The sequence below is a fragment of the Nelumbo nucifera genome, chromosome 6, assembly GCF_055504915.1.
Source record: "Nelumbo nucifera cultivar China Antique chromosome 6, China Antique-T2T, whole genome shotgun sequence".
Classification (NCBI taxonomy): domain Eukaryota; kingdom Viridiplantae; phylum Streptophyta; class Magnoliopsida; order Proteales; family Nelumbonaceae; genus Nelumbo; species Nelumbo nucifera.
Window position 1 is genome coordinate 19,724,374 of NC_142654.1, and position 72,089 is coordinate 19,796,462.

At 36.9% G+C, this 72,089-nt stretch overlaps 1 protein-coding gene across 2 annotated transcripts; it reads left to right on the forward strand.

Moving 5' to 3' along the window:
* The first annotated feature begins 15,429 nt into the window (after positions 1-15,429).
* Positions 15,430-19,302, forward strand: LOC104591282 (protein GRAVITROPIC IN THE LIGHT 1-like). Of its 2 annotated transcripts, XM_010250086.2 has the most exons (3): positions 15,434-15,817; positions 16,196-16,533; positions 17,439-19,302. In XM_010250086.2, the coding sequence occupies exon 3, from the start codon at positions 17,439-17,441 to the stop codon at positions 18,819-18,821; it is 1,383 nt and encodes a 460-aa protein (XP_010248388.1). In that variant the 5' UTR covers positions 15,434-15,817; positions 16,196-16,533; the 3' UTR covers positions 18,822-19,302. The 2 variants fall into 2 exon arrangements, with proteins under 2 accessions (XP_010248387.1, XP_010248388.1); XM_010250085.2 differs by lacking the exon at positions 16,196-16,533 and having other exon boundaries at positions 15,430-15,817.
* Positions 19,303-72,089: the final 52,787 nt, after the last annotated feature.

Below are 72,089 nucleotides of genomic sequence, written 5' to 3' on the forward strand. Positions count from 1 at the left end.
AGGATCTATCGCTGAAGGAGAAAAATGGTGGCTAAAATTTAAATTTGATCCCATCTTAATACATGTAGAATTCTTAAATGATTTCTGCTTTTCGGTAAGATATTTATCCAGATAAATGCACTAGTCCAGGTAAGTGCTTCTCAGGAAAGACTTATCCGGAGAAGTGCATTTATCCATATTCTTTTTTTTCCATATAAATAAGGAAATGAACATTTTTACAAGGAAATTTGTGAAGTTCTTAAAAACTCTCTCAACTTTCTGTCTATTTCTTATTTTCTCTTAAACCGAACATAGTCTTACAGGACAATTTAAGTTGGTCTTCTGTTCATCCTGCAGTTCAGCACCTACTCCACCTTGTTTAGGAGTTTCACTTGACTGATATTATTTAGCATTTAAATCTTTTTGATTTAGCAAATCCATAAGAGAAAATATGATAAAATAAAGAACAATTCCACATTAGATAGAAGGAACAATAGGCTTTGGATTTTGCACACTCAGCTGTAAATGTTGCACCCAAAAGCAATATATTAAACATACCCTATAGAAACATATTTCTGTATCATAGAATTTGTCTAAAATAAAAATTAAGTAAGTCTTATATTAAATTAGTTATTAAGAGGCAAAATTAACGAAAATTAACAACAAATAATGTCTCAAAAAGATAGTGTTTGGTGGAATATTTTGATTTCAATGCAGCCTCCAAACAAGGGATTCAATCCAATGGTTTCAAAAACAAATGAATGCATTTGTTAAACATATCTTTAAGACATTAAGTAGGCATTTTAATTTCTCTTTTGTCTTCTATTATTTTCTCACTAGAAAGAAATCTGGGTTTGGGCCCATACTGTTGAGACAGATTGAGACCGACGTCACATGGGCCATGTATTCTTTATGTAACGAGGAGTAGGCTACACTGGATTAATCAAAATGGGCATGTTGCCCATGTTTTTATCTTAACCTCCACAATCCAAGAACATGGAACATGGGTGATTTGGCTGGTTTTGATTGGCTGCTTGTAGCCTAGGCTACACCGTATAATGAATACAAATTTAAGGTTTTAACTACGTATTCCTGGGCGGAGACACGTTTTGGTTGGCTTGTGGTTGGGACTGAACCCAAGATTATCGTTTTGGGGCCTTTCTGGCTCGAGAGTCTTTTTCACTTCTTTTGTCGTTGGCTCCTTACTCCATCCATAGTACATAGCACCAAAAGAAAACAAATTAAGAAGTGAAAACCCTTTGGGCCTCTTGTAGGCCCCATGTCATGGAACAAATCTCACCTCAATCATAACCATTGGATCAATATCTTTGATGAGACACTGGTGCCTCTGCAGACCAAAATTAAGGAAAAGCTGGTACACTAAAGGTGCCAAATCCTCAACACCCAATCTTTAACTGAAATTGTTTCTCAAGTCATTCAGCGCCTTTCTTTAGGGTATGTTGTCCTTAGGAAGTGACTCTAATTAAAGACGGGGTGTGGGGCAGGAGTACCCTAAGGCCACTTGAGATAGTAGATTACTTGATTGTTTTCCCTTTACTTTTCCTCCTATTTTCTTGGGACACTTTTGTCCATAGAATTGCATGTAGGAGAGAGGGTTCATACTTTCTGGACCAATATAAAAAGATTTAGACGACCTAGAAATCTTCCATGTGTAGGAATATCAGTGGGTCAGGTTAAGTGGTAAATCCACACAGATCCAACTCTATGTGGTTATGATTGGATCAGTCTTGATCTGAGTGTCAGGTTGGTGTGACTCCATGCTAAACCTGACCTGATGATACTGCAGATAAGCTTGGCTGAGTATAGGTATACATATATGGGCAGGGTGGGGTATGGCGGGTTCAGTATCCCTTATCTATTTAGTCGGGTTGGGTTATGTTCGGGTCGAGACAAACTTGCACCAAATCCAAATCACTGACACCCCTATCCATGCAGCAGCTTAGTTGGCATCCGAGTAAAGAAAAACCCTCCATTTGGCCAATAAGAAAAGGGGTCCCTTAGCTAAACCTTGCCGGTGAATTTCAGAGTACTGAATGGTTGGTGGGTATTGATCAATCTTCACTAATTGACTAGCCTAGAACCAACACAATAATTTGATTCTACACTTGTAACAAAAAATTGATTCTACAACACATACATGCAGACTCCAGCAGGGAAATTGGTTTCTTCCAACTTCTACATAAGAGATATTAATTATTTGGCATAATGGCAATTTAAATGCCATCACTCAGTAATCAAAGTACTTCTTCAATTATAAACAAGCATATTGTTTACATAGTCTTTTTTTTTTAATTGTGTAAGCAATATTTGTAGAATTAGAAACTTATATAAATAACATTAGAGGTGGAAATGAATCGAGTTTTTTATAAGCTATTCGAATTTGGCTTGTGAAAAGCTCAATGCGACTCGGTTTAAACTGACCTTTGAGCTGAGTTCGAGTCCAATGAAAATCAGTTCATGAGGTTCACAAGCCTAATTGAGTTTTATATGACACATACATATATAATAATCTTTATAATTCTTAATTTTTGGTATGTAAAATAAAAAAAAAAATATTTTTATATGTATAATTTTTATATTTTATAGGAAGCTTCATAGTTGAGCTTGAGTCGAGTTGAGCTCGAACTTACGAGCTTTTGAGCCAAGCTGAATTCGAGATCAAATCTCTAGCTCGAATCAAATTCAAATTCAAGATTGACAATAGTGAGCCAAACTCGAATAGCTTGATATTCAACTTGACTTGGCTCGAGTCCATCCTTAAATAACATCCTATGACAACTATAAAAAAACTCCTCTGAGCAATCACAACTATAGGGCTGATAGACATCCATGTGCACTATCATAATACAATACTATTTTTTAAATTATTTTATTCTTTTTCAAATTACATAAATAGTATAATATATCCTGAAGGACACCTTTTAATTTTTAGAAATAGGGAAAATCTGCTAGTGTAAGCACAAAAATAAGATTATTATATTAAGTAGAGAATTGTTTATCAGGTTACTTTAAATTAACAGATGGAGGTTATTTTTAGTCTTTCAGTCATCAGACACTTAGGTGTTGTTTGGTTCATAAGATTTATGATAAGTTTTATAGTAAAAGTGATTTATCATCAATTCTACTTGTCTACTATGGTCAGTTGATACTAGTAGACAAGTTACTTATCTGTGGTAAAGGGGTGTCTGCCAATATATATGATTCCGTTTACCTAAAACAACAATTAATGAATTCTATGTCAGAAAAAAAAAACAATATAATTTTCTTATAATGCCGTAGTTGTTTTTATTTTAGAAACAAACATATACATATTAACAAACAACCCTTTCATTATCAAGATTCCAAATGATTAATTCATTCTCTTATATAAGATTAATTAGTATGAAAACATAGTACATTATATTGTAGAAATTACATTGAGTAACCTTCATTGTTCAATCAATTTTATCTTTCTCTAGATTTGTTCTTTCTTTTTTTTTTTTTTTTGAAATCTTGAATTTAGAATTTGCAAATTGGAAATTTGGCATGTGGAATAAAATAAGTAAAACACTGGATGCTACTTCAATCAACAGTCAGTCCTTCATAAAATAAAATAAGTAGTAGTTTCTCCAAAATAGTATATCATTTCACATGGATTAAATTCAACTTTTCTCTTAGAAAATTAAGTTGCAAAGTACAAAAGCAGAATTATTTAAAATGGGCGTTGTGCTTTTGAAAGTAAGTAATTATGCCCAAACCCCACAAAGCATTGATTGGGTTTTAAAATTATTGTAACATTGGCCAATGTATTTGTCTAGTAAAAGATGCTAGAAGCATGATTGGATAAGAATTAAGAGCAAGATTTTATGTGACTATAATATGATCACAATGAGATGCTTATCATGCTCAGACATATAGGATTAGAGATCTACTGTCACCATTGTGATAAATGTAAGTTGGTGTAATAATTAAAACTCTTTCATGTAAAGAAAAATGTTGACATAGGCTTAAAAAATGGCAGGAGTACATCTTTAATCCCCACACTGGGCAAGTTTAATAGGGGGATAGCCAAAGGAACTTGTGGGACATTTCGAGCCCCAAACCAATTTGTCATGTGGAAGATTCCTTGGTAATTAGAGTCTACTCTCATCACTGCTGTTATGTGTTCCTCTAAAGTTCTCTAATCCTACTTGCGAAACAATTTAGGTTATGTTTGGATAAACCTTAAATTTGTGCTTTTAATACTAAAAGAATAAAACCCCAACTTTAGGCTTTATGCTTGGGGGTTTAAAAACATTTTGACATCAGAAAAAAAAAATGTTTTTAAATGCAACTTCTAGTTATAGTGGAGATTTGACATCAATTCCTGCCATCACCTGAGTTGAGGTGGGGGATTTGGCATTAAAAAAAAATGCTTTTTAAAAGCAACTCCTAATAATTGTAGCTTGGCCTATAATTGGATTGGATTCACCTAAATCTGAGGTTGATCCGATAGAATTAGTGGAATACAATCTGAGCTTGACTCAATCGGATTTTCAGATTTCGTTTTTTATCCGACTCGGATGGACTTTACTCTACGCCAATATATAAAGCTGTTGTTCAGAAGCCCAATTATGTACTAAAAACACTAAGGCTCAGTAATATAAATATGTACAGTATAAATACATACAAAATAATATAAAAATGGTTTATATAAATTGCAAATAAATGTGAATGTAAATATATAGTGTAAAATGGTTCATATAAATTATAAAATTGGGTTAATTTTGCACTGATAAATTTACCTTTTTATCAAACAGACTTTTAACTGTAATTGATGCAAATATGAATTCCAATAAAGATTATGCTTTTTTTTTATCAAAATCCCACTTAAATGCAAATTGACTTCTTTTTTATTGTACTTTTATATCTTATTATCAATGTAAATATGCATTGATCTATCACTTGTCAATGCATAAATGTAATGTTGGCAAATGCAGGCAAAAGTGAACCAGAGTGCAAATTTACCCTGAACTGGGATTTACATTCCATTTGCATTGTTTCCAAACGAAGCCTAAAAGCTTTAAATTTTTATTCAAAACAAGACTTAAAAGTAAAAGTGAATTTATATCTTATTATCAATATGCATTGGTCTATCATTTATCAATGCATAAATGTAGTGTTGGCAAATACAGACAAAAGTGAATCAGAGTGCAAATTTACCCTGAATCAGGATTTACACTCCATTTGCATCATTTCCAAACGCAGTCTAAAAACTTTAAATTTTTATTGAAAACAAGACTTAAGTAAAACAGAACAAAGACTTTAATATATTATACTATGTATTAAATATTAAAATTCAATTATATATATATATATTAAATACATTAAGGTTTTAATGTATTACACTATAAATAGTAGATAACAGATTGATATATAATTATACATCAAAGTTGGATTTTTATCGTATATCCAAATCTGAGATAATTGAATGGGATCAGGGTATAAAATTTCGGGTGTGGGTCTAGTTGTAGGGGGAGACCGGAGACTTGGGATCAATTCCCAACTTCACCTTAGTGGGGTAGGGGTTGTGGGTATGAGGACGGGCTACCCCATTGTGTGGCCCCATGAACTGTTACGGAATGCTATAAAAATGTTTGTTGGCTCAAATTTGTTTCCCACAGTCAAAAGTTCAAAAACAAAAACATATCGAAACAAAAGCCTGATTAAATTATACCATTCAAACACTCCATTAACATTCAAAGTAAATGATAACGAATCAGAGATATTTAGGAAGGGTGAAGATGAAATCATGCATCCTCTGCTGTCTGTACTGTCCCTCATTGGAACTTGAGTCTCGGCTTATATGTTTCTGTACATATACACACAAAAGAGTTGGTGGGAACCAAAGTGCATAAATTAGTGCTTTAGTATTTGGAATGAAGAGGCAGTTCTGTTAATAGGAACGGGACAGTGTACACGTGAGGGTCTACTGGTCAATTGGTCATGTCATGGAGAGCATTCAGTACTGAATCTGATCCTACCACGGAAAGCTTGTAGTTTCACGGGGTTGATCCCACAACTCTGTTTTGGGAACAATGCCCAATGGTTTTCTCAACTATATGTCCAGATTTGGTGCCAACACAAGTGGGTGGTGTAGGCCCCGTGTGTTTGAAACACTGCTATGTTCATTAGCGACTTTTGAGAAAAAGGAGCTTAATTGGATTTGGGGTTAGGATTAGACTTTAGAGAATGCAATTAACTAGCCAAATTAATGTTCATTATCTACTTTTATGTTAAGATGGATGACTCATTACACATATCATTTCTTCTTTGCTGCCTCTAAAGTTTGGCAATGAATTGAAAGTACAATTTGATTTTTTTCTCCCTCTAATAAAAAGGCCAATTTCTTACCAAGTATGGGCATTTTAGGGAATGTTCAACAATCTCAATGGTTTTGCTTTTCAAAACAAAACAAGTATCATATGGTAAAAAAAAAAAAAAACATTTTATTGGGTGTTTGCCAACATGAATGATTTTGTTTTTTCGAAACGAAAACAAGTGCCCACATACAGGCTGCTATTGGTAAATTACCTCTTATATTCAAATGCCTTAAACAAAATGTGGGATGACGCAAATAGTTTCATTCTGATTTCTCGCATGCCCAATTTGAGGTAGAGGATACTTGCAAAATGACAGAGAGAGAGAGAGAGAGAAATTTGGGCTTTTTTATTCAGATTGCAGACACAGTTATGTGAACTCTAGTCGTTGATGAGTTGTGTACTACTTGTGTACTACTACTCCATTAAGAACCCTAAATTCCTGTACTCTTGAAAGTTTTCAACAATTACGGAGCTGGATTTATGACTCAAAACTCATCGATGATAGTTGGGGGTTGGGGTTGGGTTTAAGAGATCTGACTCGTCTTTTACTTGTAGGGTTACCAGTCATTGGATTCTTCTCTTGTATTCTGTCAGGAGGAATAAACTCTGTTGCTGCTTACAGTGAAGACAAGGGACTATGATGGTAGATTGGTTCTCTTACCCTTGCCCAATCCTACAAAATCAATGATCGGAGATTCTCCTTCAGAGGGGAGGGGCCTCTCGTAGACTGGGGAGTTGTAGTTCTAGTTCTAGCCAAGCAAGGAATGAGCTAGATTGTTGGGTCAGTCAACTAGAGACTAGAGAGGAATCTCTCTCTTGTTCCTTCAATCACATGTACCTAGTCCTTAATGTAGCAAATCCGACCTTTTGCCAGTTGTGGTGGGGCCAAGGAAATTGAAATTTAGAGCCCATAGGATGATTATCATGTCTCAAGGGCCCACAGGTATGATGGGTTTTTAAATTAGAAACATGAATTGTGGAAATGGGCCAGGACCCACAGATCTATTGGTCAAGCACACACTGCTCATATGCCTAAGAGAAATCTTTTGTAAGGAACTTTTAAAAGTTGGTTGCCATTTGCCAATGAGTTGGGATCCAGACATGAGACATCTATATATATTTAATGGGGTGTCTTGGGTCTGGGCCGTCTGGCCCACTGGACCTATGGTTGTACTCTTTGACACCCCCATAGGCCATAGGTAGCTAGCTACCTGTTTCATATCCACAAGTTCAGACCCCACCATTTGATGGTCCAATTTTACACAGTCTACACCAAAAATCAGCTTAACTTATCTCTTAGCTCTCTAAGAATTGTAGAGTAGAGCTTTTCACAATCTTAATATATACAAAGCAAAGCACAGAATTGCTTTTACATTTCAAGTTTATTTTTTGTCCAATCAATCTCCATATGGAATTGGGGATATTGGTGTTGGATCCATTTAATAGTGGGTTCATATCCTCTTATAAAGCAGAAGGCAGAAGTGGAAAGCCATGATCATCGATCTTTTGAGACTGGGGTTAGGGCTTTTCCACTACTACTCACCAGGTACATGCAATCAAACGGGGGAGAGAGAGAGGATAGAAAAGAAAATAAGATAAACAATAAGGGTTTTGAGTGGGAGAATCCATTTTTCCTCTGCTTTCTTTCTTTGTAATCTTTAGGGGCCCAGTGGTGAAGCCTTTGGCGATTTCAGAGCATCAGAATCATGACTTGACTCTTGGACATTCCTTCCAAACTGAATCATGCCAACGACTGTAATCAGAATTTGGAAGCTGCAGCTTTAGATTTCCATGTTTTCTAATCCTTTACACCGTCCATCAAGGCAGCCGGACTCCTTTTACATCACTAGCTTCTGTTAAACAGTCATCAACCTAACTTTGATTGAATTGTCTGTCATGGGTGGTGCATTTTCAGTACTTTAAGTTGCTTCCTAATGGGGAATGGATTAGTTTTGATAAAAAACAGTTAACAAGGTTGCCTTTGGGTCTATTCTTTGGCCCCATAGTTAAAGGCTGTAATTGCGTAACCAAATTATATATACATGTATCGCTTTCTCTCTCAATCCAATACGAGGGGGAAGAGTTGATGAAAGTAAGATATAGATTGCAATTGCAAGCATTGATTGAATGACAATCACCCATCAATATTCAAATTTGAGGGCTTTGACAAAGATTGTTAAAAAGAATAGAATGGGTTGAAAGTAAAAACAAATATGCTGCTGCCATAATGTACAAAAAATTGGACCATATTGTGACCAATATCACAAGCATTTTAGCAGTTTGGCATGCGATAAATTATGTAGTACATTTGTATTTTAAGGTTTCAAGAAAAATGTTATGAAACCATTTTTTTGGTAAGCATTATGAAACCATTTGGTTACATGTAGAATGAAGGAAAATGGGTGTTTTTTTTTTTTTAATTTAATATTTGAAAGGATGGCTAATCACATTTCTAATTTTCCTGGTGCCTCACTTAACTTGCAAAACAAACATGAATAGTTTTGAAATAAGAGTTTCACAAGATATGAATCTAGAGAATCAGCCTCTGTTTCAAAAATGACTTATCGAAAATTAGGAGGAATGTCATTTTTTTTTCATTTGTAGTACAAATACAAATATGTACAATGCAAATGCATACAAAATACAAGATTTTGTACTCTACAAATTTATATTTATACTCTTTTCAAACATAGCCTAAATTTTTGAAAAATGTTTATTTTTCACAACCATCCTAATGCAATCAAAAGCTGTGAAACCACTCATTTACGTTTTCTTTTATTTCATTTTACATAGGAGTTAATATGTAAATGATCAAAATGTACAACGAGTGTTTTATGGGGATTAATTAATAATGGCTATCAGTTGATGCCATTAGCCTTGGATGAAAATGAGAGTGCTCCACCTTTTAGACTAACACATATTACAAAAGATTGCTGGGTCTCTTTATGAATAGTTCAAAATGGTATTGGGTCCTACAATTTGGCTCGTGCCTCATGTTGGAAAGGGTGGTGGGATCCACCACTAATTGAGATTCATCTCTTATATAGACTGAGAAGAAAAAACACATGAACCCTTTACTATATGTATTCAAATTTTTGAAACTGCAAAAGGAAACTTTTATTACATTTAACATGCTTAAAAAAAAGGTTTAATGCATTTGGCACCATTGTATTTCACCAACTTACCACATGTAAAGGACAGGTGTACAAAGGTTTCTTGAATCGTCAAAGTGATGTGGCACATTGAAATTTAAAAAAGCTGATAGATTTTTGAAATGTCATACATAGGGGTATCAACTGACTGGTTTTGGGTTGGTCCCTGTCTAGATCAATTTGGACGAATTGAGCGGACCGATTAAGATATATTGAATTTGATCAATCCAGATTTAATGGTCCAGAGTATTTATTAGATTGGACTGGACCTGGCCGCTCATAGTGGATATATATTGGATTGGGTCGGATTGAATCAATATCCAACTTATTGGTAGAGGATAATTAAGAATATATATAGGTGTCAAAGGACCGGGTTAGGGTTAGAACCAATCTAAATTAAAACCAATTTGAGCAGATTGGATATTCCAGACATTGAATTGGACTGATCCAAAATGGTCCAAAATAATCATCGGATTAGATTGAACTTGGTCCATCTATAATAGATTCATTTTGGACCTGATCAGATTGGACCAAATCCAATCCAATTGAAACCCCTAGTCATACTGTTGTCATAATGAAAATATTTGTAAAAAATAAAGTCAAAGTACTTTTAATTTACACACCCAGTCAGTATCTCCACCAAATGTGTTTTTTTTTTTCTTTTATAATTTTTGTTTTTCAAAAAAAAAAGGCAAAATGGAATGCACGTGAAACTGAATGATTGTGAATTAAACGCATTGATGCCAAACACCACGTAAAACACAAATGATAATGCTGATTTTTTTTTATATTGGCACTCTCTTGTGCACGACCCCCTAAACAATATTAGTTATGTTGAATGAAATTGTTTTTCTTTTTTGGAAATGTAAAGTGAAGATTTTATTGATAGGAGAAGAAACAATTTTAGTTATGTTGAATGCAAATTTCATGGTACAAAAGCATGAATGTTTGACAGTACTATCAGTTTTTAAATCGATTAAAATGCTATTTAAAGATACTAAATAAGTGTATAAATATTTTGCACGTGACAATTTTATATGATGATAATGATAATAATCATTTATCCAAAATTTTTTATAAAGTTTATGTATTTTATATTTCTTTTTTGTTTTTTATTATTAATCAGATGTAGATTGTGAAATCCAAATCTGATTACATAAACACCTCATCCAAATATGTGATAATCGGATTGAATTGTAAGGTTTTAAGTATCGTTGACAGACCTACATACTTAGCTAGACTCTTCTATTTGTAATGTTTTATCTGTTTTCTTTTGTCCATTTATAAAAAAAATGTAAGATTTAAATAGAGAGAATTGAATGAGGTGGAAAGTAGTGGTTTAATTTACAATTTAAACTTTATAATTAAATAGGGACTAAATTCAAGTATTTTAGTCAAAAGAAAGATCGAAAATCTTATTCATATTTTTAATAGTAGTATAAATATATAATTATAGGTGTGCTCAATTTTTTCTATAACTTTTTTGTATTTTTGTGTGTAAAAATAGTTTTGATATGTCACACTTATATTTTGTTTAATATGATAAATATATGATATTATGCATGTGTTTGAATGCTTTTTGTTGCAAAACTTATGTATTTTTTAATTTTTATATTTTATTATTTATTGACGACATTAAAGGTTAGTAATAATTTATTCAAATAAAGTCCAAGTAATAATTTACTCTTAAATTGTTGTTAATTATTTACTACTAAATTAATTATTGTTAATTTAATGTCTCTAATTTGATAAGATTCTTGAAGTAATTTATTTCAAGGCTTATAAAATTTATTTTTTAACTAATAGATTTTTTAATATCTAAAGTGTCATTTTCAGACTTTAGGGTTTTAAATGGTTTTTTTTTTAAAATTTTAACAGTACCACATAAATATGTTTTTACTATTTTATTCATTACCTAATGGGTTTATTGATGATGCCTCTAACATTGTCTGCTTTTACCTTACAATGACCTTTCACGTTCTTTAGAGTCTAAACTGAATTTCATATAAATTCAAAGATTGTCAGAGCCAAAAATTCCTTATAAAATTATAAATAAAATAGTTTTTTTTTCTTTCTTTATTGTAAACAACGTTAACAAAGCAATACAAGGAGCAATCCATACATCATCTATCGCTCTGCTTCAAAGCCCAATAGGGGAGGGACTATGGGGCCCCTGGAAAGAAATAGAATAAAAGGGCCAGAAAGAAGGGTGATGCACCCTTTTGTCGTTGCCCGTTGGGCGTTGGCTGGGTTCTCTCATCTTGTGCGTGCAACCAATATTCACAGAATTCAATTTAAAGTGTAACACTTAAGTGAAGGCTTTTTTGTAGTTGATTATGTCCTTGTACCGAACTCTTTTTTATCGTTATCTAACATTGAGAGAGAGAGAGAGATCCCTGAATTCCCTACTGAGTACTGGCACATTTATTGGTTGTCTGAATCTCTTCGCCAGAAGAGTAAGAGCTGCAACTTGGGTTAGGGGCTTTGGGCGGTGCTGTTCACTGAATCTAACCTTGTTCAGTCTAAGATAGACTAAAGTGGTGCAACTGGGGCTAGCTAGAGAAGTGCTGAACAGCCATCCATGTCCTAACCTGCTGGTCTGGACTCCTGACTCGAAGTTTTAACCCGAATGAGTCAATCTTAACCCAACCTCAGTTGGGTTTGCTGGTTCCTGTTGAGTTGTTTGGGTTAATTATGGAAGAACTCGACTTTTTTTCCCCTCATTTATACTATAGACTTGTAGACTTATTTTCTTAAGGACTTCTTTGTTTTCTATTCCAATTTTATTTGCATTGATACAAAATTTGTGAAAGAGCAAAACGATTTGAGTATAAATTCTGATTTATTTCTGTTTTAATGAAATATCCTTTGTACCACAAAAAATCTGATTTATTTTTTATCAAATTTTAAGCAGAATCTAAATATATGATGCAGAAACTGTACTATATGAAGTATTAAAGGTGAATCAGTGATAAAATGAATCACAATGGTTGACATATTTGATTCTGTTTAAGTCTTTAATGATAGTACAAATGAACTAATGAGAATTAAGTAGACCATATGATCATATTTGTAATAAGATTATTTGAAATATATAGAGATTCAGCACGTCACAAATATTCCTTCCTACAGGTAGTAGGGCCCCAGCTTGTCTTTATTTTATTTGTTTGCACTGTAAATGAAGTAAAATTAATCCTGAAGCAAAGTAAAGAACTCCCCTCATTCTTTTTATTTGTATTCTCCTGCTTTTATAATAGTGAAAATGAAATTGCACCGCAAACAAACAAGCCCAAGGATCAAATTAAAGGGAGGTATATAAAAATTTATCTACCATGATATATATCCTGCTAGGCTGGGATTCTTTTTGTTAATCATTTAAGTAGGAAGATAACCATATACATGATTGGTTGGAACTTTCTTTCAGTAAATATGGCAACCCTATTTGTTTCACACATTCTTCATTGGTTTAAAAGTATTTCTCTATTGATTGGGTCTGTGTTTGGAAGGAAATAAATCCAATAAGCTTTCTATGGCAGGCCCCATCCTTGCCATCATCTATAGACCTTTCTCAACTTGAAGTGAAGATAATAAACAACCAAATACAAAAGGGTGAAAAAGGGTCACCCATCTAATATTAACCAAGTGTCCCCATATGAGTGGGTGCCTTCCCCACTGTTAGATCAGGATCTACTCAACTTTCATACCCCTTCTTGTATTTTCATCTACCCTATTTGACATCAAGCTTCCAGTTTCCACTTCACTTGAATGTCCCCTTTTAAAATGTGAGATAAAAATCAATAATAAGTAAAATAAAAAATTAATTAATTAATGCTTTTAATAAGTTTGAAAAATAGGGGAAATTATTGAGGACTTTTCCTACTGAAATATATATATATATATATATATATTTTCTAGTTGTAGGTGGTACTGATATGGAAATGGAACGTGCAATTAAAAGATGGAATGCCATACCAGAAACGAATTAACATGTAAGATGATGTAATTCTAAGTCCCCAAGCTTAAGGTCAAACCTACCCATTTCATCATCTGTCATTCAAGGGCCGCCCCAATCAAATGGTCAACATCAAATGCAATCAGATGCTCCACATAATCTCACATATCTAAATTGGTAGTCCAGTAATCTTTGGTAATTAGTTTTGATTCAACTCACTAACTACAATGTCAGTGGGTCTGGTTAAGTGGTTAATCCGCACTGACTCGACCCTATCAGGTTAGAGTTGGGTCAGCCTTAATTAGATTTCGGGGTCTGGTTCCGATTATGGTGAATCTGTGCAAACCCGACCTATTGAACAGTGTTTTTAATTTTTTATTGATCCAGGTGGTTGAATCATTTAAATTATTATTGGGTCAAAAATTTGGATCTGGTTTTCTTAAAATCTGTTTGACTTGTGTAGTTGAATCGTTGAATGATTCAACCTGATCATTGGGATAGGGGTTGCATACTATATGCGTATATAAACTTTTCAGAGGCCATAATTTTGTGTATTTGCACTCAATTATCCAATTGATGATTTTTATATCAATTTTAGATAATTTTTCATAAGGTTTTTAAAACTGAATTGGACAATGAACTGGTCAGGGGTTTGGTTCTTAGGTTGAATGGTCCAATTATTCGAATCGAATGAATGGCCCATTCTAACAAAAGAAAGAAAAAAAAAAAACGATCAAAACTGTTGGATGGTTAAGACAGTTTGAACGGTTCACCACCCAAGTCAGTGGTTTGCTAACCAAATCAATACTTTTTTTTTTGCCAAAATAACAATTATAGGGTAAAGCAGAACTGTCACCTAATTATTCCAAGTTTTCCAGTCTAACCGTTCGGTCCGGTCCAATTTTGAAAACCATGACTTTTCGCAACCTATGAGTTCTATGGAAACAAAGGCACCTGGTCATGATAAAAACGGTTCGATGACACCTATTTTTTTCTGATGTACTACTATTTAACCTATTGAACCCAAAACGGTTCGATCTCCATGTCTATTTTTAAAACATGGGGTGAATATAGATGTACTATACATAGGATGGATCGAACCAACCCCGACCCATCAATATCCCTATCTTAATTTCTTACCATAAAACCGAGTTGACCGGTTCTATGAATTGGTCCAGGTGTTCATTCAACCGAATTCAAGATCAAGTTGACCGATTCGATCAACAGTTGGTCCAGGTGGTCATCCTACCGAATTCATGTTATTTTCATTGATGGGACGATTTCAGTTTCACATATATATCATGATTAAAGATAAGAATTTTTAGCGATTAAATAATTAAGGTGTATTACGTTTGGCCGGTCACTTGAACCCCACGCCTACCTCAGTCCACACCGAACCAAAAAACGGTTTGAAGTTTGAATCTCACGGTCGCATGCATGCGAATGATGTGACTCCTTTCTTTTCAGAATCCAGCTGGACCTCTCATCAGTGACGATAAATTTATCAAAACATCCTATGACTTTTCTTTTTTTCTTTATATTTTCTTATTAAAATGTTATCGAACCGAGACCGGATCTGCTCCTTACAGCTGGCGTCTCATACACATCCTATCATGCATTGAAACATTTCTCGTACTTATTAATTATTATTCACGAGAGATATTCTTAATACATGGTGGATGTACCTGTGAGGCGCCCATTGGTCAGGAGCAGATCCAGGGAAACGCCATCATCCTGCCTTCCTATTTGCGCCAGGGCCCCACCTAAAAACAACTATTATGATTGTCGTAGATCTCGTATTTGGTCTTAAATGACGTGAATGCCCTTGGATGTTTAATTGATGCAGTTGACATTCTGCCTTCTGGGGACATTCTATTGTCCAGGTATTTTTTTTAATTTCCTTTCCTTGAATAAAAAAGTTGGAGGGTATATTTGTAATAAAAATAATATAATAATCCTGAGAGGGTTCTCTGTTCTCCGACATTTTTTATTTTTCCAACTCTGAGATTTTGTCTTTTCTTCCCGCTCGCTCTGCTTCTCTCTCTCTCTCTCTCTCTCCCCGTCTTCTCTGTTATTTTATTTTGGCTCCTTCTGAGCTCTGATTCTCTTAATTCTTAAAAATGGTGAGGAGGGTTCAGTAACGAGAGAGGCTTTTAGCTTTCACGCCGAGGAAAGATCAGAGGGTTTATTTATTTTGAAGTCATTATCGTCGCAATGGAGGTTGGAGTCAGGTAAAAAAGGAGGAGTTTCTAATTTCTGGTTTCTATTCGAGGAATTTCCAATGCCAGCTCTTCATCGCTGAAGATTCCAACACTATCGAAGTTTCTATTTCGATTTACAGAATAGCAAAATCGGAGAAGTTTCTTCGAAGGGTAAGTGAGCGGCTAGTTTTATCGTTTTCGACAAAATGATCAAATAAGGTCCCCCCTCCTTCTCCGGCTTTGTTGCTGTTTTCTCTCTTCTGTTTTTTTTTTTTATTCCAAAACCCCACAATCTATAAAGAGATTCAGCACCGTTTCTTCACACGATTTCATTATTTATACTAAAATATTCCTTGGGGGTTGTGGGTTTTGGTCGTTTTTCTGGTTCGCCTCATCTCAGAGATGATTTCATTCTTACAGCTCTGCTGTTTATGCTTTAAACCAGAGTAGTCTCTCTACTGGAGGAGAAAATAAATATTTTTCTTTGTCACTTAGTTATTCTGGGGAAGTCTTTTCTATGGTTTTAGCTACTTGGCTTTGGATTTGCAGGTGTTTGAGAAGGTTATAACTTCCAGAGAGATCTGTTTCCCTTCCTGTTTGTTTTCCCCTGTTATACGATAACTCAGGGAAATGATAAGACTGGGCTTTTACTTTCTTTTCATTCTGGGTTTCTTTCATTGAAGAAGAAACCTTCAAATCTTTTGGCTTTGATTTGAGCTGCAGAGTTGCAGACAGAGGTCGCCATTGGAGAATCTTTGTTGTGCTCTTGTCGTCTACTCTTGACTCTTCTTTCCTTTTTGTGTCCACTGTTTTCCTCTGTTTCACGCTAAATGAAGAGAAGTGGTAAAGAGGACACAATCTCTCAGTCTCGGCTATTTTGAGGGCAGGTACAGTAATTTCTCGTGACACACAGAGTCAATTATATCTATTGCTCTACGGTTCCACAGTGGTACGTTAATTATAGACGTACGATGTACGTGGCTGACCAATTCATCAGAGGGTTCTTGACAAACAGTGTGAAAGCTTCAGATCATTTGACTTGACCGGCGGCATAGATGCGCCCCACTTGTTTAACGGCTCGGATTTACTGGTTATGTGGGCCATCTTTACCCTCTGTGTCCAGACTCTTTTTGGGTTTTGTTAATTAACTATTAATTAATTAGTTAATTAATAATTCCCCGGTATTCCACTACGGCGCTACCACTGTATTCTGTTCATATACTTGGTTCTCTCACACTCGAAACAAATCACCGTCATGGTTCTGCTCATCAGAACCGTCCATCACTCTGTGCAGGCTTCTGTTAGAGGTCATCATCTAGTAGGTGACCCACCTGATTGAGAGGTTGAGATTAATTTTATTTGTGTGGAGCCCACCTGCTATGTTAATTTATGAGATTATTTATTCTCACCCTCTCTGGTCTGTCTCTGTAACAAGTTAAAGCTCCGTAACTTCTTTTTCTTGCTTTTATTTCTTTCCCGCGTTTAAAAACGGCTTTTTTAGACTTGAAAAAAATAGAGAAAATCGGAAGCTCTGTATAAAAGCCAAAGAAAGATTGAACCCACCACTAGCAGACTAGCACCACCACTGTCCTCGATCGGAGAGTTAAAGCGATTTGTGCTTTCCTCTTTCAATCCGTCCATCTTTTATTCAAATAGGCTCTAATCTACTTTCTTAAATGCTTGCGTCTGTTGTTCCAAACGCAGATCACTTGTCAAAACCCCAAACCCATTTTCGTTATTAGCTCTCATCTCTATCATCATTATCAGCTTCTGATTCTTCTCTCTGTTTCAGATGGACTCTGTCAAGCCGGCGGCGACTCCAAATGTAGCCGGACTAATGCGCAGTTTTGCTAAAGCACTTCGTTTTCGGGCTGGTGGGATTGCGCCTGATGATGAAGTTAGGAAATTGAAGTTGCGGGAGAAGGCCAAGAGTGGTCCGTTACCGTCAACTGGCCATCGTTCTCAGTCTTTTGCAAAGGAAGATGGAGATGAAAAGCTTCGGAAGAGAGCAGCAATGGAAGCTTTCCTTGCGAAGCTCTTTGCGAGCGTTTCGTCTTTGAAAGCAGCATATGCCCAGCTGCAGATTGCTCAGTCTCCTTACGATTCCAACGGGATACAGACCGCGGATGAGATGGTGGTGTCTGAGCTGATGCATCTTTCTGAATTGAAGCAGTGTTACTTGAAGAAGCAGATTGATCCTTCTTCTCAGGTTACGCTGTTGTTGGCGGAAATTCAAGAGCAGCAGAGTCTGTTGAAGACGTATGAAATCATGGGGAAGAAGTTTGAGTCGCAACTTAGGCTCAAGGAGTCTGAGATTACTTCTCTCAGAGAGATATTAGAAGAGTCTAATAGACAAAATAGATTACTTGAGCAGAAATTAAATCCAAGTGGGCCTCTATCTGGTCTAGACGATCTCCACTTGTCGGGTTTGAATCCAAGCCATTTTATTATAGTTCTGAGACATGCCATTAAGTCACTTAAGAGCTTTGTCAAATTAATGGTTGAACAGATGGTTTCAGCAGGGTGGCATATTGATACCGCTGCCTCTTCAATAGAACCTGATATTATCTATGGCAAACCAGAGCACAAGAGCTTTGCTTTTGAATGCTTTGTTTGCAGAGAGATGTTTGATGGTTTCAATAACCCCGAATTTTCTCTTCCAAATGAGCCTTTGCCCGAAAGGAAGCAACGGCGACGCCATTTCTTTGACAGGTTCACAGAATTGAAGTCCATGAGAGTAAAGGAATTTCTCTCCCATAAGCCCAATTCAACATTTGGAAAGTTCTGCAGGGCCAAGTACTTAAGCCTCGTGCATCCAAAGATGGAAGCATCCTTTTCTGGTGACCTGAACCAGAGAAGCATAGTGAACTCTGGAGGATACCCAGAAACAGCTTTTTTTGCATCATTTGCCGAGATGGCAAAGCGGGTCTGGCTCCTGCAATGCTTGTCCTTCTCATTTGAGCCTGAAGTTTCCATCTTTCAGGTGAGCAAAGGATCCAGGTTCTCAGAGGTTTACATGGAGAGTGTAAGCAATGATGCATTCTTGTCATCCAACAATCTCCTCGTGGCTTTCACAGTCATCCCCGGTTTCAAGATTGGCAAAACTGTTATACAGTGTCAGGTGTACCTATCTCCATCTCGAACTCAGGTGAACCACAGGCGGGCAAGCCGGTGATGTCGCCGACCGACACCTGACGAAGGTGTATCAGCATTCTAGGAGCATGGGTCCGGTCCACCCGTGAAGATGGTCCAGAGGGGGTTATAATCTGGAACCTGGAGTTTAGAGAGGGAAGGCGAGTTCGGTTGCTCAGGTTGTGGAGAGTGGGGGCCCGACCTGGCTTTCTGTTGAACAAAAGAAATCTGTTGCCATTTGTGGGAGTGGACATTAGTTTCTTAATGCCCCTTTTGGAGATTTCTGTTAACAGCCAAAAACCAGTGACAGAAAGAGTTTGCAACAAGAAGAAGACAGCGCTATAGTTAAGTAAGAGCTTTTGTATGTTTGCCTGTTCAAAACATGTTTTTTTTTTTCTTTTAATTTTTTTTATGTATATATGCATGTAATTGGTGAAGAAATCATGGAAAAATTTAATATAATATCTTCTGATTTGGACCAGTTAATGATTAATAATATACTAGCCAAATAGTTGAGTGTTTCATTGTGAGTTCCAAGCTGTGCATTTGCTCAGATGCCTTTAGGAATATTTTTGTGGGGTTGCCAAGCCCCACTTCGCTGTGATTTCTTGCCTTTATCTCCATGCCGGAGGCCACCAATGTTATAATAGATTAATTGCAGAGAGTGCCGATCCTCCCTCCAGTTGTTGCAGCTCCTCTGCCCCTGCTCTTCATGCAGGTGGTCGTCAGTTTAAGGCCAGAAAGGCAGATCTCTGCCACATGCGAGAGAGGTCATGGGTTTAAGGCTACGAGAGCATACATAACTCTACACCTTTGATTCCTCTGTATGGTAATTTCTTTTTTATTGTATTCATTATTAGAACGGTTTCAGTCTCCAGATCTTAAGAGTTTAGAACTTTTGATTACAGAACTGTGGTCTTTTTTTTTTCTTTTTCAGCAAAGATAATATCACTAAGAAACTGACTAGATCCCTTGCAGACTCCATTAACACGGAAATCCCTCAAGAGTCGAGCTAACATTCCTCCATTAGTGTTGGTTTGCAAATTCTGGGCTAAGCATGCAGACTTGGGAATGTGGTTTTGTTGAGCTGTTACTGGACAAACCAAAGTAGAACCATCCAAAAGATGCATTAACATTTCCTAGTGGTTTGATGGTTTCCATGGATCGAAAATCAAACTGTGGCATGGTGATCAGACATGTTTGATTTTTTGTGCATGTCTGACAGATATGGAATAAATGCAGTGGTTCTGTCATTAAATTCTGAAGGTAAATAGACAACTTGCAGGAAGAAGAAGAAAAAAAGCCAAGAAGAAATGAGGCTGTGGTCCATGATGAACCATGTACCACTGTGGGCGATGGTTGGTTTAGACTATATCAGTACATCTAGCGTTGGATCCTAAATCCTTGGGCGGGGCCCATTATAATTGGGGGACCAAATGAATTCTATCTTTGGGGTTTCACTGTTTGATATTAACAGCTCTGACTGATGTAGGAAGCTGGCAATTCTTCTTCCTTTCAGCCATTTTTAACTTCAATTTGTTTCATATATCCTTTCTACCCCTAAACAGAGTAATGATGTTACAAGAAGAGATGGAGGACAGTCCCAATTTTGGATATTGTACAACCCAACAACTGAGCAAAGCCGTATTACATATCTCCGCTCATTCGTTGATTAATCCATTACTGTTTATATTATTTCTTCTGTCTATGGTCCAACTGCCATTGGTCAACACATTGAAACAGGGGGTCCAGCGACCAATACAACTAGGTCGACTTAGGGTTAGGGGCCTCTGGTTGGTAGAGTCATTGACCATTCTTTAATTCTGAAGTAGAATTTTATGTAATGGGTTCAGTAAAATAATTGAGTAAATGATTCAAACTGAAAGTTCCACATGGAGTCTTTGGAGGCACTGACCCTTGTGGAGGGATTGGGGCTTGACCAATGTTATGTCAGTTGAGACTTGGGGCTCTTTTAGAATTATAAAGCCATATGAACAGGGATGCTATAGTCCCTTGACCTTAGAACCTATTGTTTGAGATGCCTCTGTAAGCAGTTCACACTTTACAGAAGTAAAAATTTAACAAAGGCTATGCCGATAGATTAGCTGAGAAGGGCCTTAGCTCTGTTTGTACTTCGAGATCTAATGTTTTATTCTGTATTTCTGATCTAAATAAAGGATACCATTTATTTTTGCAGAGTTAAAGTATTAATATATTATATATATATATATATATACGTGTATAAAAAAATTTATATCAAAATTCATATGGAATAAGTTTTAAGATTTTTTTTTTCAATTTCTTATTTATCTTATTAATTTATTTTATTTTTTTTTTCAATTTTTCTAAAAAGAATTCTGCTACCCACTGTCCGGTCTGGTATGACACAGGCCCACTTTGATTCGTGCCATGAACTATGCTAGGTTTCCGTTTTAAGGGGTCCAGGGCCAGACCCGCATGCTGACATGGCATAGCCCGCTTCAGTGCACACAAAAGTGGCCCATGCTGGCCCAGAACAACCTACATTACTTTTGGGGTTCTATTAGCATCAAAACTACATAGAAAACCAAAACAAAAAGCCGATTAAACTAAACACTTAAATTACATGGTGCGGCAGCATATAATATAGAGGACCCTCTATTCTGTGCATGGGAGAGAGTTCGGCTTCTTCGGTCATGGCAACGCTCATTCGAATAGTCTTTACAGTCTTACATTAGGAATATTTCGGTATTTAATATTTATGTATTTTATTTTATGGGGAGATATTTATACTGCAAGATTGTAAGAGGCTGTTGGCACAGTGTGAATAGCATTTCCCAAATCCCAAATATTGGAACAGATCCTACTTTTACTCCTATCAAACAGCTAGCTCATAAGGATTCATCTTCTTGTCGTGCAATAAGCCATTAACACCAAAGGCCATTAAATGCCCGTTTGGAGGGCTTTCAGACAGTGGCTTCTGGTTTTGTAAGTTGGGCTCCACATGGAGATCCTACAAGTTATGTTTGGTGAAAAACCGGAAAGCACAAATATCTTCTCATTCAGCTAAAAAAGTTGCTTTCTGATAAAGCTTGTTTTAATAACTTCTCCAAACTGATTCAGTGAAAGCAGCTCAATCAAAGCTTCAGCCCTCCTAAACTTGCCCTAATGCAATGGGGTGAGGGTTATCACTCTAGTAATACATTAGCTGATTCAACCTCAAATGTATTCGTGCATTGGCTTAGGAAGATATAAGCCATTTCTTTAATGGGTTCTGGTCCTAATTAACATTGCTTAGGTAATCTTCAAAATATGTATTCGAAGGGACATGTTACAAATAAAAACAGTATGTGGAATAGTCAGTGCAGGGGCATTTTTGGTATTTAATTTATTTATATATTCCCACTTGTGCTAAAAATTATATTAGGATTTAGGGAGATCGGCTTCCACCAGGGCAAACCTGTGCCCACACCGTTTTAACAGCCTTTTGTAACCTTGCATTGGAAATATCTCCTCATGAAATAAAGCATATACGTACGGAAATATTCTCAATGCAAGGCAGTAAAGACTGTTTGAACAGGCTTTGCCCTGGCTGAAACTAAACTCGAATTTAGGAATGTGTTGATACACCCAATTCCATGATATATATAAAAAATAGTCTGTTTATTAAGGGCTGGGCTCAGATATATTACCTGCTATTTGTTTTCACATCCCTATCCACCGGACATAACAGCTGTGCATTTGAAATATCTCCCATTTTATTTATAGGGAAATGTTCTCAATATGCGATGGCGGTGTTCTGTGGGTATAGATGTGGGAACAAATAACGAATAGCAGATATAAAGGCGTTTATTAGGGTTATATTCTATTGAATTGTGAATGAATATCACAAGAATCTACCGTGGGCAGATGCTTAAAAAATGATCTCTGCTTGGACTCTTTTATTTCGTGTTTTCATGGGTTTGGCACAACAATGAGATTTCTACGCTAGTTGGTAAGACAAGAATCCAAAAAGAAAAAAAAACAAAATAAAGCAGATGAATGAATAAGATTTGTTGGTAAGATGTCAATAACTATTACTTCTAAAATCTATAGTTTTTTTAATATAAAGCAAGTTTTTTTTTTATTATTATTATAAAGCAAAAAGGAGTAGCTTTTTACCAAACACTTTTATGGGAGTTTGCCATAGTGCTGTTTTCCTAGGTGGTCGATCCATTTGATGAGAGCAGTACTAGGATTGAATGCTTGTGTTGCACCACTCCTTAGAAGAAATATTTCTTATCTGAACGAAATCATTTTTTTAATGGAATGACAAGTTCGTAATCTTAAAATGAAAATGCTGCCTTTGGAAATTGCCAAAAACATTAATAAAAAGGAGAAAAAATATATAATATAGGAAAAACAGATAAAAAATTGGGTATTAAAAGGGTTTTACCCATATTATTATTATTATTATTATTATTATTATTATTACATGGTGTTGCCCATTTATTATCATATAGGGAGTTTGTGTTTATAGCAGATTCCATGTTTATAAAACACTTGTGATTTGTTATGTTTTACATGAAAACTAGTGTGTAATTTTCAAAATTTTGATATAATATATTTGATACATTTATTTATTTAAAGGGAGTTTTGAGAAATGCAATTTTTTTAATAAATAAAATATTAAAAAAAAAAGTAAAAGCAGGAGTTTTCAAAGTATCGATGGATACCCCTTCTGCCATATTTTGAACCTTGTTGTTAGTGCGTTCACTTGTAATTGGTTAGGTAGCCTCCTTTTTTAACTATATTTGCAGCATATCCTAACACGTTTTTTAAATGCATATTTCTTTACCATCACCTAGAGGTCAGATTCAGACACGTGGATTCCTACCATGAGGTAGGCTGGTAGCTTGGCCGAAGAAAAGCCTGGATGAGCTGGAAGAGAGAGAGAGAGAGAGGGGGGGGGGGGGGGCTTTGTATTGGGACTAGCGGGAACCCGTGTGATACACGGGATTTATCAGGAAAGTGAAATAATAAACTAATGAAAGAATGCATTATTGTTTAAAATAATTAAATCTTTTTTTAATAATTTGTTACAAAAATGTTTTATTAATTTAGTAATTTGAATTAATTATATTAATATTTTTAACAAAAAATCAATTATTGCTAATTACTTAATAAAATAATCATTTTCCCCTATTATTTGTTAGTGTTCTATTTTATTTATTTTAATTTATTAGTAATTAATTTTTAATTGTTTTTAAATATCACTTAAATATTTAAAATATTTAAATATCAATAAATATATAAAAATAGGCTTTAGTCATAATTAAATTAATCTATAGTTAACAGTTTTAGTCATGATTAAATTAATATAAAATCAAACTTAAGATTTAAGACTTTGGATTAAACTTGTATTGATTCTCATATTGACCTAATCCACCCAAGTTGCATATCATAATATTCATAATTAATCAAACCAAGTGCAACCATGCATGCATTATTTTTGGGTTTTTCTTAATTATTTTTAGAGAATACTGAAGCTAAAGTAGCTATGAAGGATTGGCTACTCCCATTGTGTAGCTCAATGAACCAAAAAAATTAAAAATCTTGTGCTCAATTTTGATAGTGCATTAGTAGTTTTTAAGGTTGCCTGGCCTAACCCAACTCACACCTTAAGTGTAATAATATTTGTTTGAGCCTATAGACTTGCCTACGTTAATTATAAAATTATGATTTTGTTACAAATTAATTTTTTTTTACATTTCTATATATATTAATATGAAATTTGTTATCTAAATATTATACCATATGTGCATATAACTTCCATGTTGAGCGCTTATTATGAGTTGTTTAGCTTGGGCCCTATCCACCAGGACCATCAATGGATTTCGAAAGTTTGATGCTGAATTAGACTTTGGATGTTAGAACTTGCATTTAGTTAATAATTTGATTGGATGTGGATTTAACCCCATCCAATTTGGTTAAAATCCATGTCTAATAAAAAATTATTATTTTGTATATGTAGTATAATTATTGTAAACACATAGATATTAATATATGTATCTATACTTTTAAATTCAAAATCCAACAAAATAATAATCAGATGTGGATGCAAATCTAGGAATTCCATAATTGATTGTTGATGTAAATGTAGTTGGATTTGATTTGAATTTGATCCACTTACAACCCTACTACCCACATTATGTGTGGGCTTGGTGAACTTTTGAGCTAGACTTAATTAAAAAAAAATGTTGCTTGAGCATGGAAATTTATAAATCTAATCAGGTTAGGCTAAGTTGTAAACAATTTGTTATTTGTTATTATTAATTTTAATTATGCTATCAATACTAAATTTTATTAATTTATTAATTTTACAACCCTACTACTTGCATTATTTGCTTGAGCCCAAGGTTGGACTAAGTTATAAATGGTCATCCCTGAGTAGGAGTCTTATGATATAATTTTTATATGGAATGAAAATGGTTTATTTTTATTATTTTTTTATTATTAGTCTTAAATTATCCTAACTTTTTATTATTAATATTAATTATATTCAAATAGAATTAAATTGTTTTACTTTTTTAATTTATGAACTACTAATCTTTATTAATTTCTTAACTTTTAATAGTTGCTAGATAAAAACTTGTTAAATTTTAATATTTTTATTAACTTTAGTAGTTTTTATCAACTATAGTTATTAAGTTTCAAATTATATATAAATTATTATTATTATTATTATTTAGATAAACCATATCTAATCCAAATTTGACATGTTTATTCATATTTGTATTAGGGCTGCAAATGGTATCCAACTGTCCGGATTTGAACTTGAATTTAATCGCTTTAAGTCGATCCGAATTAGGGTTTAAGAACTCAAGAATTTGATTTTTTTTTGATCAATAAGCTTTTCTCCTCAAGATTGATTTTGGGATTTGAACCAGATCATATTAGATCCACAACCACAAGAATGACTAGAACTTTACCTGATACAATGATCCTCACAAGTGCAAGCTTCCTTCTCTAGTAATTCAATCAAACTAAAATGGCGCAGTCTTGATTATTGAACAATTTGATCCCTTAAGATTATAATAGTGTATAGTTGCCCAAATAACCTCTGTATGTGGAGGATTTCTACTGTAGAACAACTCGATCCGTTGGATTGATTGTTGTGTTTACAATGGCTGAATGTGTAGCCTTTTATCCCTTGGACTTCTATTAAGTCCCAATTACTTCTTAGAAAAATCCTAATTGAATTAGGGAATGACTGGTCTAAGATTAGTCACTAATTCAATCCTTGTTTGACTAATCAAACTAGCTAGGTTCTTAGTTATACTAGATATAACTTGCAAACTTGTTTGAATCCCATCTAATTGGTTTCTAATTTCTCAAGGAATAAGAGAGAAGTCGAGAAGGCATTCTTGTATTTCCATGGGATTCATATATTAATTGGATCAAACCATTATAATGTTCACTCTCTCATTTAGGCTATATTTGGTTTGAAGGAAAAGGTAAGAAAAGGAAGCATAAGACGGGGAAACCTATACAATGTTTGTAAAGGTTTTCCTACCTTTCCCTGCATTTTCCTTGAAACCAAACATAGCCTTAAAGTGAGTTACGACTACTAGGCCAAATTCACTCTAATAAAGAGTGAATCATCCACTAATGTATGGGCCTAACATTTCAGCCCATAAGGATAGTCCAAAGTCTGAAGATGCTTGGAAAGGTTTTAGGGAAATGTGGCTACTTGGGGAACTCTGTCGACAATTCCAGATTCTGACCAATGTTTCTGGGAAATTTGCCCTATCTTGATAGCTTCTTGAGTCCACTCCAAAATGGATAATTCAAAGAAGAAACTCCTAAAAGTCTGTTTCAGGGCAGATGGCTTTGCTAGTTGGGACCATCAAAATGATGGTTTTTGAATCCTTCCTACTGTCCAAATGCTGATATGTGAGCAAGGGAATGATTCAAGTGAAGGAATATTGAAGCAAACGGGAAGGAAGATAATTGTATTTTGGCTCCAACCGGTCGAGTGGGGCTGTTAACTGTGAAGACCTCTTTTAAACTTTGCTTCTTATAGTAGGCAGAGGGCTTTACTTGGCTCCCGCGATGGTAGGATGAAAGCGTCCGACCATCTCTTGATTTTTATATCTGAACTAGCGGTGTCCATGGAAAACAAAAAAACTGAATTAAACCGAGAAAACCAAATTGCAAAATGTGGTTAACTGAACTGATCGGTTCGGTTTTAGTTTGGAATTTTTGAAAAACCGAAGGATCAAATATGTTTTCAGTTAATCTACAAAAAAACCGATAATTAATTGAACTGACCGGTATATATATATTTATATGTATATTATATATATTTTTAATATATGTCACATATTTTCTATATATTATATATAAATATATATTCATTGTATATATAAATATATACTTATATTATATTTATAAAAATCTATTTATAAATATATTATATATTTTTAAAATATTTATAATATATTATATATCATTTATTATTTATAATATAATATTATACATATATTTATATAATATATATTATAAATATAAAAAAAACCAAAGAATCGAACTGGTCAAAAACCGAAACTGGTGGACCGGTTAACCGGTGGTACAGGTTTGGTTTTAGTTTAAAGAAATGGAAAAACCGGTACCACCAGTTCGGTTTACAAAAAAAGGCCATGATTTGGCTAATCAAACCATAGACACCCCTAATTTGAACTCTAAATCGTAAACCCTAAACTCTAACTTTAAATCTTGAAATTTAACTTTAAAATACATTTGGTTGGCCACCTGTCATCTGATTGGGTAGAAGCGAATATTTCTTCATAGGTAGGGATGCTAGTGAATTGGGTTACATTGAAACACGCACTGGCCCAACCCTATCAGGTTAGGAACAGGTCAGCCTTAATTGGGTTGGCGTCAAGTTCAGGTTGAGGTGGACCAGTGATAAACCCCACCTGTTTGACATTGAAGCATTGAGAATTTTGTATATATATAAGTCTGGTTAAGTATAGGCGTATTCAACGTTTTCGAACCGCTGTTGACCTAGACGGTTGGACCATTTGAACCGGGAACCTTTCAGGCAACTGGTTCCGTTTTACCCAAAATCCGGAATTTGGTAAAAAATTGTTGAAAAAGTCAATAAACTGTTGAATTGGGCGATCGAACCGTTGACTCGTCGACCCGTTCAACGGTTTTTAATTATTATTTTTTTTTAATTTTACTGTCAAAATGAGCCATCGTTCGAATTGGACGGTCGGACTGTTGACCCAAAAACTGGTGCCCAAAACAATTCCGTTTCAGGGTCGTTTTTTAAAACGTTGGGCATATTACATATGAGACAGGTGGGTTAGGTTCGATGTCCCTTTCTGAGTGCAAGTTGGGCTGGATTAAGTTGGGTTGAGACCAATCCTAATCCAACCTGAGTTATTGAACCCTAACGCTAACTGAACCCAAAGTCTTGAGGTTGGGTTAGTATCAGAATTGGGTTCAGGTTGGTCTGTATACTTTCTTTTGGCAAATGCACTTATTTATAAGACTTAAGGCTCAGTTTGGAAGTAGTACACATGCAAATATGTATAACGTAAATACATATAAAATAATATAAAATATAAGGTTTTACACTCTACATATTTGTATTTATACTTCTTCCAAACTCAGCCTAAAGGGATAGTGTTATTGCAATATTAGTATTATTATAAGTAAAAGAACATAGTTATCATGTTTTAGAAAATAGAATTGAGTCTAAACTTAAAATTTCTGACATACAATATACATGTATATATAAATACTTGCAGTTGAAAATATGTATAAAAAGTGAATACACATATTTTTATATATTTATACATGCAAATATGGGGTGGCTTGGATCGGTAAAAGCCTCAATCCTAACCCAACCTAAATTTAAATCGGGTCCATACTTTTTTAACCATAATCCTAAGCCTAAATTTAATCTAACCCAACCCAACCCAATTCTACTTTTTTGGGGTGGGTTCAGGTAAACTCAGCTCAAGTTGCAGCCTTATTAGCCTTTTCATTTAGTTGAGGCGAATTGATATTACTTCGGGTCGACCCAAATCCATGTTTAACCCAACCATTGACATCTCTACTCCCTAGTAGCATCAACAGTAGTTTTTCTGTTTTTATATAGTTAAAAACCTCCCTTGGATTTTCTGACAATCATAAAAACCTCCTATATAGTTAAAAAAAAAAGGTATACATACCTCCTACTCATTAGCATTCTAATAAAGGCATTCACATTACAAAAATGTCCTTACCACCATTGCAGTATTATTATACAATTTAAAATTACCGCATTCCATTTCACTGAACTGAACCCTATTTAATCCCATGCTATGTCGTAGCTAACTGAGTCTTACAATGGGTATTTTAATAAATTCAAAGGGAGATTTTGGTTATTAGAAACAATGTTTAAAGTATCGATATGTATTGCAATATTATATCGTATGATATTCATCAGTTTTTGAAGTTATTGATTCTCAATATATAGGCTGCACACATATATATTCAGTACAAATACAAATACAATTCAGTTTTCAAAGAATATAATATAAATATGTACAGTACAAATACAAGGCTTGCAAATATCGTTTACAAAGTCAGTTCAAGAAAATGTAAAATTGATTTCAGTTTAATTTACACTGGTAAATTTTGTATTCTTGTTAAATGTTTTTTTGGTTGTGAATGCAAACATGAATACCAAGACTGGAATTCACCTTTATTTACATTGACCAACTTTGAATGCAGGATTTGTATTTTTTTTTGGGTACAAATTTTGTTTTTACCTTGAATGCAAAGTTTTCTAAAAAATAGGACACATTTTTAAACTACCCTTATGGTTTAACTAATTGACTAGTGTTGATGCTCGGAATGGCCGAGGACAATACTGACAATTCGCTCCTAAGCCAAAGTGAGACCAAGGTATCCAAGGTGTCTGAGGTCCGAGGTGCCCAAGGTATCTGGGCTGAGGTATCTAGGACCCGAGGACTAGTAAGTTGATCCTGCAAAGAGGACAATGTTAGAGGCCCCGGGTGGAAACCTGAGGCAGAGACTTCGATAGTCAAGTTCGTATTAGGAGGTGCAAAGTGGACGAGGTTCGAGGTATGAACACTGAGACGAGATTAAGTTCCAATCCCTCACCTTAAGGGGGTTACCTCCTATTTATACTTAAAGTCACCTGGAGGTAGGTTTGTTTGGATGGTTGGGATGCAGTCCATACGTGAGGAGTGTGGCCATCCGTGGCCATCAGGTTACTCCACGCTATTGGCTCCCCGAAACCTGCCAAGCTCTGCTGCATGCGCACCCTGATCAGATCCCCTCAGACTTGTGTCACTTGACACGTGTAGGCCCCCGATGGGACGGGGCCATCTGTGACTACATCAATTAGTTTTACCCTTACTGTTTAAATAGTCTTAATGTACCCATATTGTTTCTGATAATTGACATTATCGATAAGTACAACTGGAAAAGAAATGTCAAATTCCTTAAATTTTCAAAATAAAACCCAAAAAATTTCAAGAACTGTACGTCTTTCATTTCCCTTGTGGCCGCTACATCCATAATAACACACTATTTGTCCCCTCCGCTGGCTCCGGTCATGTATTCATGTTCCAATATGCATGTATATGCACATAAAAAAGATACCTTATCGGATCAGACCTGATAATCTCAATTGGATAGGGCTGATTCTGTATATTACTTACGGTTGGAACCGGGTCTATCTACCATCATTCAGCCCAGGCCCAACACATTGGCATCCCTAGACCTCACGGTCGAACTGATCCCACCAAAGAGATTGCTTCTCTGGAAATGCAGTTAGACGGATCACTTCGAGCGGTTAAAGAGGCACCCCACACTTCTGAGAGCTCCTAGATCTTGTTTCTTTCTCTGTTTAGAAGACGTATTAGAAATTTGACTTCAGCTGTTAGCAGCGTTTATTGATCTGATTTCTTTGGCGATCTTCTCTACTTTCCGTCGATTTCGCATACCAACTTTTACATTTTCCGGTGGGGAATCTACTGGAGACGTCAGAGATATTCGAACTTGCTTCGAATAATTCCTCACTCTCACTATTCTCGAACCGCGGTTTTTATCAAATCACGGATTCATTGTGTCATGTTTGCTTCCAGTTTCTCCTTTTTTTGGGTTTCATATTATGGATGGATGTAAACATTGTTGCAAAAGTTCCAGAACATATATATATATATATATATTTCCCTTTGTTTTTATTCTTAATTAATCCTTATTTTTTTACTTCTCTCTTTCTTGAGTTTTGTTAATTATGTGTTTAGGATATGTGGAGCTTGTCTTTCTCCCTCAATGTAACTGAGAATTTCAGTGAAACCTGGGCTTGTCTTCTCCCCTCGCCCCGACCCTGATTGTTTTGGCTCTCCAACAAACACTACCTCGGAGGTCAAGCCTCTGGTGCGTAGAGGTGGGCTAGGGCCGCGCATAGTGGGGGCAGTGCCACAGGTGATGATAATGGCAGTAAACATGAGCACCGAGTTTGCCTCAGCGGAGAGTAAGCTTAAGTATAGAGTGTGACAGAATGTTAACGATAAAGGAGGTTTTATACAATTGTCACAAAATTTTAGGGTAATTTAAAATAATATGTAAACAGTGAGGATGACGAATTAATCAATTCCTTAAACTATAAGGGCACTTGACAAAATTTGACCCAAAAAATCTTGAATGTGTTTTGAAATTTATAATAGCCATCATTTTAAGTAGACAAAGGTATTGGTACCAAATTCTTGTTAAGATGAACTTGAATGCATATATTGTTTGCACGACAAACAATAGCAACAGATGTGCAATAATAATGGACAAACATGCATTGAGTGAAATTTAAATTGCCAGAAAGTATCGATGGTTTTAAATTTGAATTGCTTGATACTGAATGTTGCAATATCAAGCATATCATACTTTGAACAATGATTATAAATAGGCCCATAATTAGTAATATACTTTTTAAATTATAAGTCATCGTTGTCATCGTTACCATTACCATTTAAACTTTGTCCCAACTATTCTGCTTTGGGTACATGAATCCTGTACGTTTCACCGTTTTGTTATGCTCAATGTCATATCCATTGTTAAATTATGGGCACTAATCACTTAATTTGTAACTACTTCAATCCATCCATTTTGGTCTGCCCTACGTCCTCGTAGCCATATCAATTTGCAACATCACATCTCACCGGAGTTGCAGAGGATCTTTTATACAATTAAAACCATTTTCGGATTTATTTTCTCTCATTTTATCATATGTTGGAGTTATTCTTAAGTTCTTTTGAATGATTTTATTTCTAATTTATTTATTTTTTAATTTGATTTCGACTGTAATACTAGAAAAAAAAAAATTTTACCAATCAACGGATATCATAAAAATAATAACCCAAGAGTATTATATTTTTTTCTGACATAGTCGATTTACCCTTTTAAATTTTGTATGACTAAAATACCTTTGCACCACAACATGTGGTACTATGTAATAATGTCTTAAAAATCAGTGAGGTCCAAATTGTGCATTCATATCACTGGTTCAGGAATCTTGAATGATTATGGCCAATGATGGATGGTTTGTACTTTTGAATATTACTATTTAGCAAAGGTCCTTTACTTCATCTGAATATATCAATAGTGCCTAAAATGAACTAAATTTTTTATTCTTTTTGAGGAATCAGTGTTAAGGCCCACTGGTCATACCACAACTAAAGGGTCATATCATAATGTGACATGAATATAAATAAAACCTGTCTCAAAATTTATATATTGTTTGCAATTTTCTCAACCACAAGAACTAAATGAGGTGATGATCTGTTATGTGGTCTTTGGAATGGCTACTGCTGTTTATGGCAGGCAGGTTGTATCGGGTCGGGCTTGGAATCAATCCGATAGAAGCTATCCCAACCTGATCAGACCGACTAAAGAGAAAAGGGAAAATCAAACATAAGTTGAACTAAGGGTGTTAATGGACTGGTTTTGGGTTGGGCTGGGCCCGTCTAATTCAAAATTAATTTGGACGATTTGGACAGATTAATAAGATATATTGGATTGGACTAATCTGGTCTAAAATATTTATTAGATTGGATTGGAGCTGGTCCATCTATAATAAATATATATTCAATTGGATTGGATTAAAGTAATATCTAGTCCATTGATATAAGATAAGAATACAGGTGTCAATGGACCAGATTTGGGTTAAAACCAATCTAAATCAAAACGAATTCAAACAAATTGGACAATCCAGAGTCCAGACATTGAATTGGACCAGTCCAAAATAGTCCAAAAAATTCATTGAATTGGACCGGACCAGTCCAATTGACACTCCTAGGTTGGGCTTGTCACAGAAAGCAACACATTGACGTTGCACTGCGTGGCTCATGAGATCAAATTATGGTAAACTTGTTTAACTACTGCAATCCATCCTCCATGGAGCATTTCTATCTTTTTGATCATGAAATCATCCATCTCATGCCCCGGTGTCTATATATATATAGAGAGAGAGAGAGGGAGAAGCTAATAGACCTGCTGATTCTATTGTTATATATCTTGCAAATTAATGTGGGAATCGATACAGCTACTAGAAAGATTTTTTTGACAAATGAAGTAGGTCCGATTGTTGGTTTTTGATCAATATACTGGTTTTACCTGTGCCCAGGTGTTTTTAGTCTACAGCGCCTCAAAGCAGCTGACCAACTTAGGAGATGTTTTGAAATGTGGTCGTTTTTCAAAAAAACGGTGTCATGTCGGATTCATATAGGTGTTTTAACAAACAACAATATATATGAATGTTTGTTTTGGCGTTTATTGAAAAATTGGGCATGCATCGTAAATTGGGACCCCACCGATTTGGCATTTCATGCATCAGTGAATCGTTTCTCCCAACGGTTGATTGATGTGTACCCTATGTGGTGCTTACCTGTCAGCACATACATGAAAAATGGTGATGAAAATCACCTTAACAAACAACATAGTGTTGCTCATTGCCTACATGGCATAAGTATTTTTTGTGAAAAACGGGTCTTGGAAGCATGTGCGTTTTTTCTTAAAAACCGGTCCAAAAAAATGTCCATACTTCCAAACACCATCTTAGCTAACTAGAGCATGGATGTTCAACACTCCAGCTCATCCCACCAAAAGGACACAAAAATTGGGGTTTGGGGATTTGTGCCTTGATTTTGGGCTTTAAAAGCACACATATTAGAGATCGACTTCAATCAATAGAGACTGGATCTGTTCCTCACACCTAGCACCTCACACGCACATCCTAACATGCATTGAGAACATCTTCCGTGAATATTAGTTATTATTCATAGGAGATATTCCCGATGCATGGTAGATGTGCTTGTCAGGCGCCGAACAGATCCCGTCTCCCATCACGGCAAGCCCGTACGCATAGCGTTCCAACCGCCTTTTTCAACCTTGCATTGAGAATATCCAAGAATAAACATCAAAGCTTTTTCAAACGCAAACTTATTCACCGAAAGACCAAAGAATAAGTTATTCAGGGGATTTGAATCCTTCTCTCTCTAGATTACAAATGGAATTTTGTGGTACAATGATATCTTTGTAGCGGATCGCATTAGATCTCATGTCTCCACGCATGGATATGACTTGCATCTGAATCCAAAATTGGACCGACTTTTGTGTACTTGGCTCTATCCACTGCGGCCTCGAGGGTTGGATATCCATCCCCAGACGTCACTAATAATAGCTTGAGTCAAATTCTGAACATGGATCATTACTTAAATTTCAAACTTTTTCGATAAAGAAGGCTTAAATCCAACCAGCTTTCCTTGTAATGCTTCCATCTATCTACAATTAATATAATCTCTCCACACAGGAACAAGAGAATTTAATTGACTCCACCAGTACTGATGCAGTGAGTGACGTATCAGTTTGACAAACGCATGATTTTAAAGTTGAAACCATGTTATCAGTTTGACAAACACATGGTTATAATCTCCTCCTATAATTCAAAGTTGAAACGTCCAATTACAATCTAATTCCTTTCCTCTTTAGTGGAACAATCTGATCACTTCCATGGTTTTAAAGCTTATTGGACAAACACATGTTATCAGTTTGACAGAAACCCTTTTTAAGTTTTAACCTCCTGCTCAGTAAAAAGTAGTCATCTTGATGATCGATCTGAGAACTCCAATTCTTTCCAAATCAATCAAAAGAGAAACCCTATAGAAAGATATGGGTGGCCAATAGCAATCCATATACAGTTACAAATATTTTTCCAGAAAAAAGGGTTGTAATGTAGTTGCACGATAGACCAGAACATGGGCTGTGTTCAATGTTTACATCCTTTCAAGTTTCAACCACTGCTGACGAATTCGATCTACCCACCTACCCATGCACGTCGCAAACGTGTCTCGCTTTCTTCCTTAATTGTTTTTCATTGTTTATTAATTGTAAGTTCCTTTCGTTACATCATTTTCTCCCAGCAATATCCATAAAAGAGGTCAGTCAAACATTCCACGACTGAAAATTCTCGATTTTCCTTAGAAATCTCGCACCATCCTCTTTCATTGAAGTGACCCTGATTAAACAGAACTCCTTCTCTTCTTCTCTTGGCCTGTTTCCCAGAAGGTGGAGGTGCCCACTGCCCATCCCATCACATGTCTTGCCACTTTAGTCTAGGACCCTGACCGGGACTCTGGTCACTCAGACTCCAACTCAAACTGGTTTCAACTCATTTTTCGTCATGGGAACCAAGAGATAACCCGCGAGTTCATGAATTGGCAATGTCTCAAATAATTGACCCATCTGATCTTTGAAACCATGTTTCAACTCCTCACAGCCCATATGCGAATGGGTCTCCACCGTTCAGCTGCAGCTCTGTTAACACTGTTTTCTTTGGTATTAGTTGATATCATGATAAGATTAGTGACAAGAACTGCATCTGCTAAACTAGCGGCGTGGCGGTGGGCCTTTTGAGCCTTCAAAGTTTATAGCTGTTTCTTTCTGGTCCTCCTTTTTCCATGTTCAGGGACCTTATTGTGAATTTGTATGGTCAAAACTCAAAAGTCTCATTATATTCTGATCCCAAAGCTAGCTTATATATAGAAAAGCTCTCCTAGAATGCTTTCATGTCTAAGCATATATTTATCAAATCCCATGGCTACCTTCTCTCCTGCATTCCTCTTCAACCTCTCAGTTCTACTGATGATCTTCATGGTCGTCATCGGCACATCCGCAGCTCGATTAGGCCCGGCTCCGGAGGAAGAAGCGGTTCCATTGATGCTAACAAGGGATGGAATGCAGGCAGAAGGCTTACAAAACATGGCATTTCACGTGCTTGTAAAAGGAGGTACCCCGCCTTCTGCTCCAAGCGGTAAGGGCCATGGCATAATACCCACTTTCACAAGACGTCTCCTAAAAACAAGCCCTCGGTTTGGCCGGAGATTGGGCGGTGCTACTCCATCCGTGCCAAGTCCTGGAATCGGCCACTGATCTTTATCTTCTTCTCTTCCATCTTTAACTGTATTTGGTTTCTGAAATGTTATCTCTTTGCCAATTAATTATTGTTGTTGACATCGGCAAATTGAAATAGAGATAAGTTTATAATACAAACTTGTATTGATTGCATACTAAAAAGTATTTCCTATGCACAAATATGAGTTTGAGGTTAATTTCATCCTCCCATGAATCAAGTGATAACAAATGCGTCTTAAAAACTAGGCAATTAATTTGTATGGCAGCTTGTGGGTTTTCCAAAATTTTCCTTTGGAGTGGAGGTGGGGGACTGTAAGGATGAAGGTTTGCTATGTCATATATTATTTCCTACTTGTTGCTTTCAAAGCCATCTTTTTCTCTCCCAAACCCTTCCACAGTCCCAACCCCTCTATTATTGGATTGTTGCCCTTCTGGGACTCTGAACCTTGTACTCATTAGTATTGGGTCTCCAAGTACACCATTAAAAAAGATGGTTATCAATGGATCATGAATATTTTTGTCTTCATCAGTAGGTATTCGATCTCTTGGGTAAATTACAAGTAGCCACCCTGCACTTGGAGGGTGGTAACACTACTTAGCCCCCCTGAACTTTGTTTTGCAATGAAGATCCCCAAACTTCTATCCCCTAACCTTCCAATGGAGTTCGGTGAAAATAAAATTATTAGATTTTCCATTCAAGATTCTATGGGCATACAACAACGAATTTCTAAGGGTCTTTGGTTTGTAATCGGAATTGGAATCGAAATCCTCTGGAATTGGAATCGGAATGGTCTATTCCCATAGTCTGTTTGATTCAGGAATGGAAATAGGAATTAAAATCAGCAGGAATGAGATTTTATTCCCAAGGGAAGGGCAGAGAATGGCATTTACCTCAAATGGGGGAATGCCATTCCAGTAGGAATGGGAATGGGATTCCAATTCTGCCCAACTAAATAACAGGTAGAATTGAAATAGCCCATTCCAATTCCGATTCCAGACCCTTATTCCAACGAACCAAACGGGGCCTAAGTGATGAAAATAACTCAAGGCACCAACCAATAGATTCTCATGAAAGTTGAGAGAATTATGCAAGAGTTGGGATTTTAGAAAAGCTAAGCCATAAGGACAAAATGGTCTCATAAATAGTAAATAGATAGTTTGGGGTTTTAGAATTGTTTAACTAAATATTCCATAAAGTTAACAAAACTTCTAGGTTCCAGTACTTTGCCTTCTTACCAGCTAACTGGGTTAACGGTGAAAATAAAATTATTAAATGGCCCATTCAAGATTTTATGGGAAGACAGCAACAAATATCAAAATGAGGAAGATAACTCAAGTCACCAATCAATGGATTGTCAAGAAAGTTGAGAGAAATAGGTTTTGAAGGCCAACTCTCCACATGGTTCCATAAATGTGGTAAGCCAATTTTCTTTTGGGTTCTAGCTAGGCACTATTCACGATTGGCCCGTATTTTGATTATTGGAGTGGAAATAAAAGTCTTCTCAATTTAATCAAGAAAAAGACAAAACTGTTCATCTTCTTAATCCTCTATTCAACCATGATACTTAAATACATGATACTGGAAAAAAATTATAACTAATCAACTGGTGTCATAAGAGGAGAGCGGATCTCCTGCAAGCAAACATTCTGCGGACATGGCATCCAATTAGACATTAGAACCGCAGGGGAGACATAGGATCGAATCCTTCCTTCAACTGGGTTGGGGAGGGGGGGGGGGGGGGGTCCTAACAACAGGTAATTGGCAAAGTCTCCTGCTGGTTGTAGAGGAAACTTGGGATTGAATCCCACCTGCACCTAGGTTGGGGATGGCTACCCCTGTTGTGTTTCAAAAGAAATAATAAAAAAAAAACTAGACATTGGAACTGTACATATATATTAAATTCATGGGGAGATGTTCCCAATATATGATTGTATGCCCAGTGATTTTAAAGTGTGTTCAGAGTTTCTGCTTGTAGGAGATCCCATTGCTCATAAGAGTGAAAGCATGGATGATGCTGTGCTCTCAGTGTGCTCACATGCTTTTCTGCTTTCAGCAGATCCCTTCTCTAATGGTAATCAATCAATTGGTATCAAAATTTTACTTGGGAGAGGGTTGATTGGTCAAAGCTCTTATTGTATCATATCTTTCCCACATCATAGATTTACCCTAGTATGAAAGCTCTAAAGCTGCGTTTTGATTGTGTAAATCCCAGTTCAGGGTAAATTTGCACTCTGGTTCAGTTTTGGTTGTGTTTTACAACAATGCATTATTTATGCATTGACAAGCGACAGAAAATATGTTTTCCAATGCATATTTACATCGATAATGAGATGTAAAATACATCAATAAAAAAAAGTAAATTTGCATTCAAGTAGGCTTTTGATAAAAAAAAGGCATATATTTTATTGGAATTCATGTTTGCATCCATTATAGCTAAAAGTTTGTTTGGTAAGAAGGTAAATTTGTCAATGCAAAATTAACCCAACTTTGTAATTTATATGGACCATTTTACACTCTACATATTTACATTCACACTTATTTGTATCATTTCCAAATACAGCCTAAAGAAATTGCTTCATTGAAGGAGGGGTTGTAGTATTTGACTATTTTCTCTTCCTGATCAAAGTTAATTATAGCATTTTAAGAGATTTATGGTAATGAAAAGGTATGGTGCCTGAAAAACTATAACCAATTAGAAATCCAAATGAATTTGAATAAATATTGTTTTGTTGATTACCAATTGGATAATTCTGATTGTCTATTTTTTTAGGTATCATCTTTTTAGTACTAGTACTAAGGGTGTCAATGGACCGGTTTTGGATTGGACCCCATTCAGTCTAAAATAAATTTGGACGGATCGACAAGACATATTAGATTGGACGAATGTGGTCCAAAATATTTATTAGGTTATATTGGAACTGGTCCGTTGATAATAAATCTATATTGGATTGGGTTGGATTAAGCCAATATTTGGTTCATTGAAATAAGATAAGAATATAGGTGTCAATGGACCAAATTTGGGTTGAAACCAAGACCAAAATGAATTTGAACAGACGGTCCAGACATTGAATTGAACCAGTCCAAAATATTCATTGGATTGGATTGGACCTGGCCCATTTATAATGGACTCATAGTAGATTGGACTGGATTGGACCAAATCCAGTCCAATTGACACCCCTATTTAGTACCATAGCCAAGACCCAAACTGTCGAAAGATTCTTTAGAACAAACTCATGGCCGTGAATTCAACTATGATACCAGAAAGACATGACGCTGAAACTTATAACATAAAAGTGGTAACTAATAAGGTGATATTCATCAATACTCAACCCCAGCAGGTTTTTATCAGTGAAACTCTTCCGATATCATACCTTTCCGGCATCATAGATTTACTCATTTACCCCTATGGCATATGTGGCCATAAATCATGTTTCATCTTAACATATGGGCTGTATAGTTAAAAAAAAAAAAGAAAAAATACATGGGCCACACATGGTCTTTATTTAGATGTTGAAAAGTGAGTTTGTATTGAGGATCCAACATTAATGGTTTGAAGAAAAAAATGGGGAAAGGAAAGGAAAGGCAAGAAAACCTTTATAAACCTTGTATAGATTTTGATATCTTTCCCTTCCTTTTCTTAGCTTTTCCTTCAAACCAAATATAGCCTAAAGGATCCCACCACCAGGTATTAGGTAACACATATTCCCACACACACATACACATGCATTATTGCATTAATCCTCATGATTGTTTTTGCAGTCACACATTAATACTGAAACAGTAATTAATGCCACATCAGTTTGCAGAATATAATTAGAGAGAAAAGAAAGTTAAGGGAAATGTCTTAACAGTTTCTCTCAACTTTCTGTTTTTTTTTTCTTTTTTCTTTTTCTTCTTCTTATTTTCCATTGCCTTAGTGTAAATTGAAGGTTAGTTGACAGTTGTCTTTTTGAATAAATTAATGGGAAGCTAAATGAAAACGTTATTGCCCTATCATCTCCAGTTTGGTGTATTGCTTTTTATCATATCTATGTTTAATTTATTTTGAAATCGATACGAAGATGTCTTGATCTATCCTCTTCAACTTCAGTTCCACTGAGCCAATTGTATCAAGGTAGGAGGAGTTTCATCGTCCAAGCTTCAGTTTGTCAACCACGAATCAGTACGATCAAAATATTTTCTTTTTCCATTGCTTGGATTTATATACTAGTCAAAAGTCCTGAAAGCTCTTTCTCCCTCCGTCGGTAAATCCAGTATGATTGGATTTATAGTAGTCCAGCCCTGAAATCTCTCTCTTTCTCTCCGTCGGTAATTGCATAGCCTTACGTGAAGACTACGAAACATTCTTCACGTTTACTATACAAAAACGAAGGAAACGTGTCAAACTTGTCTTCAGTCTTCACCTAAACTAAACTATGCCATTTCTCCTAAGCTTCTCATTCCATTAACCAGACTCTCTCTCTCTCTCTCTGGGTACAAAGTCTGTAGTTTCTTGCCTCAAGAGGAAACTCTTCAACACTTTGCTGTCTGAGAAAACAAAAACGTGCATTATTTCATCACGTAAACCCATCAGTGAAAATGCCTCTCTCTCTCTCTCTCTCTCTCTCTCTCGTTTCAACTTTCAACTTTGAAGACACCCACCAGCCACCATGTCTTCTTCTTACTTCTTATAATTGCAATGGATACACGTAGCAAGTCTTTGTGCTTATCTGAATGAAGAAGTAAAATAGAATATTCGTCGTATAACTAAACGTCACCGAGGACCAAAACATCTCCCGTGTGACCGATGACGGATCTAGACAATAGTCCTACGTCGTTTGAACCTTTTGAACTTCTTACGATGCATTCACATGCATAAAGGTGGCCATTTTCGGTCGAACCAGCCCACACCTGATTTGGGGATTGTGTTATGTACATCCCAGCAAACCCGTCCATCTATCTGTGAAAAGTGAGAACTGTTTCAAATTCGATTATGGGCTGGCACTGGCAGATCCACCGACCGTGGTTTCGCACCATTAGTGTCTGACATGACAACAACTGGGCTGGTTCAGCCCAGTCCTGACCCGGACCTGGTCGACCACATTGCCACCCCTAAATTTGGTGGGTCAAGGTTATATACATTGTATTTTGAGCATCCCTTAGCAAGAAAAGGACAAATGTGGCAGTTTCCAGGAAATTTAGAGCAAAGAGTAGGTGAGTGGTCTGACACATGAAGAAAAATAAGCTACGAATTGGGGTTTCAGGAGCGTATGAAGAAGAACCAACCTCTCAAATTCTCTCCATGGGGTTGAGGGAGAGGAGATCATGATGTCGGAATTTCCAAATTTTCCAAGAGAAGGGCGGTTTGTGGAGCCGTTGTGTTGGGGTAAACCAGGAAAAGAGCTAATGACTAGCCTATTTTCTGTTGCTAATGTGTCCCCTGTTTGTCTGAACTTTGACTAGTTTTAATCCTGGCTTTTTTTAATTTTGGTCAGTCTACTCTACATCATTAATTTGCTCTTTAATGCTGGTCTATAGTGTGGCGCACCATACCAAAATGGGTAAGGTATTCACGATTTTGCACGCACCACTAGCCATTGGATCAAGGGGTGTCCACCATTACTGATTTACTGGTCCTCCAATTCATGGGCCCTTCCATTACATAAGTGCAGGCCGAGGCTTTTATCTTCTTTTAATTCCTTTGTTATTTTGGTATTAATCTGTAGTTTTGAAGATGATTGGGCATTGATTTACTTGATTTCAAAGTGCTCGAGCTTGGGGGAATGGGTCCAAGAAGTACATATAGTGCGCATGAACGTATGTTAGAGCTTAGACTTTCTTAAGTCTTCAGAGAAACAGCTGGAATAATGGTTGAGCTTTGGCATGCAAATTGGTCTGCATTTCAGAATTACCCAAACAAGCAAAATCATTCTGTCCTGAGCTGGACTAATTGAAGTGGCAAGATAAACTTCCAAAACGCAGTTTGGCTAGAAGAGGAATCCACAAATTCTCTTTGTTTGTGGTATTGAACTTAAAATCTTATGCGCTCACAATTGTAAATTTCCACAAGGAAAATGGATGAAGGAAGACCCAAAATTAATGCCTATCCATTCTATTCTAGGTAACATATATATGGGAAGAGCAAATTAAGTTCCAACCTATTGCAGGGAACCTCTCATAGCTAGAGAGAAATGCAGATTAGCTAGAGACTAGAAACTAAAGAAAGACCCAGAGGAATCCGCAAATTCTCTATCTCTGAGGTAATGAAAATGAGAGAAGATCCGATTAAAGCCTAAACAATATTCTGTTCTAGGAAATATATGAGAAAAGAAAATTAAACTTCAACGTCTTACAGGGAACCTCTCGTAGAGTCAAATGGAAACTAGAGACTAGAAACTAGACAAACCCAGCAACCATTCAAAGAAAACTCCCATTTACAATTTATAACCATGTACTATATCTATTGCTTCTGTCGCAGTATTCCTTGGGAACTAAAGTAAGAAAGAGAACTTCATATTGCAATAGAAAAAGAAATCGTTCATTTCATAGTACATACCAGACCAATGGACTTTCCCCTCCTACAGATCCCATCTCTAACCCTTGGATTGGAATCCAATCTTAACACCTAATTAAATGGGTTCTTCTTGTCCAAATCTGGGGAAAAAGATAACATTCATTTTATAGTGTGCATGCCAGACCAATAGACTTTCCTCTCCTACAGACCCCTTTTCTAACTCTTGGATTGGAATCCAAACTTGACATCTAAATGGGTTCTTCTTGTCCAAATCTGGCTTCCCTCTAGCTCTAGAGCTCCCTCTGATGTGGGTTTGAGCTTATTGTTTCCTTTTCATGGTGAACATCTATCTCTCATCTCTACCGGGTCACAGTGTGAGGCCTACAATTTAAACAAGCATTAGCTACGTACATGGCTACAGTAGCACTCTGATGATCATCACCTGTTCTAAAGCTCAACCATGTCCGATCGTTATGTGATGTCATGTATCGAAAGGTCCATCCAGTTGTCATTACCAATGAAAGAAACTGTAGCCGGTAAGAGTGACCAACTGGACGATTAATATATATTTCAGAAACCGAGTTACCTGAGATCGCCCTCACGTGAGACCTCGCCGGTGCCTCCTTTTTTTTTCTTTGCTTTTGAGGACCAAAAGCAACAAACAACCAACAACTGCTTTGTGATCGTAGACTATTCAAAAACGCGTAAAGTAAACTCTTGTTTCAATGTTTGTAAAGCTTTGAACTCTTTTTGAGGTGGTCGTGAAGGCCCAAAAATATAAAAATATCTCAGAAGGCGCCAAGGATGAGACAGGTTTGTGCTTCCATTGGATCCAGAGCTCCGCCCATGGAGTCCCATCTTTCGTTAACCAACACCTATGAAGATGCATGCTTACAAACCAAGCTACAGTTTTTGATTGAATCATCATTCATTCAGACATATAATAAGTAGTTGCAAAAATATATAGAGATTTTCTTCATTTATCTCTCTCTTCTTCTTCTTCTAACAACTAACAGCTAAGAGCTCCTCTTCTCTGGAGAAGCCTAAAAAAATAAAAAATTCTGTACATTTTCTATCATGAGATTTATATATGATAAATATAAGCAACCCACCAAAAGAAATATTGGAAAAATAATGTAGAACCGTGGAAAAAAAGATTAGAATATATAATCCCAATGATAGCTCGATCAGGAAGAGAAGAATCTAATGGCCCATTCCCGGACTGGGTACCGACCGTAGAATTCGATCTGCTCTGGACAGATGCAAAGAGAAGAGTTTCTGGTCGACGATCATCGCATGACCCTTCTTGCTAGGACCAGAGGGTGGTATTGGGCCCTTGGGAAGAGCACTTAGGAGCAGACTGTCTGCCAGAGACGCAGGGATTTCTTTCTTCTTCTCCATATTCAATAGCTTTCTGGCTTCAAAGCATGGTGCAAAGCAAGAGAATACAGCAAGGAAGATAACCAACAAAGCAGCCAAACGAGCCATAGGAGATGGAACTTGCAGGAAAGACTCAACAAGAGAAAGCTTGATATTTAGAGATGTTGTCTTGTGGCCTGGTTCTGGGTTGTGTGTGAGTCGTTCGAGAGAAGCTAAGCTGGAGGGGTTGTGGGTTGTGAGTTGATGAGTTGAAATTACGCGATAAAAGGGAGAGCTTTCATAGATTTATAGTACAAGTTTGAGAGATGGGTAGACTCTAAATATAAAAGCCGCGTGTGAAAGATTGCCGGCAAGAGAAAGGCGTGAAGATCAAGTTGGGTGAGTTGGGAGCTTAGTCAAACGTTTGAAATTTTAATCTTTTCTTTTCTCGTGTGTTATTGCTCTTTCTCTTGAAATCTGGGATCTGGGTTAATGGAAAACTAGCGCCGCGTGGAGAATTGAGTTGTAAATATAAGCAAAGCACCGGCCCTGCAGGTTCGCTTTCTGGGTAATTTCGTTCGTTCGACCACCGTCATATGCTCATATTTCCACCAACTGATCTGGGAGTCCAAAACCATGAGCGTCTGCTCCCGCAGTCGGTCTCGGTCTCGGCTCGGCTATTCGCAGATCTCAAGTCTCAACTCGGTTTGGCTCACTTGTTTGGTTTGAGTAATAAATGAAATCAACCTTGATTTCAGTGAGTCGACAAGACACGAGTAGATATCCTGAAATTGCGGTCTACATGTACGGTTTATAGTTGAACGAGTAATAAATTCACTGTGTGTATGGCTCTTTTCGTCTCTCTCTCTCTCTTTGCTTTGGCCGATGGCCTCCTTTTAAATTAACTAAATCTTACGGGCAAAGGCTTATGTCCAGACCAGAGCCCCACTAGCCTATAAAACGGGTGTTGGGCCGGTCCACTTGCCATGTGTCCTGCATTTAGTGGGTCCACACCCATTATTGAATTAGTCCGATATAATGATAAATTGGGCCAAAAATCAATCTTAGTTATTATTGCAACGTAAAAAAGAAGAGGGGCTAAACTTTTTCTGATGTGGAATTCTCTTTGTTTTGATATTTTTACAAGGGTTCTCCCAACGTTAGTTGCGGACTGATTCAATGAAAGTTGAAGACATTTCTTATAATACTAAACAGTTGGTCACTGAATGTTGTGTAACTAAAGCTTAATGGGCTAATTAATGTGGCAGGTTGAAGACATTATCAAATCATATCTGACATCATCTTCATATTGCCTTTTTAACAGCATCATAGATAGATAAAGTGATGGGATTTCATCAATTATGTACAAGCTCCAAAGTATAAAAGCCTAGACATCGATCGTTGGAATTTTTACTGTCAGTTCAAACAGTGTGATCTGAAATCTGCAGGGCCGGTGGAATACTAAACAGTGTGATCGTTGGAATTTTTACTGCCTGAGTAGGGTGAAACTGCAACAAGTTGAGAATGAGGAAAAAAGGGTGATCTGAAATCTCCATCAACATTCATTTATTTAGTTGAGGAAATGTAGGGGTTTCAATGTAGATAAGTCAATGATGTCTGTAGGGGTTCATACACAAAACCTAGCTTAACCCTAACCTCCTAACACCTGCTGATTTCTGAATCCCCATTTCATGTCTTCCAGCTCTAGTGATTATATATATTGGCATTGCTTGATGAAGCATCTGTTCAGTCACTTCTTGCTGCATGGCAATAGGAGGCTGACGAACAAGTTGCTGAAGGGGACGTGGGCTGATGCATGTGCAGCGTAAAGGAGGAGGAAATTAAACCTGTGCCTACCAGCTTGCCCTACAATCCCAGCCCTCTCTTTGCACCGGTAGCCTATGAGCCCTTTTAATTAGGCAAAAGAAGGTGGTCCAGTTCGGGCCTCAAAACTGTGCTAGTGAGACCCATATTTTCTCATGGCTTCTTCTAAGTCGATCGGATTACTAATCACTACTGTACTGATGAATTTCTCATTCTTTTTGTAAGAGACAGAGAGACAGAGAGAGACCCTTGAATCCCCTGACCATAGACTGCCCATGTGCCCCCTTCTAAATTCATGGATGGTAAGAGGCGGAAGCCATGAAACGGTGAGAATGAACGATGCAAGTTGAAGTCTTGAACTTGAAGCCGAGAGCCGGTGGGAACATAAGCTAAGTTCCCGTTTGGGAGGGCTGCAGTGCATTTTTGGCTTTGCAAGGTGGCTCTCACACAGATAGCCTATAAACTGTGTTTGGTGAAAAAACCCAGAAAGCCCAAATAAGCTGTCATTCAGCCAAAGCTTCATCCCTGCCAAACGGGCCCTAAATCACAAGAAAGAAAGCTATTAATGGTATATTTATTTATTAATATTATGGTAAGGTAAAGGTCTGGAATGTGAATGAAATGAATGTCCTTTAATTTCATTGGTGAGGATTCAATCACCATACACAAACTTGATTAAAATAGAAAGCTGAAACTTCGTTGCGGTGCTGCCTTAGGGTTCCTAGATTTGTCTCATCACTTTGGTCTTTTACGAAGTTCTTGCACTTCCTCACTCTTCAATTTTCTAAGCCCTTCTTCACCCTCTCAATTTAATTTCTCTTCTCCATTAGGGGAACCCTGGAGTATAAAAGAAAGATCATCTCATTTTGTGGACGGTGGAGATTAATTTTCATAAATTGCTATGGTGAATAATTCACTAACTCATGGCCAGATATCATGTGATGTTCCATGCATAATGACCTAACTATCGGAACCCATCTCCTTCACTCATCCTGTGCAGAACATAGAATATATCCCTTGAAAGGTTTCGTACCCCATGTTGTTGATTTAGTTACATGGGGGAAATCTCATACAGAGTTGTTTGGTTGGCAAAGAAATCTGAAATCCACTTGGATGGGACACAACCTTAAATGAAGCTAGTAAGGGTTACAATTAATTAATTAATTAGAGCTTGAGTTTGCTTAAATTCATGTGGTTGACTCCCTCTCTCTCCCCACCCAAAATGATTAAAATAAAACAATGATTCAGACAGATCCTTAGCTATCCAATTCATTAGGGTTTTGTGGCTAATGTTACTTGTGACAACAAGCCAAGTTTGTTGTCATGAAATGGATTTTTAGTATATCACCGTTAGAGTATCTAGCTTACTGTTGTGGAAATCCTCAAACTCTCATGTCTTCCAGGTACAACAATAATTTGGGCTGCAAATGGTATCCAATTGCTCAAGTTTGAATTCAGTCCATTTATAATTGGATCAAATATGGATTCACCGGCCCCTATCTGATCTGATATAATCTGCTGATTTAATTATATATATATATACTCATTTTCCAATTCATTTTGTTCATGAAGTATAATATCAAATTCATTTTTAGTTTATTTAATTAATGATATATACTGTTTTGATGATTTTAGTTTTATTTCTTTATGCTACATCCGATGAATAAGATCTGATTCGTATTCGAACATTAATTAATAAAATTATATATTAATGACAAGCTAGCAAAGCATGGATCAATTACAGAAATCTCTCTTTACTTTCAAAGCATATGCATTAGTAGGGAAAATTAACTAAAGATGATTTTTGTATCCCTGGTTAGCTTGAACCTTTAGGAGAGTTAATCCTATTTATAAACTTCACATGGCTTGAGCAATTTTGTTAAAATCGGACCAGATGTTTAAACCAGAAAGTTGATTGGTTCAAGGTTTTAACTGTTTAACCAATAGCTACTTCAGTCTAATAGAACCATAAAAAAACTTATTCCTGCAAAGTAATGTTATAAAACCTGACCTGGAATTGGAAACCCTTTGGCCACCAGTTTCGGGGTCAGAAATTTGACCGTCTGGTCCGAATAGATAATCCATTGCATTTTAAAAATAAAAAAAATAAAAAATTTAAAATAATTGAACTGATTGATAGTTCGATCGCCTAAATCAATGGGTCATTGACCAAATCAACGGTTTTTGGCAAATGAATAGTTCAGGGGTGAAACATAACTAATTGCCTGGATGATTTTCAAGTCAAAATGGCCTGACCGTCTGGGTCAATGACGGTTGGAAAATCATGCTGCAAAGTTCACTCATCAGATCCAAGTGTGCTAGTAATAATAATAATAGCCAATGGGATATGCTATAACCATCAGTAGAATTGGGGCATTGACAAGCTGCCATCATATTAAACTGCAAGTGTTTTGAGCTCGTCATATGCATTGTAACCATGTCCTGGATAAAGGAGAAGGGGAAAAACTTTTGCTCCTTTTAGATTATGTTTGGTTTGATAGAAAATAAAAAAGAAATATAATTTTGAGATAAAAATTCTTAACAAATTTTGTATAATTCCTTAACAATTTCCCTTCAATTAATCAATTTTCTGTTTTATCTCTTGTTTTCTACCAAACCAAACACAGCCTAACCTACATCACCCAAATTAAGGAGGATCTTAAACTTCATGATAATATGGTTGGCATGGATTTATTATCAACCATGAAGGAGCAATCCCTCCTTCCTAAAAGGAAGGAAGGTCAACTCAAGTAGAAGGGTTGTGTCTTTGCCAACCCCAAATGGGATTCTTACTCACTTTTCTTACCCACTCTCAACTCGCCGTGAATTGTAGCCACACATCTCTATTATGAATTGAGAGATGTGTGGCTGCAATTCAAGGCAGTTAGAGAGTGGATAGGAAATCTGAGTTCGCCAACCCTTTGGAGACATGATTTCATTTCTTTTTATTCTTTCTTTTTTCAAGTTTTTAGGGTAAATATCATTTTGACAAAGGATATTTGAGTGGCATGTTTTCCTTTTTTTTTTTATATACGAATTTTCTATTTCCCAACTTGCAACATTTTTTAGGTGTTCTTGTTTATTAATTAATTGGTTGTTAGAATGCACACGTCTACGTTCCACCTTCCAGGTTTTGAACAAGCAGAGTTCTTTTCAAACAGAAAAAGAAAGAAAACAAACAGAATTCTTCATGCCTCCGACCAAGGTCCTAATCTTGCTCTTCCTTTTTTTCTCTTTCATAACTTTTTCTTGGAAGGATTACTATATTTTCTTACCACAGGTTTCCTCACATTTAGTAAGAAAAAGCTCTCTCCATCAAAATTATTCATTTATTAATCTTTTATCAATAAATAAAAACTCTTTAATTAGTCATGTATCCATCCTTTCTTTGTTTTTTTGTATTGATCTATCTTCCAAGCAGATCGAACAGAATTTCCTCATCAAGCATTCTTATCTTACTTGCTGGATGGCAGGAAGGAATATCTCTCTATGCTATCTCCTGAAACTTCTTTGTATCTTCTGTAAGCAAGAAAACATGATGCATGATAGAAAGACAGAGTAAGAATCATTCAAATCTCTTGAGAGTCTGAAATCCTCCACTAAATGTGCCCAGAGCCAAATCAACAATTGATTCCATCCAAATCAGTTGGTCAGCTGCAGATAGATACCTGAACCCCGGCCCAATGCCTAGTTACCTACAACCTGCTGACTATACTTCAGATTTTGGGACATAATGTTGGATGGACTATAAGGAAATTTGGTTCCATCGTCCTCAATGGAACCCATCTAGGCTACAAACACACATGGCCCATCAGCTCAAAGGGGTCTTGAGCTATAAATGCTGATAAGACATCCTGTTGCTCCAATTGTGAACACCCCAAAACTAGCTCTAGGGTCTAGTTGCGAAAATCAAGACCCTCACCCTTAGTAGCTTCTTCCCAGATTGATGAATCATGTGGAACCAATCAAAGGTGATCAAATGACACCCATCTCCATCATATCATGTCCTTGTTTAATTATCTCTCCAAAATCAAAATCCCATTCATTCTCAGTTTGGAAAGAGTATAAATATAAATATATACAATGCGATTATATAAAAAATAATATAAAATACAAGGTTTTATTGACGCAGCGTCTGGCTATGCAAGCATCGGTTGAATACAAGCTTCTAGCGAAGCTAAACTAAATCTCTAGCGGAGAGAGAAAAGGTGGCGAAAAACTGAAGTTGTCTATTAGCTTGGAAAATAACAATATTTATAATATATCTGGAAATTGTAGAATAAATAGGAAAGAAAAATAGTGATAGATCTCAAACATCTAATCTTCTAGCTAAGTTCAAACTCTTCTTTGATCTTGTCTTGATCTCCACCGTCCGATCTCCTTGGATGCATGAGTTATCTTGTCTTCTTCAAATTACCTTGGATCTTGAACTTCCTTGAATCTTGGATCTTGATGTATCTTGAATTCTTGAATTATCTTGGATTCTTGAATTCTTGATTTATCTTGAATTCTTGAATTCTTGATTTATCTTGTTTCCTATGAATTACCGCCCATATGGTGAGATGGGCCTCCATCATTTATAGTCTACAAATTTAATTATATTTGTACTCCTCCCAAAAACCTAAAGAATACTTTGTTTTTTTCTGGCAAATGAACAAAGAAGATGGAGACTTGTGCTTCTGGTGCTGTAGATAATCGAGAGTGAGAGAGAGAGAGAACAGGCAAGGAATGTGGGGTCATATGAACTACTGTGTGTATAAAAATTGAGAAACAAGACCGCCATCAAGTTCTCTCTTGTTGCTGTTGTTATTGTCTCTTGATTTGCCTTTCAAGGTCATATAGAGGGTGCACACCCTACAGGGCTTGCCCTCACATTGATAAGCCAAGTGTGACATATCAATACAAATTATTCATCTACAACCCACATTCTCATGCTTGTGGGTTCAAGATTTTATTATTGCATATGATGGCCCACATCATCCTCAAAAGTTAGAAGGAAAATAATGTCTATTAAATGATCATATAACATTTGAATTTTTCATTTTGATACAAACCAAGATATTTGTATCGACAAAGACATACTTAGGCATTCCACTTTCACTATTTCAAAAACCGTCAATTGTCAATGACCTACAAGTAGAGATTCAATCGGATTGAATCCAGTTAAATCCGTATTCGTGTGAATTATTGTGCTTAAAATGATAAAGAACACTAATAATAAGGATTCTACCAATTATGATACTGGAAAGACATGATACCTAAAAAATTTGTAATTAATCAACCGGTATTATAAACATAATAATCAATCAGGCGGTATTTATCAAAATTCACGGATAGGTTTTGATTAACTAAAGTTCTTCAAATATATGAATGTATTTCTGGCATCATAGATTTTCCTGTATAATAAATATATAAATATAAAATGCAAAATTTATTATTTTTCTACATAGTAAACCCACATTGGATCCCATTATTAATTAAATGCAAATTCAAATATTTAAATCCAGGATAGTTGGATCATATGTCAAATCAAATATCAGACGTTGCGAGTCTATTGATAACACTTTAGGTACTAGCCAACCTACGAACCCATGAGTGAGAAAATAGGTAAATTCCTATAGTATCACATCCTGACCAAATTATCAAATTTGTCAAACAGGGATATAGTTTCCTACAGAAACTATGAAGTTTGCCAGCATTTAAATGTTTGAATTATTGCCATTGATCTATAACTAATTTATTCTCCTTATAGTCCATTTGATTTATCTATATGATAGATAGGCTCAATATTATCTGAAATTTTGCTTTGATTAACTTATAAGTCGTGCATACAAGTTACTTCAACTAGTACTCTACCCGAATAACATATCAAAACTTTTATAAAAATAAGAATTCTCTTCATACCCATTTTCAAATTAAAAGAAAAAGTTGCATTCAACATTCAATATTCGAGTCTAATTAGGCTTCAGATCATGGTTTTTAAAATTGATTTGGAGATCGAATCAGTTAGGGGTCTGGTTATTGGGTCAAACAGTTTGATCGTTCAAATCGAATGATTGATCTGTTATGACAAAAAAATAAAAAATAATCAAAATCGTTCGAACGATTAACAATCCAGGTCAATGATTTGCTGAGCAAAATCAATGGTTTTTGAAGAAATTCTAATTTGAAGAAAACCAAAACCGATCACCTAACTGATTCTCAGTTTTTCCAGTCCGACTGTCCGGACCGATCCGGTTTTGAAAAGAACACTAATCTCATTAATAAGATATAATCAGACCAGACATTCTGATGCCACCTAAATTAACCTAGCATTTTACTAATAATCAAACATAACCATTTTCAGCCCTGTATGTAGTTATCTTCAATTTACAGACAGAATTTGGGATTTCGGATCAGATGGTGGGCAAACCGAGTAAACACTAAGTAAATTTTCGACACATGTCCTATAAATACCTCAACCAGTCAGTCTATCCTTTGAAATGATTCAAAATAATTAAATTTATAAAGCTTGTCAGAATATTTATTTAATGCTTATTGAGTGTGGTCGTACCTACTAGATTCGGTCTCAAAAGTTGATTAATCTAACATTTTACTTCTATTATCGTTGGATTTCTAATAGAAATATACAGTGTTCCAAACAAATAAAAAACTAAAAGAAAGCATCATCAAGTATATATTAGTGGTCACTTTTTTGTGAAATAAAATCCAAAAGAAGAGTCAATTGAATGTGCTTTCATCCAATCCATAAAACATCCATAGAACCCTACTTGTGGACATTATTTTCCTTCAGAATGACCAACCCATAAACTGTTGTCGTCTTTTATCCTTGGATTCACATCAAATCCTACTTTTTTTGGTACAATAGCTTGGATTAAGCCACTAATCAACATGTCAATCAAGTTGAGTATGTTTTAACCGAGGACCAAAGTGAAGGGCACCGCCTTCACATTAAAAACAAAGAAAAAAAATGTATGAAACAGATAGAGGACCGACCTAACTCATCATTGAACCACCAGGAGGGAGTTTGGTATAGCTGCATTCTTGTATATATGGTTGCATTTTTTCTCAATACATCAATATTTTAGAAAACAAATTGGCAAAATAAGGGGGCGTTTTATATGATGAACTGTTTTTCTTGATGCCGGATCCAAAACCATCTGATTTGAAAACACATTGTTTCTCAAAACAAAAACTCAAAAAATAAGTTCTTGGTTTTGTGTTTGTTTTCTGTTTTCAAAACTGAAACAAAAAAATACATTCTTGAATCTGGTTTTGAAAATATGTTTTCATCTTATTATTCAACATTCCATAAATCATCTAATTTCTATACTAAAATTTGTTTTTGTTTTAAAAATCAATTTTTTGTTGGTACCAAAAACATGTATTGTTTTTTGAAACAAAACTAATTTGTTTATCTTTTTGAAAATAAAAACAAAGTTCAAGAACATATTTTTGTTTTTCTTTTTTGATGTGGCGATTTAAACATTCATATTGAATGCAAAAACGTAAATGCAACTTTAAGCCTAAATTTTTGTGTGAGAGAGTGAAATGTGTTGGAAGGGTTAGAATCCAAATTTTGGATGGCCAAACCAGGTTTAATGGCTGGCCGAATTTCAAAAAATTTCTAACTCCACCTGGGAACCAGTTTCTCGGAGATTTTGAAATTTGAAATTTCTGGATCGATTTTGCATTGAATCAGACTAGATTTGAAACCGAAATTAAAACTAGTTGTACCTAATACGGAGTCCACAAATCGCAACTCCCAGAGTGGTAGTTCACACCCAAAATCAGTCCCAAAAACCGACCTCCAACTGAATGTGGCATAGTGAATGAGAAGCCAATTAAGCAATATTTTCTGTAAAACTACTATCCAATTTCCTTCGATGAACTGGGATTTTTGAGCCTGATTTTTCCAACGTTTTTCTTGCCTAAACACAATGGGAAAACTAATAAAAGTTAGTTCTTCCAATGGCTAGGTCGTGATAGATTTTCTGGGAGAGAAGAGAGAAGAGGAGAGAGCAAGAGAGTGAAGAGAATAAGTTATGTTTGCCCTCTTCCTCCTAACCCTTTTTATGGAATACTCTCCTAATCTAATTAGAAAATTATCCAAATCTGATTTGGATCTGTACTCTTTTAAGAGATAAGCATTATCCTCTTAAAGAGGATAGGTGCTTCATACCCAGAACCATGCCTAGTTTCGACCCAAATCACATGACAACTTAACTAATCTCATTAGTAATGGGCCTAGGCCCATTTTCTTCAAAGGCTTACGTCCCTAATTGTTGCATAGCCACTTTGGGCCTTATATTGTATGTAGACCTGTTCATGAGCTGAGACGGGCTTTGCCTCTACATTAACAGAATATGTTTAGGCCCGAGCCCGAGCCCATCTAGAAATTTGGAAAAAATATTTTTTATTTTTTAATTCAATTAAAAACTATTTTATTTATATTAAAAGACATCAAAGCCTAAAAAATAATGGATGATCTCATTATTACTTGAAAAAAGAGAAGAAAAATAAAGAAAAAATATATTATATTTATGCTTTTTTATTATATAATGCATTATCAAGTCGGGCTTGAGCTGGGTGTTTTTTAGAAAGCCCAAGCTTGGCCCAAAAAAAGATTGGGCCCGATATTTTAGGCCTGAGCCCAAGCACGCGGGCCTAAAATCACATCCAAACTTGACTTAGATCAGGCAAGGCCAGGTTGGCCCATCGAGCTACCCGACCCATGGACAAGTCTAATTGTATGGTGTAGGACCCCACAAAGGTCTCACATAATTTCATAAGGGTTCAACCCAACCCTTAAAGAGACTAGGCTGAACTCACTACTTAGGGCAATGAACCGTTGACCCAATCAGCATTGGTTTAGTTTGGTCCCAACATTTACACCTAAATGATCATTTGATTCAACCATTCTATGAAGACCCAAGGATAATAGACTTATGTGAGATAAAGCCCATCAGGTAGTCAGCCCTGTAATGGTATCTTACACTTAACCTCTCGACCCATAATGATCACAACGCTACTTGATAGGGAATGACCTCTCCCCTAGCTGCAAGGTGCAATGCCACTCTCTGCTCAGATAAATCCCGGGATTAAAACCTTTTGCAAACCCTTTTTTCATAAACCAGTAATATAATATATAAATACATTTTGCAAAATCGAATTTTAAATATAGTTGAAACCCACTGTCAATAGTTTAGTTTTCACCAAAGAGAGTATAAACCCTTATATTCACTTTACCTGACAAATGGGCCAATCCTATCACTAGTTGGCATATCAAAGACAGCTTAGAACACCTAGTGTAGTACCATAATCAAGTCTAAGGTAAAGTGTAACTTTCCAGTTTTGCCCATCTATCTCCAAAGTCTTGGGCATAACTAGAAATTGGTCCGACTTTAGTGCTTCTTGCAAACACTAACTAGCCGTGCTTGGGTTCTAACTCTAGCAGCTGAGACAAGATACTCCAATTGTTTGGCAACACACCAATGTCAACCTTGTCAGGACAAACTACCCAATTCTATCCAATGACTGAGAACTTTCTAAACTAACAAAAGTCTCTTAAGTGCCCAATTTAAGGGATAATACACAGAAAACATACTAATATAAACATAAAACAATAATGTACTTTATTCATTTATAGATAAATTCTTATGTACATCAGTTTGATTGCAGCTAAGGACATACAGTATCTAACAAAATGTCCTTTTGATACCCTTATGGGATGATCATTTATGACCTAGCCCAGCTTTCCGACTTGCAAAATTTCCAAGACCTAGCAAGCCTATTTCGCTCTGGCCCAGACTGGCCCGAACCCAAGATCATTCCTACCTTATACCTTCTAATAGGTATATTGAAAAGGTAAAAAGTATGACACTTTCTAAATTATCATATATTAATTATAGTAGAATTATTTAATAGCAAAAGATAACACTTTAAACACCAAATACTACTAAACATGTTTCTAATAGAAATTCCTTAAATGTTGTGTGTGATTATAGTGAATTGGAACAACAAAAGATGCAACTATTCCAAAAATCATTCATGCATCCCATCATTACTTTAAGGAGTTAGATTAGATGCATTAAATTTCTTTGTTTTTTTTGGTAATCAAGAAATAATGCTTTCATTTAGATGGTCAAAAACATCAAGAAAGCCTCCTAGAGCCTAGGTTCGTTTAATGCACCCTTTTGGCAAAACTGTCCACGAGAGAGTTGCATTCACAGGGAGTGTGAGAAAACTCAAAAATTGTAAGGGGCCTAATTAAACAAAAGATGTCATACCAGGTTACTCCAAGGGGATAGCAAGAACTGTCTTGCGTAGCATTCCTAAAGTTGTAGAGAGAAGAGATCATATCTTTAGCATCTGATTCAAAAATGAAACTACCCCTTCTCCAACTGGAAGCTTCCGAACAGCCAAGACATAAAGCTAGAGCTTTTGCCATGGAGGTAGAACTACATAAGATTTTCCTATCTTGCCTGATCAAACCAGAGTTGTCTCTAATAATGCAAGTAATAGTGGTGTCTCCTGTCTTCAGAGAGAAGCTCACATCAACATTCACTTTGAACCATCCTGGTGAAGGAGGAACCCAAGATAAAGTTTGCAAACTAGGAGGAGGATTGACATCTATGTTCTATAGGTTAGTATTGGCAGCTAACAATCTCAACTCTACTGAAAGTAATGCACTTTTTTTCACAACCTAGGTTGGAGAGAAGTTACACTCCTTTTGAATAAGAAAGCATTCCTAGCCTTCCAAAGCTCTCAGAAAAGGATCACAAAGTCCTGTAACCATTTAGTTTGGTGTAGGGGAGACCCAGAATTTTGAAACTCCTCCAAAATCTAACTTGCTAGAAAATACTGGCGGATGCCATCTGGTCTCAGAGCCAAATTGCTTGCCATCCAGTTGCTCTAGCAAAAGAGCATTTAAAAAGCATGTGCATGACACTTTCTTCATCCGAAGCATAGTGGGGATAGAGAGGATTTGGAACAATACGCTTCTTTGAGAGGGGAGCATTCACATCCAGCACATCAAAGGTGGCACGCCAAAAAAAAATTTAACCTTTGTAGGAATAGGAACTTTCAAAGCTTCTTCCATATAGGACTAGGCAATTGAAGGTGGTTAACTTGTTTTGACGAGCATTCAGACCGCTGATTGGCTTGGGCTTGGACTCTTGCTAGGAAAGACTTGCTCTTCACCGAGTACTTCCCATTCTTTGTAAAACACCAAATGATTTTATCATTAAGGGGATTTTTCTGATAGCACCCACTTCAAGGGGAGAAAATAGGCGATGGAGGACAGTGAGGTTCCAACAACGAGGATTGGCAAGGATAAGATCACTCACTTTGATAAAATCACAGTCTCGAGGGTTCTCTGATATCACCTTATGATGAGGTAAGGTAGGGATCCACTTATCAGTCCAAATATCAATCTACCTTTCATCACCTACTCTCCAAATTAAACCTTTTTTTCTCGTAATCTAAGGTCATAGAGAATGCTCCGCCAGGCCCAAAAAGGTCTGCTTCCTAGGGTAGTAGTAAGAAAGGAGGTCCAGGGAAAATATAAGTGCTTGAGGATGAAGCACCAGGGTGCTTTAGGGGTCTAGATCATTCTCCAAGCAATTTTTGCCTGTAGGGCCTATTTAAAGGCCCTAAGGTCCCTAAATCCTAGCCCTCCTTGCTCCTTACTATCACAAAGATGTTACCAGGAGATCTAGTGAATTCTACCTTCATTCCTCCTTTGACCCCAGATAAAGTTTGCCATCTTACCATTCAACTTTTTCCAGATGGAGTCAAGAATCTTGAAGAGACTCATGTAATACATGGGGGTGGGGGTAGCGGTCGCTTTCACCAAGGTTTCTTGGCCCGCTTGAATAAGAGTGCTCCCCTTCCACCCTTGAATTTTGTTCATTGTTTTATCTGTCATCTCAGCAAAGGTTGCTTTTTTTAATCCTGCCAAGATACTTGGAAAATCCCCTTCCCTCTTTAATCCCTAGCATCTTAGCTAGAATTTTTCGAAACCTTTGGGGGTTGTTTTTGCTAAAAAAACACCTCAGATTTGTGAAGGTTAATCACCTGCCCCAAAACTTTCGCATAATCATTTAGGATTCTTTTAATTTGCAGGGTGTTCTGAATGTCAGCCTTGAGAAATAACAAGCAATCATCTGCGTAAAAGAGGTGAGAAAGATACGGGGCTGAGCACTTCAATTTCATGGGATGAAGAGAGCCTTTTGTAATTGTTGTTTTTAGAGTAGAGGAAAGGGCTTTGTTAAGGCTAATTTAATCACCATGTAGTAACTTCTTCTACAGGCTTTAGATTTAAGAAAATGAAAGGCCTCATGGACGATTCAAATATTGTCAGAAATTAATTTATTTTTGACAAATGCACATTGCGACTCATCAATTAGCTAAGGAATAACTTTTTGGAGTCAAGTTGGTTAGGCTGATTGGCCAATAATGACCCATATTCTGAGGGCTTTTACACTTACGATGAGAATAATGATGGCGAAGTTTGCACTAGATGGGATGCTTGCTTCGTTAAACCAGTGCTGCAGCTCTTGAACCGAGTCTCATCCAATAATATCCCAAAAACTTTGAAAGAGAACAACTTAGAAACCATTTGGTCCAAGCGCTTTTAAGGCTCCAATTGAGAAGGTTGCCTGGCGAATATCCTCAGGGGAGATAGGCTGCGAGATAAGATTGTTCATCTCCTCAAAGAAAACTACAATGATGTTGTTAACAAAATTACAGTTTAGATCCGGATGTTAGAATGTTAGAATGATGTCTCTTTGTATGAGTGTTCGACTGATTAGAGTTCTTATTAGCCTATACTTAAGTTTAAGTTATCCTGTAACTGGGTCTGTGTTAATGGGCCTAAGCCTGTTTAATGTTTTAAGTTAACTGGGTGTCCCATCACTAATCAGGGGCATTCTAGTAATTTCTTGTATCTTGTACTACATTCAAATATAAATAATAGCATGGTTGACTGGCCAGTACAGTTCGACATTCCAGCATCTCTTCTTCTTCTCCTCTTTTCTGCTACTTCGACTACAATAGTTCAGCTTTCATGCTATCAGAGCATTGAGCACCTTCCTGGTTACAGCTGGCGCCATCTCCTCTTTGTTGTTGTCTTTCTTCTTCTTTTTATCTGGGTTGCTGCTGGAAACCCTAGGGTTGCAGGAGAACAACAAAAGGTTCGACCTAGGGTTTCCCTTGGTTGTAGGGCGCAAGGGAGGTAAGACCCAGAAGTTGATGTCCTACTAGTTTCTAGTAGTTAGTAGCTATTCGGCTGCTAAGAGAGGTCTGTATAGGACAAACCTAGTTGAGGACTGATTTCAGCAGTCCTAGTGTTGGTCGTAAGGAGGGGAATTCCCTTTACAGTTGCAGTACTCGAAGTTCAAGTGGAGTCTACATAGCACAGGTCGGTTACCAGCCCAGAACACCTCATTTGCTGTTGTAACTGAACTGCTTCAGAATTGTGACAGTCTCGACAAGTCTGAAACTGTGTTGCGAGCTGTCAGGGCCTATTGGGGTTACTTCGGCTAATCAGAACCTGCATCAGAACTGGTTCAAAACTTTCAGAACTGCTTCAGCTAGTTTTAAATTAGTGCCATCTACACAGAGGCTGCAGTCAAGATGTCTTCAATATCTGGAGATGTTTCTTCTAGGGATAACAGACCTGCGACAAGGTCTTCAAATCTGGAAAACCCTAATCTGCACAGCCTGCAGATTACAAGTGTGCTACTGGACGAATACAACTTTAGGGAGTGGTCCGTTTCTGCAATGTTGTTTATTACTTCCCGTGACCTCACAGGCTACCTAGATGGTAGCAAGAAGGAACCTGATGTTGGCAGTGCAGATTATGTTGTGTGGCGCAAGGAGAATGCCACAGTTATGTCCTGGTTGCTTGCCTCTATGTATCCTCGGGTTGCCAGGACTGTTCATCACTCTCCTACAGCAGCCAAGATTTGGGAAAATGTGTCTAAGACCTATGGATAGAAGAAAAACAATGCTAGAATCTACAGATTGAATCAAGACATTGCTACCTTAAGGCAAGGTGATATGACAGTTGCAACATACTTTGCAACTCTGGAAGGTCTTTGGGAAGAACTTGACCATCACTTGATATTAGATTGAGAAAATGTCAGGGACAACGAGAGACATGATAACCAAATTGAAGAGAGTAGAGCTTTCAAGTTTCTAGCTGGCCTAGACCCATTATATGAGGGTATAAGGTCACAAATTCTAGGGAGAGATGAATTACCGGAGCTTCACCATGTCTATTACCTGGTAAGGAATGAAGAAGTCAGGAGAAGGGAGATGCAAGTTGACTCCCAGACATAGTCAACTGGACTATCTGGGAAACATTCAGCCCTAGTCTCCACTAGGGGAAATAGATATCCAGACAAGAAGTCCCTCAAGTGTACCCATTGTGGTGGTGAGAAACACACAAAGGAGAAATGTTGGGTCTTGTATCCTCATTTGAAGCCAGCTTCTTTGAGAAAGGTCAAAAGGCAACATAAGGGTCACATAGCAAGTGGGAATCTTGCCACCAACAACAGTAGTGACAACTTACAGAGTACTCCGATAGTGTCTTCTTCCTCCAAAGGGCAGGCTGCTGACTCCTCTGGACCAAGTACTTTGGGCTTCACAGCTAGTGAGGTAGAGGTTCTCAGCCGGGCATTAGCCCGTCTGAAGAACAATCATTTAGCTTCCACCTCTCTTGCCAAATCAGGTACAGTTTCTGCATTTAGTGTAACTAGTTCCATTAATTCTACCTCTTGGGTGATTGATTTCGGAGCCATTGACCATATGACACATATGTCCTCCTTATTCTCTTCTTATAATTTGTTGTCTGGCCAGGATAAGATGAGAGTGGCTGATGGGTCTCTCTCCACCATCTCTGGAAAGGGGGTGGTTGACTTAAGCAAGGATCTCTCTCTTAAATCAGTCCTATATGTTCCTAGTCTTACCTCAAATCTATTGTCTGTTTCAAATCTTACAAAAAATTTGAACTGCAGTATAACTTTTTTTCTCTCTCATTGTGTTTTCCAGGACAGATTGACAAAGAGAATGATTGGGAGTGGTCATGAGTATGGGGGCCTCTACTAGTTTGATGCAGACATCGGCTCAACCCTACAAGCTTCTACTACTACTAGTCCGAAAAGTGTGGAGTCAATAAATAGGTTGCACCTGTGGCATGCTAGGCTAGTTCATGTGTCTTTCTCTTCTTTAGCAATGTTGTTTCCCGAATTATGTAAGGGAGTTCCAAGTCAAAGTTTAATTTGTGATGTGTGTCAAATGTCAAAACAATGTAGAACAATGTATCCAAAATCTAGTAATGAAATTCGAGCTCCTTTTGATTTGGTTCATTCTGATGTTTGGGGACCTTCATCCATTGTTTCTATTGATGGGTTTTGTTACTTTATCAGTTTTATTGACCATTATTCTCGGTGCACTTGGATTTATCTGTTAAAAGGACATGATGAAAGTTCCACGGATAACCATGATTTTTTGCAAGATGATTGAAACACAATTTGAGAAGAAGATTAAGCAATTCCGGTTGGACAATGCAGTTGAATATTTTGAAAGATCCCTGAACTCATTCATGGAAGATGTAGGCATGTTACATCAATCATCATGTGCTTACTCCCCTCAGCAAAATGGGGTTGCTGAGCGCAAGAATAGGCACCTATTGAAGACAGCTCGAGCCCTACTTTTCCAGCACAAAGTGCCCAAGCAATATTGGTCTCAAGCTATACTCACTGCATCATACCTGATAAATCGAATACCATCTAAGGTATTGGGTATGAAGACTCATTTCTCTGTTTTGTGTCCCACTCTTCCAGAATTTCCTCTTCCTCCACGGGTTTTTGGTTGTACATAATTCAAACATGTGAAGGATCCAAAGAAAACCAAACTGGATCCCAAGGTTATGAAGGGAATATTTTTGGGGTACTCTCCTACACAAAAGGGGTATAAGTGTTATGATCCTGTCTCCAAGAAAAAATATGTCACCAGAGATGTAGTCTTTTTTGAGTCTCAACCCTATTTCCATTCTTCTCAGAATCCTCTTCAGGGGAAGACTACTGGGTTGTAAGAGGATTCTCATTCTCCCTCCTTTTTTGTTCCCCTTTCATCACCTTTCACTACTCCTAGCTGTGACATTCTGGGTCAACCTAGTGAGGCTCCCACTGTGCCAGTTACTTCTCCTAATACAGCAAATGCTTCTGAAGGTTCCATTAGGCAAGAGAAAGAGATACTTACATACAATATAAGGAAGAAGGGCCCTCAACCTCATGATTGCAACCAGTTGAACTCAGATCAATATGTCTCTGCAATCCAAGGTAATTCTGACTCACTCACTTCGGATTTGGATCTTCCTATTGCTCTCCGTAAGCCTGTTCGTTCTTATACCACCCTACACCCCATAGCTGATTATGTTTTTTACTCACACTTATCTCCTGCCTATCACTCCTTTGTGTCTACCCTTTCCTCTGTATGTGTCCCTTCCAGGTACTCAGAGGCGATATCTGATCCAAGGTGGAAAGAAGCCATGAATGAAGAGATGAAAGCCCTAATGAAAGCAAGAACGTGGGAATTGGTGGACCTGCCAGAGGGGAAAGGCACTGTTGGGCGCAAGTGGTTATTCATAGTAAAGCACAGGGAAGATGGGTCAATCGAGAGGTACAAGGCCAAACTTGTAGCAAAGGGATTTACACAAAAGGAAGGAATTGACTACAAAGAAACATTTGCTCCAGTAGCAAAGATCGACACAATCAGGGTTCTACTGTCACTAGTAGCAAATTTCTCTTGGGAACTCCATCAACTGGATGTGAAGAATGCCTTCCTAAATGGTGATCTTCATGAAGAGGTATTCATGGAACCTCCACCTAGCTATGATGTTGGAAAAAAGGTGTGTAAACTAAGGAAAGCATTATATGGTTTGAAGCAGCCTCCTTGGGCATGATTTGAGAGACTTTGTATAGCCATGAAGAAAGTGGGGTACACTCAGAGCAGTGCAGATCATACATTGTTTACAAGGAGACAGGATGACAAACTTACGACTCTCATTGTTTATGTGGATGGTATGGTGATTACTGGAAATGACGTGGAAGAGATGAAGAGGCTGAAGGAGTTCTTAGCTTCAGAATTTGAGATCAAAGACCTGGGAAATCTGAGATATTTTCTTGGGATTGAAAAGGAATCTACATATGTCAGCGAAAATATGTGCTAGATCTCCTAGAGGAAACATGCATGATGGGGTGCAGGCCAGTAGACACTCCAATAGAACCGAACCATGGACTACAAGAATCAATGGGTGAGGAATACTGTGATAAAGAGAGGTACCAAAAATTGGTAGGAAAATTGATATACTTATCCCTTACTTGGCTAGACATTGCCTGTGAAGTGCATGTTGTCCGTCAATTCATGCATTCACTAAAGATCCCTCATATGAGACCAGTGGAAAGAATTCTCAGATACTTGAAGACTTGCCTAGGGAAAGGAATTCTATTCAGGAAAAACAACAGACTTAAAATTGAAGCCTACACTGATGCTGATTGGGCTGGGTCTGTTGGAGACAAAAAATCAACCTCAAGTTACTTACTGTACATTCTTGGGAGGAAATCTGGTCACATGGCACAGTAAGAAGTAGAATTTTGTGGCTAGATCAAGTGCAAAAGTAGAATACCGAGCTATGGCACACGGGGTTGCTGAACTCTTATGGCTCAGAACTCTTCTTAATGAGCTTGGTATTAAGGCTGAGAGTCCTCTCAGGCTGTATTGTGATAATAAAGCTGCTATCAACATTGCCAACAACCCTGTGCAGCATGACAGGACAAAACATATTGAAATTGATCGACACTTTGTCAGAGAGAGAATTGTTTTAGGAGAACTCTGTGTGCCTTATACTCCATCAGAGATGTAAATTGCAGATGTATTGACTAAAGAACTGGCAGCAACAAAGTTCAGGGACATACTTGGCAAGATAAACATGATTGATATCCATGCTTAGCTTGAGGGGGAGTATTAGTGTTATGGGTCCGGGCGTTGGATCTCGTCACGGGTCGGTCCACGGGGAGAACCTCTTGCTTCCCCTTGCGCCTGCCCTTGTATGCAGACCCTATTATGGAAAACCGATTGGGTGATTTGTCCAAGAGACCACCCGAACTCTCCTTTTACTCTTCTCTTGACTGGAAACTGAATATTTTATTCCCAAATCACAACTCCTTAAATAGGAGATTACAAGAGGAGACTCCTTACTTCATTCGACTAAGCTAGGACAATCCAACTTTAAATCAAACTCCTACTTCTAACAGAACTAAGTTTTTATCTCTAATAGATAAGTAAGAACAGAACTCAGTTTTTATCTCTAATAGATAAGTAAGAACAGAACTAGATAAGTAAGAACAGAACTCCTACTTCTAACAGACTTCTAACAGATCTCAGTTCCTATCTCTAATAGATAAGTAAGAACAGAACTAGATAAGTAAGAACAAAACTGGAATAAGTAAACTATCGGCGAGCTGGCAAGAAGAGCTGACGTGGCAAGATAAGCTACTGTGTGGGCCCCCCTCTCTACTGCTGCCGACGGCGGTAATTCTTCCCACGAATGCATCAACAACATTACTCCCCTCTTGGACTACGAGCTTGTCCTCAAGCTCGAATTCAGGATGGGTGTCGGGAAACACTGTCAAAGGAATCCCGGATAGGTGGAATGACCTTGCCCTCCTGGATCGGGTTCTAATGAAGGGGGTTCATCCTCATCTTCCTCTTGTTTCACCAGGAGGCAGAAAAGTCTCTTGCACTTGTGTCCTGCTGAGTAGAGTTCATCGCAATTAAAACATTGCCCCTTCGCCCTACGTTCTGTCATCTCAGCCCTAGACAAGTGCTTAATGGGGGGTGTAACGATGCTGCTCCCCACACTGGGTGCTGATCTAGAATTGGTGCTCGTTTGTGGCTTCCATTCTTGGCTGGCTGCTGGATATGGAGCCATTCCGAGTGGTTCCGGGGATGCCCATGCTGATGGAGGCCGCCCCATACTGAAGGTTTCGTGGCTGAGTTGCAGTTTGCGTTCGAAGGCGTGTGCTAGGTTCATGGCTGTGACCAGTTTGGGAGGGTGTTGCATCTCCATGTCCACTCTTAGGGGTTCTGCTAGCCCTGCGGTGAACATATCGACTTGCTGATCTGCGCGAACCAAGGTTGCTCTGGCGATAAGGGTTTGGAACTGGCGTTGGTATTCTGCCACGGTTCCAGTTTGCTTGAGGTTGATTAACTCGCCCAGCGGGTTGCTTGTCAACGGTGGTCCGAACCTGAGGAGACAATATGATTTAAACTGCCCCCAACTAAGCCCGGGTTCTTCTTGCTCCAGTCGGTAGAACCAAAGTTGCGCCTCTTCTAATAGGTGGAAGGCGGCCAGACTGACCTTATCTTTGTCATCAGTGCGCTGATTATGGAAGAACTGTTCGCAGCGATACAGCCATCCTAACGGGTCTCCGGTACCGTTGTAAGATGGGAATTCCAGCCAGCAATACTTGGGAATAATTGCGGCTGTCGGGGCAGCGATCTGCTGTTCGCTGGACGTCTCTGCCCAGTCCGGACGGCGACTGTTTGTGGTGGCGGTTCCCTCAGAACTTCTATCCTTGTTGGAGAGGAATGCTTCCAGCAGGCGTCGCAGCTCCCGGACATCATCCTTGACTTCACAAACCTCCATGTTGGTTTCTGCGAGCCTATGTTCCAGTTCGTGGACCCTGGAAGACAACGGCTCCTGTTCCCCCATGACGGTAGGCTCTGATACCAGAATGTTATGGGCCTGGGCGTAGGATGTCGTCACGGGTCGGTCCACGGGGAGAACCTCTTGCTTCCCCTTGCGCCTTCCCTTGCGTGCAGACCCTATTGTGGAAAATCGAATGGGTGATTTGTCCAAGAGACCACCCAAACTCTCATTTTACTCTTCTCTTAACTGGAAACTGAATACTTTATTCCCAAATCACAGCTCCTTAAATAGGAGATTACAAGAGGAGACTCCTTACTCCCTTCGACTAAGCTAGGACAATCCAACTTTAAATCAAACTCCTACTTCTAACAGACTTCTAACAGAACTTAGTTCTTATCTCTAATAGATAAGTAAGAACAGAACTAGATATGTAAGAATAGAACTCCTAGTTCTAATAGACTTCTAATAGAACTCAGTTCCTATCTCTAATAGATAAGTAAGAACATAACTAGATAAGTAAGAACAGAACTGGAATAAGTAAACTATTGGCGAGCTGGCAAGAAGAGCTGGCGTGGCAAGATAAGCTGTTGTGTGGGCCCCCCTCTCTACTGCTGCCGGCGGCGGTAATCCTTCCCACGAATGCATCAACAACAGTTAGAATGTTAGAATGATGTCTCTTTGTATGAGTGTTCGGCTTATAAGAGTTCTTATTAACCCATACTTAAGTTTAAGTTATCCTGTAACTGGGCCTGTGTTAATGGGCCTAAGATTGTTTAATGTTTCAAGTTAACTGGGTGTCTCATCACTAATCAGGGGCATTCCAATAATTTCTTGTATCTTGTACTACATTCAAATATAAATAATAGCATGGTCGACTGGCTAGTACAGTTCGACATTCCAGCATCTCTTCTTCTCCTCTTTTCTGCTACTTCAACTACAGTAGTTAAGCTTTCACCGGATTCGAAGTACTAAAAATATTACAGAAATAGTTTACAATTACCTCTTTCACTTCGGTTTGAAAGAAAACCAGCCGATTTAAGGAAATTAGGCTTTGGGTTTTGAATTGGAAGGCTGCAATACAACACTTGTATGGAGTCCATTTAAAGATTGAATTGCAGGCTAGCTTCTTATATTTATTAATGATGAAATTATGGTTGATTTGGGTAGTTCTAAGTTTGAATTGGTTTTGTTTTCTGTAGAAAGTCAGAAACAACCCTCTAAATGCCAAAAGAATAAAAATTGCAAACGACACTACAACAACAAATCCGACAAGATTATCTAATTAAACTTCAGATGAAAATTCAGACATAAAAATAACAACTTTTCCCAGTAAGATCTAATCAGACTTGAGACTTTCAAATCCTACCCAATCTGCTTATTCACAGATCTGCAATGATCTTTTCTGACCCGACTCATTGTCGGCCCTACAGTTCCTCCTTTCTAGTTAGTGGAAATATAGTATTCCACCTAAAAAAATGAGTCATCAAGCCTTGCTGTTTTCTTTTTTTTTTTTTTCTCCTTTTCTAAAATATATAAGCCCAAAAGAAGAGTCAATAAAATATGCTTCCCCCAATCCATAGAACCCTACTTGGGCACTCAATTTTCCTTCAAAATAACAAACCTATGGACAACTATTGTCTTTTTCCTTCCATTCATACCAAATCTAACCTTGTTTGGTTTAAAGATCTTGGACTAAACTACTAGGTCAGTTAAACTAAAAACAAAGAAAAAATGTTTAGAATTAAGAGAATAGCAACCTTTTGATTCTTAGGGCTTGTCCTTTGAATCACCAAATCATTCATCTCACCGTCATTAGTTTTGGAAAGCTAGTGTAGATGCCTTGGAATTCTAACTTCAACTCTTCAAATGCCATACGCATTAAAAAAGCTAGGGTCTGAATTTTGATTCGAAATGTTAACCATACAACTTCATGAATATGGAACTGATCATTTGAATTTTTTTTTTTTTTTGTATGATTCCCACATTAAAGTAGGTCTCACCATTCTAAACAGGATCTCTGGTGCTTGCATGAACTAATAAAAAATCAACGCTTGCACGGTATGGTACAATGGGGCCTCTTTGTTTATTTTGCATGTTTACTTGAAAATGCCAAAATGGTATATATTGTTTAATTTCCGCAGAAAGCCAGAAACGACGACTCTTTCTAAATGGCAGTTTGTGAGATGTCATTTGAAATATCGCTAATTAATACAGTATTGGGTAGGAATTAGTAGGTCTCATTTGCAGATATCTCCCCAAACTTTCACATCCACTCAATCTCACGTACCTACCTTCTTCAGAATTTCCTTCCTAAAATGGACAGAAAATATTCCTATATGTGCATCATGCGATATTGTTGGTTTTGTTTCCAAAAAAAAAAAAAAACGTTGAACACCTCCTAAATATCCAAATTGCTCTTTTTATAGAAGTTCATCATTCCCTTGTTCATTGGGTTATAAAAAAAATAAAATAAAATAAGAAAACACAAATCAAAGAAAAAGAAAACGAACTATTTCAAACCTAATCACCATGAAAAAGCTAAGCAACTCGAACTTTGCTATCAAATAGCAAAAGTTCGGTGGCGGTCGACATTGTTGACTTGTGTTGACATAGATAGATAAATGCTTATTTAAGCATTACAAGAGGAAAGAACTAGCCAAATGAATTTATCTAAACATATATAATCTTACTTGCTGGAATCCATTAAGGCTGTAATCTAATTGAATTGAAAGAAAACAAGAGAGAAACAGAACGAATGTTGATTACGACTTTCCCTCAACTTTCTGTCTCTCTATTATTTTCTATCAAACCAAACATACACTGAAACAGTCCAATAATAAAAAGAGCTGAGATTAACCCAATATAAGTCACTGTCGGCACTTAAAGTGTCTACAAGCAAAACCTTTGAAGGAGTCACCTTGTCAACAATTCAGGTGTCTCACCTTCGACAAGCATTTAATGGGTTTTGCCGAAAGTGCTTCCCAGACCTCTCCTCCCTCCCTTTTCCGAACAAATCCAAAAATTTCAGGGACCACAACACAGACACACCACCAATCAATTGAACACATTGAGAAAAACTTATTCCTGTTTCTAGTGATTATCAATTTGGCTTTCCTGATTAATTGGAAATTCATCTTTGGATTATAGCAACTAGAAATGGTTTGGCATTCTTTTACAACTAATTATATAAACTATTCTCTCAATATGGGTTTCATTATTAATGGAAAATACAGTAACCTCAAGATTATGATTTTGTTTGGAAGAGCTGGGAATTGGAATTAGTGGTGGAATTGAAGGACCCAATTCCTTGAGTCACCGGATTCTTCAATGGTTTTCTTTTACTTCATTCTTCTTTGTCTTTTTCCCTATTTCTCCACAGCGGATTTCTACCTTAGGGAATGGTCATTTGAAATTCACCTGGTGCGGTGGAGAGGAATTCAATGAACTCTTAAGTTTTTCTTTTATCTAGGTCGAATGGTTTCTTGATATCGTATCAAAGTCTATTGGACCAAGTGATCTAGTAGTGTATAATTCTTGCTGTCCCTTACAATTAATTAAATTTCAGCCTAAGATATGGGTCGACCTGTATTTGTCCATGCTTCAAGCCCAATAGATTTTTGTGTGAGGGGGAGTGTTAGAGAATAAAAATCTATTCAAAAACCTAACCTAACAGCTTAAACTTTGAGGTTGAATAGTTTGTCTAGAGAAAATCCATTCAATGACAAATAGACTTGGCAAAAAGTTGACCCAACCCAACCCAACCCGATAAAACAGGGTTAGGGTCTCATGTTTAGCTACCTGAATTTCAGAATGACCTATACAAGGTTTGTACAGGTTTGTACAGGTTTGTACAGGTAGGGAAAGGAAAATGTAGGGAAAGGAAGAGAAAGATATCAAAACCTATACAAGGTTTGTACAGGTTTCCTTGCCTTTCCTTTCCTTTCCCTACTTTTTCCTTCAAACCAAACATAACCTTAGGGTTAGGGTCTAGCATTTACTAACCCAACCTGAAATTCAACCCAAACCGAAATCAAGCCAAAGTGTCTTGACCCAACCCAATTGCCAAGTCTATTTACAAACACATTTGCTTTCAAGTTATCAGGTTTTAATATTAATATTTTATTTACCATGTAGAGAGAGAGAGGTTGATTGGAAGCCCAAGTCCAAGAGTTCATGCTCGGACTTGGGTCAGTAGTCAGTCCAACCTAATTTCGAAACTGGGCTTTTTTAAGGCCCACATTCCCGTACTTGTACAATTCATTAAGTCAAAACATGTTAAGGTAAAAAAAAATAATAATAATTAGCCCATGAAAGTCAAAAAAGTATGGCTCGATTGGTAAGTTCTCCGACCACTTTGTAGTCCATGAAGCAAAAGTAAATAAATAAAAACAACAATACATAATCAAGCCTCCTACCGTGTTGCCCAACTTTAAGCAGTTTTCCCCTGGTCAAGGTTCAAAATATCGATAGAATGACTTGCATCCTTTTTTTTTTATCCAACGTGGTTCAGAGGGGAAGGTTTAAGGCCTGCCAAAATACTTCGACGTATTGGAAAGCTCACAATACGATATATATCAACCAATACGGCTCAATATGTATCAAAATTTTGAATCTTACTTATGGTATTTTTCTTTTTTACTCTTTGGTCAGTAATTAATTTATTTTTTCTTACATAATAATCCGTGTCTGAGTCATTTTGTTGGGCTTTTTTTTTTCCTGGTTGTGTCACCTTTGATTGTAATCTGAGCATTACTGAATGAAATTTTCCATTAAGACTAAAACGTTAGGCTCGTTTAGCTAAACAAGCTGGGCTCAGATCAATTTGAAATGAAAATACAAACTTATTGTGATCTAGGCCCGGCCCATTCCTCCATGAACCATAGCTCAGTACCAATTATAGCCCAAGCTTACGATGAGAAATTGCAAATCTTGAAATATCTTTGATTACAATATCATTGACCCTTTTTAAGTGAGAGGTTGGCCACTTGTTTGAAGGAGAAGCCCTCTTGTTTAACAGTTTGGATCTCCTTACACTTAAGTTATGTTTGATTTGAAGGAAAAAGTAGGGAAAGGAAGGGAAATGTAGGGAAACCTATCTTTGAAAAGTTATTACTAATGCATATGCTAACACAGCCTTAACACGTTATACTAATGCATACGCTAACCAATGGAAAGTTAAGTATAAGAAATTAAGATTACTGCCTTAACATATATATATAGATAGATAGATAGATAGATAGATAGATAGATAGATAAAACCCATACATGCACGAGCATGACCAATAAAAAAATTATGAAAAAATTCAAGAGAAAAATGGCATATTTCATTCAACCAAGAAAAATAGCAATATTGTCAAACATGAGAGTTGAGTAGATAATGATGGAAACAAGAAAATAAAGCTTCTACAATCAACAACGGTGTAGTTAGAATCACCCACAAAAGGACCATCATTTCCACCAAACTACCAAAGTAAAACGCAGGAGATTATATTGAGTGAAAGAAAGAAGTAGGAATTTTACAAAAAAAGATAGCAAACAAAAATATGAAAAAAAAAAAAAAACAGAGAGGGAACGTATGCCTAATTTATAATTTCACATGTGGATTGATTTTTCAAATGTTCTAAAAAGAAATAAAAAATATAAAGAAAGACGCACAATCTTTTCGCTGTTATAATATAGGGTTCGATTATGATACCGGAAAGCCATTATATCCAAAAAAAACTTGTGACCCATCGATTAATATCATAACGTGTTAATCAATCCGATGGTACTTGGCAGGCTTTGATTGGTCTGGTATCTTTCTGGCATCATAGATTTCCCATATAATATATACCAAAGAAATTAGATTGATGAAACCTGCTCTCAGCTAAAACCCCTTCACTCAGAAGTCTGAACTAAATGAGTTAGTGGCTGATGATCCCATGTCTAGAACAGCGGCAATTGTTTATTTAAGAAAGATATTCAAATTTTCAATTAACTTGTTGACTGTTACTTATATATCATATGAATTCAAATATTAAACGAGTTCATATCCATTCACCGCTAGTCACATTCACCCGGCCATACATCGAGAATATCAAATCTGGATTCATATTATACCGCGCTGAAATTTATAACAATCAATTGATTAATGATATATCAATATTTTCGTTAATATAAATAAGCACAAATTACATATCATGACTACCCTTTTACTTTGGAGTTCGCATCTCCAACCCACCGTAGTGGAACGTTCCTGTGTGTAGGGCTAATGGGATGGCCGTTAGTTCGTCCCGTTAGTTTTAAAACGAGTCTAAACTTTCTTTTTTTCATACAATATTTTAAAAAATAACTTAGAAATGAAATCGTTTTGGCCATCGGTTTCTAAGTTGACAGTTTGAGAACGTATGGCTCATTCTGGCAAATAAAATAAAAAATAATTAAAAATAAAAAACGATCAAAATCGTCAAATGGGTCAACTGCC

What these genes read in the sequence shown, in the direction of transcription:
- LOC104591282 (XM_010250085.2), top strand. Translation starts at nt 17,439, where the DNA reads ATGGACTCTGTCAAGCCGGCGGCGACTCCAAATGTAGCCGGACTAATG.